We start from the raw sequence: 58,731 nt of genomic DNA, 5'->3' as shown, positions 1-58,731 counted from the left end.
TTGGGACCCTGCCATCCACACGGGAGATCACTATGGAGTTCCAGGATCCTGGCTTTGGTCTGGCCCAGCCCTGGGTATTGTGGGAATTTGAGGAACAAATCAGTGGATGAAAGATCATTCTCTGCTTGTCTCTGTCTTTGAAATAAAAATGAAACAAAGAAATTCTAAAAAAGAAAAAAAAAAGATAAACTATAATACCACTTAAAGTTTTAGAACATACCAAATACACTCTGTACTACATGTGTTTACGTACATTTATGTAGTACAACATGTACAAGTAAATGATATTTTAAAAATTTTTTATAAATATTTATTTGAAAGCAGAGTTGCAGAGAAAGACATTTTTCATCTGCTGGTTCACTCTCCAGATGGCTACAATGGCCAGGACTGAGCCATGTCAGTACTCACCTGGTGCTCTTATGGGATGCTAGTGGCACAGGGGACAGCTTAACCCAAAATGCTAATTTCCAACTGGTGATTACCTTTTGTATGGAGAGGAGAGTGGGATTGGGATTGGTTTCCCCAGGATTTTTGAATTTGTATTTGCAAATTTTACTTAATATGAGCTGAATCCATTATATTTTCTTTATTGCTGTTTGCCTGAAATAATGTATAATCTTTATTTTAAACTAAAAAAAAAAAAAAGGGCAAGCATTGTGGTACACGATTTGAGACACTACATCCCATTGTAGAGTGCCTGGTTTGAGTCTCCACTGCTCCTCCGCATATCTAGCTTCCTGCTAAAGCATCCCAGGAGGCAGCAGACGATGGCTCAAGTGCTTCGGCCCATGCCACCCATGTGGGAGACCCGGATGTAGTTCCAGGCTCCAGGCTTTGGCCTAGCCCGGCCCTGGCTTTTGTAGGCATTTGAGGAGTGATTCAGCATGTGGAAAGGCGCTCTGTGGCTCTCTGTGTCTGTAGCTCTGCCTTATAAATAAATAAAAACCTTTTTAAAGACATTTTTTAAAAGAATTACCAAATAAGTACATGATAGAAGGAGTAAAATAAGCATGCCCAGACAACTAATGGGGGTGGGGAAGAGGATGATTCACACATGACTGCTCCAGCTTTAGGAACAGAAACCGGGACTATGAAGTGGGAGTGGGTACGTCTGTAGATATAGGAGGAAAAACCACTGCCAACTCAGTGTTTCCTACTACGTGCTCACAGCACGCCTGCCTTCTGCCACCACACCTGGGGGCTCCCTCCCCACACACCAACCTGAGACACCACCCTGTTCACCTGACATGCCAGTCGCAAGCCGCAAGCTGTTTTACCTGTGCTTCTGATCACCTGACTAGAAATACCAGTTCCCACTACCCGCTCCCGCTCAGGGTCATGAATTTACTGGAGGGACACACAGCACTCAGGGACCTGCTTACGCTTAGTGGTTTTCATACAGGATACAAAGAGGTGCATGGGGCGAGTATAGAGAAGGGAGCCAGCGTCCATGCCCTCCCCAGGCATGGGGGCCCTCCAGGAGCCCCTGTGTGTTCAGGTACCCAGAAGCTCTCTAAAGCCTGTCCTTTCGGGCTTTTGTTTTCACGGAGGCTTCACCACCAGGGCATGACTGGTGAGACTGTGTGTAGGTGGTGGGGGGCGGGGTCTCCCAGCACAGCCTGCGCGCGAATTCTTCAGCAGTCTTCCCTGACTGAATCCCTGACCTGCGAGGTGGTCAGAGAAAGAGCGGGAAGATCAGAGAGAATTTCTCTGACCTCCCCAGGGAAGAGAGAGTCCAGCATCTATGGGTTGTCTTGGGGAAGGAATTATGAGCCAGGAACCATGGATGAAACCAAAATATTTATATCTCCCATAATATCACAGTATGGAGTGGACGATCTTGAGTGTGATTTCATGTGTTGGAGCTGCTAGCAGGACATCCAGGAGAGAGAGCCTACAGACTTTTCTTTTCTTTTCTTTTCTTTTAAATTTATTTGAAAGGTAGGGTTACAGAGAGGGAGAGGTCTTCCACCCACTGGTTCAGTCCCCAAATGGCCCCAACAACCAGGGCTGGGCCAGACCAAAACCAGAAGCCAGGAGCTTCATCCAAGTCTCACTCATGGATGCAGGGGCCCAAGCACTTGGGCCATTTTCTACTGCTTTCCCAGGTGCATTAGCAGGGAGCTGGACTGGAAGTGGAGCAGCCAATATGGGATACCAGCATCACAGACAAAGACTTAACCTGCTACCCCACATCGCAGGCTCTGCCTACAAACTCTTCTAAGATCGTCTCTACAGCTAAAAAGAGAAGCAAGGGAAGGGTGTGACCTGGGAGCCCTTACCCTCCTCATGGGCCTCTGTCCCTTTGTCCTCAAACGTGAGCAGGGCTCCCCATCTTTAAGACTCCTCCATGTGTTGTACAGTCTCCTCTGGAAGTTGTCTCCTTTGCTCCCTTCCTTTCCTTGCCCAAGGTCTCAGCCACGTGCTCTCCTGCCTTCCTAATTCCACCCCAAATTTCAGCATCTGGCAATGTAAACATGTCTTCCTGAAAATTCTCCTCCCTGGAAATGGGATCTGCTTTCTGGTTTTCTCTCCAATGACTATTTCTCTGTATCTTTATAATGCTGTCCCACAAATAACCATCGGTGATGATGGAAATGTTCTGTTTGCCCTATCCTTACGGTAGCTGCTAACCACATGTGCCCACTAGACCCTTGAAACTTGGCTCATGTGAACTGAAATGTTTTATTTTCATTAATTAAAATTTAAGCTCATTAATGAATTTAACAAACTGAGATGTTTTTGTTTTCTTTTCTTTTCCTTTCTTTTTTTTTTTTTTTTTTTTTTGACAGGCAGAGTGGACAGTGAGAGAGAGACAGAGAGAAAGGGCATCCTTTTCTGCCGTTGGTTCACCCTCCAATGGCCGCCGCGGCCGGTGCGCTGCAACCTGCGCACCGCGCTGATCCGATGGCAGGAGCCAGGTACTTATCCTGGTCTCCCATGGGGTGCAGGGCCCAAGCACTTGGGCCATCCTCCACTGCACTCCCTGGCCACAGCAGAGAGCTGGCCTGGAAGAGGGGCAACCGGGACAGAATCCGGTGCCCCAACAGGGACTAGAACCCGGTGTGCCAGCACCGCAAGGCGGAGGATTAGCCTAGTGAGCCGCAGCGCCGGCCCTGAGATGTTTTATTTTATCTAATTTTAATGAACATACATTTAAATTTAAGTGGCCGCACGTGGCCAGTGGCTATCGCATTGGACCGTGCTGCTGTAGAGTTTGTTCCTCCTTCCAGCCCCTAACAGTGAACATCACTAATCCTTGCGGCGCCGGCACACCGGGTTCTAGTCCTGGTCGGGGCGCCGGATTCTGTCCCGGTTGCCCCTCTTCCAGGCCAGCTCTCTGCTGTGGCCAGGGAGTGCAGTGGAGGATGGCCCAAGTGCTTGGGCTGGTTCACATCCTGGCTGTTCCACTTCCAATCCAGCTCTCTGCTATGGCCTGGGAAAGCAGTAGAAGATGGTCCAAGTCCTTGGGCCCCTGCACTGGCTTGGAAGACCCGGAAGAAGCTCCTGGCTCCTGGCTTCAGATTGGCACTTCTCCTGCCGTTGTGGCCATCTGGGGAGTGAACCAGCAGATGGAAGACCTCTCTCTCTGCCTCTCCTTCTCTCTGTGTGTAACTCCAACTTTCAAATAAATAAATAAATAAAAATAAATAAACTCAGTGTGCAATCTTGAGTTGTATACCATCTCCCGAGCCCTGTAACCTGGTCTCAATGTCTCACTCGGAATGCTCAAAACTAACTTTCTCTACAGAGCCAGCCCCCTGTACCTTCGGACATTTATCTCCAACAATGACATTGTCATTCTCTCAGAAACCTATGCATGAAGTTACCTTTTTAAATTTTTAAAAATTATTTTGCATTTATTCAAGAAAGAAAGAGAGAAAATGAGAGAGACAGGCAGAAAAAGTGCCCATCCACTGGCTCATTCCCCAGATGACTGCAACAGCAGGGCTGAGCCAGGGTCAAAGTCGGGAACCAGGAACTCCATCCAGGACCCCCAGGTGGGTGGCAGGATCCCAACTACCTCAGCCATCACCACCACCTTCTAGGGTCTGCACTGACAGGAAGCTGGAATAGGGAGCAGGAACCAGAAGCAAACACAGGCACGTGGTGACATGGGTGGCTTAACTGCCAGGCTAAATGCCCATCCCATGAGGTGACCTTCGGCACATCTCTCCCACACACAGCGAGTTTCCAAGAACCAACCAACTGTCCTGCAGAATCTCTGTCAGTTTCCTGTCCATTACAGCTAGAGCTTTACTGAATTCCCACTCTGCAAGATACTGCATGGGCTCTACCCTCAACAAGCAAATAGTCCACTTAAGAAACAACATAGGGGCCGGCTCTGTGGCATAGTGGATAAAACCACTGCCTACAGTGCCGGCATCCCACATGGGCTCCAGTCCGAGTTCCAGCTGCTCCACTTCTGATCCAGCTCTCTGCTATGTCCTGGGATAACAGCAGAGGATGGCCCAAGTCCTTGGACCCTTGCACCCGCATGGGAGACCTGGAACAAGCTCCAGGTTCCTGGCTCCTGGCTCCTGGCTCCTGGCTTCAGATCGGCGCAGCTCCAGCCTTTGCGGTCAACTGGGGAGTGAACCTGTGGATGGAAAACCTCTCTCTCTCTCTCTACCTCTCCTTCTCTCTCTGTGTAACTCTGACTTTCAAATAAATAAATAAATATTAAAAAAAAAGAAGAAGAAGAAAGAACATAGAGAGCTGGTGTGTGGCATAGTGGGTGAAGCTGCTGCCTGCAAAGCCAGCATCCGATAGGGGCGCCAGTTCATATTCTGATTTCTCCACTTCCCATCCAGTTCCCTGTTAATGGCGTGGGAAAAGCAGTGAAAGATGGCCTGAGTATCTGGGTCCCTGCCATCCATGTGGGAGACCCTGAAGAAGTTCCTGTCTCCTAGCTACAGCCCGGCCCAGCCCTGGCTATTGTGGCCATATGGGGAGTGAACCAGCAGATGGAAGATCTCTCTGTCTGTCTTTCCCTCTTTCTCTCTGTAACTTTGACTTTAAAATAAATAAATAAATATTTAAATATATATATATGTGTGTGTGTGTATACAAATTCAAATAATAGAAAACATAAATAGAAGTCTAAAATATACCAGATGCATTGTCAAAGAGCTGCCTTCTAAATCCAGGAATCCCTGGGGGTCCTTCAGCTCCCTGTGGACTCAGTGGGACTGTTCGGTGCCTTTCTGTTCCACGTTGCCCCTGGATTAACCCTCCTGTACCCGACTCAATAAATCCTGGTGACTCCCACACAAGGGCATCTCTCCAAAATCCTTACTGTCCCACGGCTCATCAGTCTTACCCTCAAGGATTTATTCACTCCCTGGTCCCAGGATTCTCCTCCTCTCTCCACTGTGGTCCTATAATTCCATTAACACTTTAACCTTCAGTCCTACACTCCCAGTCTTTTTTCTTTCTTCTTCTTCTTCTCCTCCTTCTCCTTCTCCTTCTCCTTCTTCTTTGAAAGGCAGAGTCACAGAGAGAGAGAGGTCTTCCATTCACTGGTGGTACACATCCCAAATGGCTGCAATAGCTTGGAGTGGGCCAGGCCCAAACCAGGAACCCGAAGCTCTATCCCAGTCTCCCCCATGGGAGACTTGGGCCATCTTCCACTGTTTTCCCAGGTGCATTAGCAGGGAGCTGGATTGGAAGCAGAGCAGCTGAGACTCAAACTGGTGCTACAATATGGGATGCTGGTGGCACCAGTAGCGCCTTAACCCACTGTGCCACAATGCTGCCTCCTCCTTTGTAATCTTCCATTGCACTTACAGTGCCCTCCTTAATACTGCCCTTACTTCACAAGTTGGCATTGTCAACTACAATTTGAATCATTAGCCCTTTGTCCACAAACATAATATCTTGCCCTTCTTCTATGGTGGGTTTTTTTTTATTATTATTTATTTATTTGAGAGGCAGAGTTACAGAGAGAGAGACTAGGAGAGACAAAGAGGTCTTCCATTTGGTGCTTCACTCCCCAAACAGCCGCAATGACCAGAGCTGGACTAATCCAAAGCCAGGAGCCTGGAATTTCTTCCAGGTTTCCCACATAGGCGCAGGGCCCAAGTACTTGGGCCATCTCCCACTGCTTTCCCAGGCCGTAGCCAGCCCCTCTTCTAGGTTTTTAAGCAGTGGTTTTCAAGGAAAGAGGTACAACTTGAAAACAAAGCAGCTCTTTGTCCTATGGGAACTTTTTTTTAAAAGCTTTGACATTTAACTTACTGAATTTCAAACATTAAAGGAAAATGAGATTTTTACATTTTATCAAAGGAAACATGTTTAACGAGAGGTCAAGAAATAGTTCCTATGGTGTTAAGTGAATAGAAGATAACAAATATCTATTGAACAATTCATTGATTTCAAAAAGCCATGGATTTGGATTCTTTTGGGATTAAAGCTTTAGGCATCTTGCTATCATGCAGAAACTGTTAGTCATATGATCTGTTGACTGTAAAGAAGCCATCAAGTTAGTATTTATTCACTAGCTGAACACAGCATCAAAATCTCAGCACCTAATTCAACAGATTTCTGATATTAAGTGCTCCTCCATCACTGACAGCAAGTGTCCTTATTTTTGCTCTAAAGGCATATGTTTTAGTGAGTTCTTTTCTTTACTATATGAAAAAGTATGGAGGCCGGTGCTGTGGCGTAGTTGGTAAAGCCCCCACCAGGCATGCCCGCATCCCATATGGAATAAATAAATAAATCTTCTTAAAAAATGGTAGAGGCTGGTGCTGTGGCGTAGTGGATAAAACCATCACCTGCAGTGCTGGCATCCCATATGGACACCTGTTTGAGACCCAGCTGCTCCACTTCCGATCCAGCTCTCTGCCATGGCCTGGGAAAGCAGTGGAAGATGGCACAAGTCCTTGGGCCCCTGTACCCACTTGGGAGACCCAGAAGAAGCTCCTGGCTCCTGGCTTCGGATCGGCACAGCTCCGGCTGTTGCGGTCAATTGGGAAGTGAACCAGCTGATGGAGGACCTCTCTCTTTCTCTCTGCTTCTCCTTCTCTCTGTGTGTAACTCTGACTTTCAAACGAATAAATAAATCTTCTTTTAAAAAATGATATAGTGTTTCTTTAAATTCTATAATCCATAGTCCTGCCTTGCTCATAACACTTGAGTTATTTTACCTCCAGCAAACTTATTTACTCATGAGTTTTTAATTTTTCACCCCATTCTAAACATTCTGGTTTCACATTCCTGTGAGATAATCTTTCTACTTCATATTTCCTCCACGCTGGGTTGCATAAGCCCCTTATCTGCTTTTGTCCCCAGTCTACTCAAGTCACTTCATTCCTTCCTTGTATTGACTGGCCCTCCCTTGAGTTTTGTATAACAAGCTTACCACGTGTTCCTTCTGCCAAGTCACTGACACACAAAATGAATAAAATCGGACCTAATATTGATCTCTGGAGCTTTGTAACCCATCCATTCCAAACTATTCCACACTTTGATATCAAAATCAATGTTTAATCTACTTAAGTAGTTCATCCCTGTACCATATTTACCTAACTTCTAGATTAGTTGTTGTATAGTATTCTGTTCACGAGACTTTATCCCAACAGCCAAATAATTGGTTCATGGCTTCCCTCAGCTGACACGAGTTATTAGACTCAGAAGTTATTTCCCATCATCGAGACAGCTAAAATGTGAATCCACACTGACTCCTTTTCAATTAAATCACAACTTTCTGATAGCTCCAATTGTTGACTTCCATCAAAAAAAAAAAATTACCAATTGTGTCCTCAGCACAAATTAAATCTAGTAATTCTGAATCATATACCCAGGAGAGGAAATGGGGTATTCAGGGAATGAGCAATAATTAATGAGGATTTACCTATTATAACTGACATAGCTAAAGTATTTCAAGACTCCTTTCTCAATATTGAATTCTAAACATCTATTAACAGCCAAGAAGACAATACATGAATTACAATAGTGAAAATCTAGTAGTCAAAACTTATAGAGGGGCCAGCGCTTTGGCACAGTAAATAAAGCTGCCACTTGTGGCTTCAGAATCCCATATGGGCGCCAGTTCAAGTCCCAGCTGCTCCACTTACGATCCAGCTCTCTGCTATGGCCTGGGAAAGCAGTGGAAAATGGCCCAAGTCCTTGGATCCCTGCACCCATATAGGAGACCCAGAAGAATCTCCTGGCTCCTGACTTCAGATAGGCACAGCTCCAGCCATTGTGGTCATCTGGGGAGTAAACCAGTAGATTAAAGACACCTTTCTCTCTCTCTCTCTCTCTCTCTCTCCCTCTCTCCCTCTATTCCTCTCTGTCTTTCAAATAACTAAATAAATCTTAATAAAAGATTTACAGAAACTACCTGAAAAGGGTGAGTTTTACTATATGTAAATTATGCCTTAATATATTATTTAAAAGATTTATTTATTTATTTGAAAGACAGAGTTACAGAGAGGCAGAGAGAGAGAGAGAGAGAGAGAGAGAGAGAGAAATCTTCCATATGCCGGTTCACTCCCCAAATGGATGCAACAGCTGGAGCTGGGCTGATCCGAAGCCAGAGGCCAGGAGCTTCTTCCAGGTCTCCCACACAGGTGAAGGTGCCCAAGCACTTGGGCCATCTTCTACTGCTCTCCCAGACCATAGCAGAGAGCTGGATCAGAAGTCGAGCAGCAGGGACTTGAACTGGCACCTATATGGGATGCCAGCAGCACTGGCCCCTGGACCTGAATATTTTTAAGTGGTAGAAAAAAAGACTTCTGTTTAAAAAGCCTAGTAGAGGCACTGGCATTGTGGTGCAGCCTGCAGCACCGGCAGCCCATATCAGATTGCCAGCCAGTTCAGTTTGAGTCCCAGACTCAGAAGTTCCTGGCTCCTGGCTTCCGCCCAGCCCAACTCCAACCATGTAGCCACTGGGGAGTGAGTCAGTGGATGGATGATCTCTCTACTTCTCTGTCTCTTCCTCTCTCTCTATCACTCTGCCATTCAGATCAATAAAATGAAATCTTCAAAAAAGAAGAAGAAGAAGAAGAAAGGAAGGAAGGAAGGAAGGAAGGAAGGAAGGAAGGAAGGAAGGAAGGAAGGAAGGAAGGAAGGAAGGAAGGAAGGAAGGAAGGAAGGAAACAAGTCTGGTGGAGTACGAGGGTGAGAGAGGGCAGATCACAGTAGGGGAGACAGCCTGGGGTCCTAGCCCTGGAGCGGTCTCACACAGACTCTCACTGTGGAAACTTTTTGGAGAAGAAGGGAATACGGGGAATAAAAGGCCTAGAAATGAATATTTTGCCGGCGCCGCGGCTCACTAGGCTAATCCTCCGCCTAGCGGCGCCGGCACACCGGGTTCTAGTCCCGGTCGGGGCACCGGATTCTGTCCCAGTTGCCCCTCTTCCAGGCCAGCCCTCTGCTGTGGCCAGGGAGTGCAGTGGAGGATGGCCCAGGTGCTTGGGCCCTGCACCCCATGGGAGACCAGGAAAAGCACCTGGCTCCTGGCTCCTGCCATCAGATCAGCGTGGTGCGCCGGCCGCAGCCCGCTGGCCGCGGCGGCCATTGGAGGGTGAACCAACGGCAAAGGAAGACCTTTCTCTCTGTCTCTCTCTCTCTCTCACTGTCCACTCTGCCTGTCAAAAAAAAAAAAAAAAAAAAAAAAAAAAAAAAAAAAAAGAAATGACTATTTTGTGAGTTGGAAAAATTCATAGGTAAACATTTATTTATGTATTTGAAAGACAGTTACAGAGAAACAGGGAAAAAGAGAAAGAGAAAGAGTCTTCTGCCCATTGGTTCACTCCCCAAATTGCCGCAACAGCCAAGAGCCAGTAGCTTCATCCAGGTCTCCCACACAGGTGGCAGGGATCCAAGTACTTGGGCCATCTTCCACTGCTTCCCCAGGAGCATTAGCAAGAAAATGGATTGGAAGCAGAGCAGCCAGGACTAGAATGGATGCCCTTTGGGATGCCAGCATTGTAGACAGCAGCTTAACCTGCTGTAACACAACAGCGGCCCCCAAACTTTTTTTTTTTTTTTTTTTTTTTTTGACAGGCAGAGTGGACAGTGAGAGAGAGAGACAGAGAGAGAAAGGTCTTCCTTTGCCGCTGGTTCACCCTCCAATGGCCGCCGCTGCAGCCGGCGCACCGCGCTGATCCTGGCAGGAGCCAGGAGCCAGGTGCTTTTCCTGGTCTCCCCTGGGGTGCAGGGCCCAAGCACCTGGGCCATCCTCCACTGCACTCCCTGGCCATAGCAGAGAGCTGGCCTGGAAGAGGGGCAACCGGGACAGAATCCGGCGCCCCAACCGGGACTAGAACCCGGTGTGCCGGCGCCGCAAGGTGGAGGATTAGCCTATTGAGCCACGGCGCCGGCTCAAACTTTTAAAATCTTATTTAATATATGCTAGAAGTGAATGTATTAAAAAGTGAATGAATAAAAACTAAGAGTCCCTTACAAACACATACTTGTACCACTAAGATTGTGCCAGCAAGGTAAGGGACAGAAGAGCAGTGGGCACTTGTGGGTACCTGTTTATCCACTAGAAAGCAGGGAGCAGCAGAAAACTTTGTATGTAGTAAGACTTCCATCAGTGTATTGCATACATGAGTATTTAACTTCTTTAGCCCCCTTACTCCATCCCATTAGTCAGCTGTTACTAATGGGGTGGGGTGAGGGGTTAAACTTTTTTATTTATTTATTTTCATTGTATCTGAAAGGCAGAGAGACAGACAGAGATCTTCTATCGCCTGGTTCACTTTTCAAATGCTGACAGCCAGGGCTGGGGGAGGCCAAAGCCAGGGGCCCAGAACTTCATGCAGGTCTCTCACATGGGTGTCAAGGACCCAGCCCTCCACGGCACATTACCAGGAGCCTGGATCTAAGCAGCAATCCCACAGAGGTCGCTGACATCCCAAGCCATGTCTTAACCCCTGAGCCAAACATCCACTCCCATTTTTGAGGGAGTTTTAAAATGTATCATATTTTCTAATAGAACTTTTACTTTGGAATATTTTTACATATACAAAAATAGTTACCAGGATAATGGAGCTCCTGTATATTTCTTTTCTCTCTTTTTTTAAAGATTTATTTATTTATTTGAAAGTTACACAGAGAGAGGAGAGGCAGAGAGAGAGAGAGAGGTCTTCCATGCAATGGTTCACTCCCAAATTGGCCGCAACAGCCAGAACTGCGTCGATCCAAAGCCAGGAGCCAGGAGCTTCTTCCAGGTCCCCCATATGGGTGCAGGGGCCAAAGGACTTGGGTCATCCTCACTGCTTTCCCAGGCCATGGCAGAGAGCTGGACAGGAAGTGAAGCAGCCAGGTCTCAAACCACCGCCCATATGGGATGCTGGCACTTCGGGCCAGGGGGTTAACCTGCTGCATCACAGGCCCCGCCTGTATATTTCTAACCCATTTTTCCCCAATGTGGGTTGATCAGTTGTCCCAATTTGCCCAGCTTGTCTTAGTTCTAACACTGAGAGTCTTTATCCCAAGAAAGTTCCCTCCTGAGCAAATCAGGATGATTAGAAATCCTACAGTGTTAACATCTCACACTACATGGTACATTTGTCAAAACTGAGAAGCCAACAATAGCACATTGTTAAAAAAAAAAAAAAAACTCCAAGCTTCATTGGGATTTCCCCAGCGTTTCAGTTACAGGCTCTAACTCAGGGCATACATTCACTATGTTAGCTGCCATGTCTTGGTGTCGACACTGGCCTGTGACAGTTTCTCTTCCTCTGCTTCTCAGGTCCTTGACTCTTGAGAGGTATTGATATTTTGTAGAATGTCCCTTAGCTTGGGTTTGTCTAATTCTGCTTTTCATGCTTTGACTGGTTTTATAGGACTAGGGGTCCTGATTTGTTTTTTGTTTTGCTTTGTTTTTTTTTTTTTTTTTTTTTTTTTTTATTGTTTTGTTTTGTTTTGTTTTTACAGGCAGAGTGGACAGTGAGAGAGAGAGACAGAGAGAAAAGTCTTCCTTTTGCCGTTGGTTCACCCTCCAATGGCTGCTGCGGCCAGCGCGCTGCGGCTGGCGCACCGTGCCTATCCGAAGGCAGGAGCCAGGTGCTTCTCCTGGTCTCCCATGGGGTGCAGGGTCCAAGCACTTGGGCCATCCTCCACTGCACTCCCAGGCCACAGCAGAGAGCTGGCCTGGAAGAGGGGCAACTGGGACAGAATCCGGCGCCCCGACCGGGACTAGAACCTGGTGTGCCGCGCCACAAGGTGAAGGATTAGCCTATTGAGCCGTGGCGCCGGCCCTGATTTATTTTTTTAAAACCCACAAATGTAACAGTTATATTAAGTATTGTGGACTTGAAATTCCATAGATAATTATAATTTAAAGGGATTATATCACTTGTCCAATATCATACAATAAGCCAAAGTGAATTTGCTGTTTTTAGAGATACTTCTGACATCACTGTTCCACAAAGAGAAAAACCAAAATTGCTCCAAATTCAAAAAATTTTCATTGAAACTTTCACAGCGACAGAGCTCATTGGCCAAATTATCTTTGAAGCTATGAGACAGAAAACTTACTGTACCATCCTCACAAACTAAAAATACAACACCAATTGGCTAAATAAACAAAGCTATGAACTCTGTTGTTCTAATTATGACAGGAAAATATATTACTTGTAGAAACTTTAGAAAATATGGGTAACTAGATGGAAGGAAATAAAATGACCTGTAATTCTACTGCTCCAGAAAAATTTTTTTTTTACAGGCAGAGTGGACAGTGAGAGAGAGAGAGAGAGACAGAGAGAAAGGTCTTCCTTTTGCCGTTGGTTCACCCTCCAATGGTCGCCGCGGCCAGCGTGCTGCGACCTGCGCACCGCACTGATCTGAAGGCAGGAGCCAGGTGCTTCTCCTGGTCTCCCATGGGGTGCAGGGCCCAAGCACTTGGGCCATCCTCCACTGCCTTCCCGGGCCACAGCAGAGAGCTGGCCTGGAAGAGAGGCAACCGGGACAGAATCCAGCGCCCCAACCGGGGCTAGAACCCGGTGTGCCAGCGCCACAAGGTGAAGGATTAGCCTATTGAGCCACGGCGCCAGCCTGGTATAAGCTTTTAGTCTTCTTTCTATTGATACACATTTTCTTTTGTAGTGGACTATATTATTGTATACTATTTATAAATTGAAATTTAAATCTATGATATATCTTTTTATATAATTAAACATCTCTGACATCATTTCTAATTCCTACATAATATTCCACAGTATGCCATACTGTTTAAGATCTATGGAGCTAGACATTTGCACAGACCAGTGACAATCCCCTAAGGTTAAATCCTTTAAGTGGACTTGCATATCAAAGGGCATACACATTTGTAAAGCTTCTGATATACTCTGCCAACTGCCTCACAAAGTATACAAACAGGCCAGTTAAGACACTAGCATCCCATATCAGAGTGACAGTTTGAGTCCCACCATGCTCCACTTCCAATCCAGCTCCCTGCTGATGTGCCTGGGAAGGCAGTAAAAGATGATCCTAGTACTTGAGCCCCTGTCACCCATGTGGGAGATCCGGATGGAGTTCCTGGCTCCTGGTTTCAGCTGGCACAGTCTTAACTCCCTGACTCTTGTGGCCATTTGGGGAATCAACCAGTGGATAGAAGATATTGCCCTCTCTCCCCCACCCCACCCCCTCTCTGTCGCTCTGCCTTTCAAATAGTATAAAGATTTTTAAAACATATATATATGTACCAATTTATATACTCAAAAGCAGTTTATACAAATACCTGTTTCTTCACCTACTCACTGAACTGCTTTTATTTCCTTTTTAATCTTTGCGAACTTGGTTATCAAAAATTGGCATTTTTTGGTTGATTTTAAGTTGCCTTTCTTTAATTACTAGTACAGAGTGAGCATTTTCATAAACTTAGTGCCACATGTATTAAACCATGAATTACTTGTTTTTACTCTTTTCCAATTTTCTGCAGCGTTTCTCATGGATTAGAAGTGATGTTACATTTATTCTGTCTCTGCGTTTCAAATATTCTTTCCCAGTTTTTCATTTGTGTTTTAATGATATCGTGTTCTTCAGAGGGATGAACCTTCCCATGTGTTTTCTGCCTTGGGAAACTGTGTTTCCTTTTTAGTTCGGTGTCAGTTTGGGTTTCACAAGGAGTTCAGTTCTGAGCCCTGAATCTTGGTGGTTCCTGTCTCAGGCAGCTGTTCCAAGTCCTGTTACACAGCAAAATCATCATATGTTGGCAGTAATCTGCTTCTGAGTGAGTTCTTGAAGTCGCAAACCTTAGGAGATTAAAAACAAAATAAAACAAAAATGCAAATTCAGAGGCACAAGGCCCTGGGAGCTGCTCTATTCAGCCTGCCTTCCACGTTCAAGGAAACGCATTCCAAAGACAAGAATGACCCTCAGGGCAACAGCCCATCTTCTAACACAGTTCAGCCCCCAAACCTCAACCAAGGTGCTCCGGTGGCCCAGCCAACTGGTCCTTCCCCAAGGGGCTGAGCTCCCTCTGAATAGGGAGTGAGAGGCTGGGATTTTTCTGTTTTCTCTTTTCTTGGTCAAGACAATTTCAGGACAGATGTCAGGACTGGACGTTATTTAAAAGAACCAGAGGGCTGGCGCTGTGGCATAGCAGGTAAAGCCACCTCCTGAGGTGCTGGCATCCCACACGGGCACTAGTTCTAGTCCCAGCTGCTCCACTTCTGATCCAGCTCTCTGCTATGGCCTGGGAAGGCAGTAGAAGATGGCCCAAGTCCTTAGGCCCCTGCACCTGTGTGGAAGACCCGTAGGAAGCTCCTGGCTTCAGATCAGCACAGCTCCAGCCACTGCAGCCATCTAGGGAGTGAATCAGCGAATGGAAGGCCTCTCTCTTTCCCTCTCTCTCTCTCTCTCTTGCTCTCGCTCTCTCTGTGCCTCTGCCTCTCTGTAACTTTGTCTTTCAAATAAATAAATGTTTAAAATAAATAAATAAAAAGAACTAGAAAGAGTAAAACACCTTCTTCCTCTCTTTCTTTCATGAAAGCATTTAAAATGGCAAAAGCGTCACCGTAAAATTAAGTAAAGACAAAAGAAAAGGAAACAAGACAAGAAGGAAGCCTGGATCCCAGCTGGGAAGTATACTTTGCCATTTTGTTAATTGACAAAATTTTTGTACATATTTATGGTGTGCAACGTGATTGTTTTATAATATGCACATATTGTAGAATAGCAGAACGAAGCCAGCTGACACAGGCATTACCTCACAGCTCCCTTCCTGTGTGGTGGGACACGTAACATGTACCCTCTTAGCGTTGTTCCAATGTCCAGGGCGTTGTTATTCCCTGTAGTCCGTGTTGTGCGGTAGAGCTCTTGAACTTGTGCCTCCTGCCTAACTGAAATTTTGCATCCTGTGACTAACAGCTCCCCACTTCCTACCTGCTGCCCACCCGCCTTGGGCCCCAACCGCTGGGAACCACCATTCTGCTCTGTGCTTCTGTGAATTCATTCCACTGTGCTGGATTCCATAGGCAAGTGACATCATGCAGGATTGCTCTTTCTGTGCCTGATGTATTTCACTTTGCAGAACATCTCCAGGTCGATCTATGTTGTCACAAATGACAGGATTTCCCACCTTCTTAAAAAGGCTGAATAGTATTCCACAGTGTATATACATCACATTTTCTTTATCCATTTATCTGTTGATGGACATTTAGATTGATTTTACACCTTGGCTATTGTGAATAATTTTGCAATGAACATCAGTGCAGGTATCTCTCTCTCTCTCTTTTAATATTTTATTTATTTATTTGAGAGGCAGAGTTACAGACAGACAGAGAGAGTTCCACCTGCTGATTCACTCCCCAAATGGCCACAACAACTGGAGCTGGGCCAGTCCAAAGCCAGGAGCCAGGAGCTTCCTCCAGGCCTCCCACACAGATACAGGGGCCCAAGGACTTGGGCCATCTTCTACTGCTTTCCCATAGCAGAGAGCTGGATCAGAAGAGGAACAGCTAGGACATATAGGACGCTGGCGCCGCAGGCAGAGGCTTAACCCACCACGCCACAGCACCAGCCCCAACATACTGACTTCATTTCCATTGGCTGTGTACCCAATAGCTGGATCCGTGTGCTACAGTTCAGTGTGTTGTCTTGTTTTTCTTGTCATTCATTGAAAAGCCATGTGACAAAGAGGGAGGAGCAGATATAGACAAAAAAGAAGGTGAGCTCTTCCATCTGCTGGGTCATTCTCCAAATGTCCAAATGCTCACAACAGCCAGGGCTCTGTCAGGTTGAAGCCAGGAACTCAGAAATCCATCCAGGTCTCCCACATGGGTGGCAGGGACTCGAGCTATCTCCTGCTGCCTCCCAACAATTGTGTGCAACAGCAATGCCCACCTCTATACATTTTCATTTATTTGAAAGGCAGACAGACGTACAGAGAGACAAACAAAGAGAGGTCTTCCATCCACTGGTTTACTCCTCAAATGCCCACAACAGCCAGGCATGGACCAGGCCAAAGCCAGGTGCCTGAAACTCAATTTGAATCGCCCATGTGGATGGCGGGGACTAGAGCCATCTCCTGCTTCCTCCCAAGGTGCACATTCACAGGAAGCTGGATTTGGAAGTAGAGCAGAGGGACTTGAATCCGGGCACTTCAATGTAGGATGTCTACATTCCAGGTGAGCCAAATGCTCTCTCCATGTTACCATTCCCTCCAAAATTCGGGTTGAAAATTAATTGCCATTGTAACAGAATAGAAGGTGAACCTATTGATGTTGTTATCCCAAGTGTGGGTTCCTTATTGCAGCAATGGGTTCCTGACAAGAGTAGTGAGGCGGCTGGATTTCCTCTCTTGTCCATCTGCCATCCTATGACACAGCAGGAAGGCCCTCACTCGCTGTTGGCACCACACCCTCGAACTCCCCAGTGGCCAGAGCTGTGAGCCAAGTAAACTTCCATAGTTTATAAATTACCAGGTCTACGGTATTCTGTTGTGGCACTAGAAAATGGACTAGGACAACATATTCCTATTTTTAATTTTCTGAGGAACCTCCATACTGTTTTCCACGATGGCTGCACTGTTTTATATTCCCATGACAGTTCCCCCTCCTCCACAGCCTCACCAACACTTGCTGCCTTTGGTCTTTCATAATAACCATTCCAACAGGTGTGAGCATCGTTGTTTTTAAGATTTATTTATTTGAAAGGCAGAGTTACAGAGAGAGTAGGAGAGACAGGGAAAGAGAGAGAGAGAGAGAGACCTCCTTCCACTGGTTCACTTCCCAAATGGCCACAATGGCCAGGGCTGGACCAGACCAAAGCCAGGAGCCAGGTGCTAGGAGCTTCTTCCAGGTCTCCCAAGTGGGTGCAGGGGCCCAAGTACTTGGACCATATTCCACTGCTTTTCCAGGCCATAGCAGAGAGCTGGATTGGAAGTGGAGAAGCTGGGACATGAACCAGTGCCCGTATAGGACGCTGCAGGTGGCAGCTTTACGGGCTATGTCACAGCACCAGCCCCTTAGTTTGCTTTTGCTATATCAAGGGACCTTGGGAAGGTCCCCTCCTCACACATTCCCCAGAATATCTCCCTGCCATAAACTTCCCATAAATGTTGTATGTCTGAAGTGCCTGACCCAATCCCCAGATGGAGTGAGATTCTGTGGGAACTGATAGGAATTCAGTAATTCCTGGGGACTTCTGGTATCTCTGCGGACGAGGTATGGTCTTGGAGTCTCCACAGACTGTCCCGCTGGAACCAGAAGGGCTGCTACAGTACTGCCAGGATTGCCCTTCCCAGTGGGGAAAGGGGGTCTGGATGGAGAGAAGAGCCCCCGTGCCCCGACGAAGGCGGGAGCAAATAAAGGCAGAGGGTGCCTCTGGTTGGCCTCAGTCCCCAGGGAGAAGCCACCGAGCTGCTAAATGGCATAATTCATAGCAGACAGGACTCCATCAGCCATTCCAGGTCACACCCCAGACCCCAGAACACTCCAGCCCGGCTCCTGCTCAATGAAGCTGAGCTACAGAGGGATTTCCTCCGGCATTTGTAAGCTGCCTGCTTTCCAGTCTCCTTGTTGGTGGCCTTATTTTGCCATCCAGCTTCAATATTAATGCAGCGTGGAAGGGGAGTGGGAGGGATGTCCCCGCCTGAGCTGAAGCTGGGCTCCGGGCCAGGATACAGATTCGCCTGGGCACGTCTGACGGGCTTGCCAGGAGTCTCTCAGCACGACCAACTGCGGAGACTGATAGAAAATAACATCCTAAGGCAGTGGGAGTGGGGACGCAGCACAGGTATCAGAGTCACCAGGGAAACTTTGGAACACACGTGCGCCCCACACAAGCACAAGCCCCGTTCTGCCTGTGTGCATGCGCATGCGTGTACATGTGGGTGCACCCTACCAGGGAGCACTGCTCTACCCCTAACGCAGCCCTCGCTATGCAGATCAGTCTGCGCCCGAGGTGCAAGGGCCCCAGAGAAAACGCTGTGGCTGCAGCTTCCATCTCCCAGAGTCCCCTGGGCTCCAGCAGTGTGACCCTGCCCCGCAGCTCTGAACACCAACAGCTTCCTGCACCAGGAATTCTTACACAAGGGACCACAGACTCCTGGGAGTCCAAGAATAGGCTGCAGGGATCTATGAACTCCGGGCCAAACTCACTGAGTATATGTGTTTATTTTTCTAGAAAGAGGCTATATCACTTTCATCAAGTTCTCAAAAGAGGAAGTGATCGTCAAAAGGTTCAGAACTTCTCTCTCTCCGTCTGTCTCTCCCTCTATCTCCGTAACTCTGCCTTTCAAATAAATAAATACATCTTTTGGGGAAAAAAAAGGTTAAGAACTATGGCCCTGGCAACTTCTGATAATGCTACTGTGGTAAATATTGGCCAAACTCAGAAAAAAAGCTAATTTTTCAGTAAATGTGAATTATGTTTTTAAACGATATATTTATCAGAGGGGCAGAGCAACAAGCGGGTAAGGCAAGGGGAGAGAAAAAGAGGGAAAGAGAGAGAGAGAGAAAGAGAAATTGATTTTCCATCTACTAGTTCACTCCCCCAAATGGCCACAACAGCCAGGTCTGAGCCATGCTGCAGCCAAGAGTGAAGAACTCCATCTGGGTCTCCCAAGCGGGTGCAGAGGCCCAGGTACTCGGGCCATCTTCCTCTGCCTTCCCAGGCACAATAGCAGTGAGCCGGATCAGGAGTAGCCAGGACTTGAACCAGCACTCCGATATGAGATGCTAGGTTTGCAACCAGCAGCTTAACCAGCTGTGCCATAACACTGGCCCCTATGTGACTGATGTTTATCTCCAGGTATCAGTGACCTGGCAAAAACACTGGTCATGTGAAAACACTGAAATCCCACCATGCAAACCCACTTCAAAGGCTTGCACCACCTCCCCCGTCAACAATAAATGCTCCTTTGCCTAAGCCTTGTGTGTGTGCCTCTTTGGTTATGCAGAACACCTTTTATCTGTATTTTATACATGAGTGCACACATCCCGGGTCCTCTATAGACTATCACCTCTGAGAGAAGAAATACGTCTTATCCATATTCTTCCCGTCTTAGTGCCCAACATAGCACATTTATGTAGTTACCAGCAGATGATGGAATGAATAAATCATAAATCCATCTTCTCTGCCAGTGTTTGACTCTCTGTATAAAAAAACAATGAAGCCTATCTCCCTGTAAATTATGCATTTTAAAATATCAATTGATTTACTATTTACACACCATGCAATATTTGCCTGTCCTATCTAATTACTTGGTTGTGATCTGCGTGTGGGGCAAGGATCACTTATAACCCGAAGTATGTAAACCTTCCTGCTTCTTGGGAAGAACACGGCAGGTACCCAACATGTCCCATGTCCTGGTGTGTGTGTCCCACAGCACTAACACACCATGGGGCCAGGCAGAACAGAGGCTGGTGAAGAGGAGAAAAAGCAACTACTAATGTAGGCATTAAGCAACGGAACCAAACCATCAGGCTGTGGAATTGGATTCTGGAGAGGAGTTGAAGCCGAGGGAGAGGCGCCTGAACCTACCTGCAGGGGAGAACAGCCAGAGGCAGCCCGGCCTCCGAGGGAGGTGTGGCTCCACCACAGTTCAGAGCTTTGGAACCGGTGCCAAGCAGGTATTGCAAGACCTGCCAGGGCTTTAAAATCCTGTGGTCCTATGCGATGTCCTCCGAATTTGTGTCTGGCTCTTCTGACTGTAAAATGATGTTCATGAGATCATTTGACATGGTCTGTTTTCAAAGCTGAACACAGGCAGAGCCTTTGCAAAGCACACTGTGCCTATGTCTGAAAACCAGAGAGAAGCACCCACCGAGATGGGGAGACCGGTGTCTTTCTCCTCATCCTCTCCTGCTATTCCCAGTTTAACACTGAATTTTCTTATTTACACATCCATCCACATGTTAACTGCACCCTTAGCACCATACACTCAAAGTCTCTAACCTGCTGCACCACAGTGCCGGCCCCCCTCTGGAGACTTTGAGTCTGGGGGCGGGGGCGGCACTGTGGTGCAGCAGGTTAAAGCCCTGGCCTGAAGCACCGGCATCCCATATGGGTGCCAGTTCGAGTCCCAGCTGCTCCTCTTCCCATCCAGCTCTCTATATGGCCTGGGCAAGCAGTGGAAGATGGCCCAAGTCTTCCACCCCTGCACCCGCGTGGGAAACCTGGAAGAGGCTCCTGGTTCCTGGCTCTTGGCTTTGGATCGGCACAGCTCTGGCAGTGGTAGCCATCTGGGGAGTGAACCAGCGGATGGAAGACCTCTCTCTCTGTCTCGACCTCTCTCTGTAACTTTGTCTTTCAAATAAATAAAATAAATCTTAGAAAAAAAAGTCTCCAGAGGACTGTGTGTTCGGTTTCAGCCTAATGAGTGAATTGAGTCACAGGAGGATTATCCTGGTGGTGGCCAGAGCCATACTTGTCAGATCGACCATTCCACAGGCCAGGCTCAGGCTAGGGAAGGCGAGAGCTGTAGAAAGCAAGGCCTCTCCAGTCAGTGGCTACAAAGACGGCCTCTGGACTAGTGACTCCAGAACCCCACGTGACTACCCAGGGGCTAGTCTAGGTCCAGCTATAGCTTCACAGAGAAGGCCGTCAGATAATACCGCTTGCTCATTTATCTTATCAGAAGTGCATTGATTCGTCATTCCAGAAACACGTCTTGAGTGCCTGAGCCTGGGATCCACCGCCAGACAGAAACTGCTGCCCCGTGAGAGCCACATCCCACCAGGCGTCATCTGTGACGGCCCTGCGTCTTCTCTGGTTCTTCGAGGCAGTTAGCTTGCTTTTTCCCTCATGTTTGTACCCCTGGGCTAGAAACGAGTTGGTTTTGGCCCTTTGGGTCATTGGAGAAGCAAGGTGCCCACATCCAACCCTCTCCCACATGCATGTGCACCGGTTTGAGAGGAGACTCCGCCCACGGCTGCCGTGCCCCTTAGGCCTTGGCTACTGGCAGGAAGTTCTATGATGGAGGCTCACAAAAGAAGAGTGGGTCCAACTTAACCCACTTGATTCCCGGGTGAGAAAACTGAGACCAGAAAAGCATCACACAGGGGAACTTGAACCTGGCCCCAGGCCCCTTCCTCCCAACCTCGTGCTTGCCTATCATACTACAAATCACATGCCCCGTGGGCTCTAACAGCCTGCAGATCCAGAAGTGGCTACGGGACAGAGACGTGGCGGGACACACGGTCACAGAGCTCTGAGTGAGAACAGTGGAAAGGACTGAATGTCTGGTTAGACCGGAAATCCATACTAGGCTGGGTATTGAGTGCCTTCTATCACATCCTGTCACCCCAAATAAGATGGAATTAGGCCTAGGAGCTGCTGGGGGGTGTCCTGACAACCCCAGTGGCTACAGGCCAGGCTATAGTTCAGTTAAAACTTGAAAAAAAATCTGGGTTCCATGAACAAATCCATTTATATGTTTTTATAGTTGTTTTCTCAGTTTACTAGACTGAGCCAATTTTGAAAGGGTCCAGTGTTGTCACAGCTGGGCTGGCCTAACTTAGAGGAAAGAATTTTTCTAGATCTCGTTTAGCACTGGGACCAGGAACAGCGGCTGACTGAGCCAACAGAGGTGCTGAACATGGGACAGGGACCCGGAACCAGGAGGAAGCTTGAGCCTGCTACCCATCTCACATTTTCTCCTAACGAATCCCAACAAAACTGAACACTTTAATAAAAAACCATATGATCCAAGACACCTACACAGGATTCATTAGCTTTTCACAGTGCTCACCAAGTAATCAACAGGCAGCTAAACAAGGGCAGGGCTTTGGTGTCAGACTTAATTTCTTCGTGTTTCTGTTTTATGACTTGGGGCAAGATGCCTAACTTTTCTGAGCCTTGGTCTCTCTACCCTCCCACCCATAAAGGAGAGACAATAAAACCAAATGAATCTACCTCTCTAGGATTGAAAATTAAACGAGCAAGCATATGAACAATTTTTATAAACTGTTAAGCACTCTAAAATTGTAATTGCCATTACCAATTAGCATTCAACTTAACAACTTTCTTTATTAAAAGGTGGAAGTGTCTGTTTATTTGAGAGAGAGTTCCATCCACTGGTTCACTCTCCAAATGCCCACAGCAGCTGGGGATGGGTTAGGTGGAAGTTAGAGACTGGGAACTCAATCCAGGTCACCTACTTAGGTTGTAAGAACTCGTTATTCCAACCCTCACTGCTGCTTCCCAGGGTCTGCGTTAGCAGAAAGCTAGCGTCAAGAGCCAGAGCTGTGCATAAAACCCAGGCACTCAGATATGGGACACAGCATCTTGACCACTAGGCTAACTAACCATCTGCCCCTCAAACTTTCTTTATTAAGTTCAATCTTAAATTTGATGGGGCCAGTGCTGTGGCGTAGCGGGTAAAGCCACCGCCCGCAGTGCTGGCATCCATATGAGTGCCAGTTGGAGTCTGGGCTGCTCCACTTCCTATCCATCTCTCTGCTATGGCCTGGGAAAGCACTAGAAGACGGCCCAAGTCCTTGGGCCCCTGCACGCACATGGGAAGACCCGGAAGAAGCTCTTTGTTCCTGGCTTTGGATCGGTGGTTCCAGCCATTGCAGCCAAATGGGGAGTAAAACAATGGATGGAAGACCTCTCGCTCTCTCTGTCTCTTCTCTCTGTGTGTATAACTCTACCTTTCAAATAAATAAATAAATCTTTAAAAAAATTTTTTGATAGCAAAGTAAACTTGAAAACTCTTCTTTGTGGAGTTTACATGTTACTAATGTCTGTATTTTAAAATTCAAGGAAACAAAACAAATTCCTGCAAGTATAATCATGTGAATGAAAACACTTTTTCTCTCTTCCTTTTTAAAATAAATATACAATTTCTGTCTCCTGTCACTGAAAAGTTAAACCAACAGCCACCAGGGTGAGTTATTTTTACAACACTTTATGGAGCAGATAAGATGTTGTTTACACAATTGCTAAGTCCTGCAGCAAGACTCCAATCTGAATTCTGCTCAGTTTTAACTGCCAAGCCTTCAAAAGAGCTCATACTTGGGCCACTGGGAAAATCCTGTTCCTTCAGATGCTGATTCCACCAGGCAAATGTTTATGACTTGGTCCCAAATTGCACAAAAACCTTTGCTGAGATGAGCAAAGCTTTGCCACTTTCAGTAGCTTTGATCCAAAACCGATTCTACAGATTTGACTGCCCAGGAAAGTTGACGGTGGGCGGATTTTCATTCATGAGCACAGGACTGAGGGAAACCCTCACAGTGCAGTCATTCCTAAGGCCCTCTCTGCCTACCTCCAAGGCATAATTACCGTTATTTTATTTTAAAAGTGCAACATGTGCAATGCTGCCCTTGGGTGTTAATAGAGAAAATGAGTATAACAAATAAAATATTATAGAACTACAATTAATAGTGTACACTCATTAAAAACAAGAACACATAAAGTAGTCTCATTGCCAAGCTGCTGGGAAGGGACAGAGTCCTTTAACCACTAAGACTGGGACACATTAAAAAGAAAAGATTTTTCCTAAGCAATTCAAGAGATACAGGAGGCAGCAGGAAGAAAACAGCAAGTTTTATTAGGAGCAAACTAGTTCCTAGCCAGGCCCACAAAAAGTCTCTGAGAAAGGGAATGAGCCAGTACCGCCCTGATGACCAGGTCAACTTTAAATTGCTAACTGAGGCCTTCCTACCTCCCTCCTTTTCCCAAATGACAAAAGTCCCATATTATTATTATTATTATTATATATGTTTTTATCTGAGAGGTAGAGTTACAGACAGTGAGGGGGAGAGGCAAAGAGAGAGGTCTTCCATCCACTGGTTCACTCCCTAAATAGCCACAATGGCCAGAGCTCAGCCGATCCAAAGCCAGGAGCCAGGAGCTTCTTCCAGGTCTCCCACACGGGTGCAAGGGCCCATTGGGCCATCTTTCACTGCTTTCCCAGGCCACAGCAGAGAGCTGGATCGGAAGAGGAGCAGCGGGGTTAGAACAGGCACCCATATGGATTGCCAGCGCTACAAGCCAAGGGTTACTCTTATGCCACAGCACCAGCTCCTCCCATATTTCTTTAAACTTCAATAGAACTTACCTGTTCCACACCCACCGAGGCAGGTAGTGTTCAAATGTTCACTGAGCAGCGGGTGGTTGGCCGAGTGGCCAAGAGGCCTACATCCCATACTGGAGTGCCTGGTTCAAGCTCCAGCCCTATTCCCAACCCCAGCTTCCTGTAAATGCAGCTCCAGGGAGGCAGTGGTGATGGCTCAGGCAGCTGGGTCTCTGCCACCCATGTGGGAGACCTTGACAGAGTCCCCAGCTCCCAGCTCCCGCCCAGCTCTAGCTCTTGCAAACATCTGGGAAGTGAACCAGCAGATGGTAGCTCTGTCTCAGTCTGCCTCTGCTTTGTTTTTTTTGTTTTTTTTTTTTTTTAAGTTCATGGAACATGGAATTAAAAATAAGTTTATTTTAGTGCAAAATGTGAAATCGATGCAGTTTTTGCATAATATACATTTTAAGACCCCTCAAATATTCAAGCCACAACTAAAAATACACATTATAAACAAAGGCACAGAAGCACACAAATGCACACACACACACACACACAAGCACAGCCTACCCAGATGATTGAGAGTGTGTATCGCTGAGCCTAGACCCTTTTGAAGACCCTACAACACAGAAACATAATTAATCTCCAGGCCAAAACACAGAGCCAGTCCAAGCAGGCTTCCTTAAAATAAGTGTGTACTCTCATTTTTCTTTAAGCATCTCCAAAGTTTTGCATTGCTATCAAAATATTTTTGGAAATTCTGTAATGTTTCTCCTTTTCCCTTGGCTTCTTATTTCTGGCAAGGATTAAACCCCAAAATATCTTTCCTCTGGGATACTGAAATAACTGTCCCAAAGCAGCAGCTGGAGCTACAGCTATTCAGAGATTTGGGACAGATTTCCAAGGAGGCCACTTGTGATTGTCACTGAGTGAAGAGCCCAACTTTCTTGAGCTGCCCAAAGAACAGGTGTGTGCGAGTTTTTAATCTGCCTGGATCCTCTCATTTTCGTCAGTGATTCTGCCCGCTGTTTCACTTCCTTTTCTTCCCTTCTTTTGTCTTTGCCTCACCCCTCCTTTGGGTTTTATTTTAGACGGACAGAAAAAAAGTGCACCACCCGGCCCTTCCTCCAGGGCTCTGAGTCGTGTTTCTCCTCGCCGCCGGCTTCCCACAAGCGCCCTTCCCCTAACGGCGCCACGGGACCGGGGACCGCGTAGTTCAGGTGGAGACCCGGGGAGAGGACGAAGGCCGTCCCCGCCGTCCCCGCTGTCCCCGCCGCCGCGCGCAGCTGCAGGCCCGGCCGCGCGCTCGCTTCCTGCACCGCCCTGCAGCTCGGCCCGGTCTGCAGCACACGGCCCGAGCCACGCTGCTTTCCACCAGTGCGTCTCGACACAGAGGCACCTGGGAAATGTTTTTTTTTTTTTAAATTCCTTTGTCAAAACTTGTTTCAAAAGAATAAAACAAAACAAGAAGCTGTATTCCGGCCCGGTGCACCGATTCAGCTCCCAGATGAGTGTGCTGTGCGGTGGGGTGAGGAACCACGGAGGTCGATTCCGCTCGCCCGTGGACGGTATCCAACCCCAGTTTACTCCCTTCCTTCCAAATACACCCCAGGAGATTCCTCGGCCTGTTCTCACAGTAAGGCTTTCTGGGAGCCAGGAAATGAGGCCGGCAGCCCAGGGAGCGCAGGAAAGGAAGCTGGCTTTCAAGAGAGGGGCGCAGAGAGTGGGGAAGCCCAGTGCTTGGGGTGCTCCCCACGGGGTGGGGCCCCGCTTGTCTCCCCAGGGCCTCCCTTACCCTCTTGGAGCTTGGGGGCTGAGACACTGTAAGGCTCCTGATGTCCTGCTGGGGGGACACAGGGAGACACGAGTGCTGGCCGACTCCTGGCCAGCAGATGACAATGTAAAAACCAAAGTTACATCTTTGCTGAACCGGGCAGTGCACAGTAACAAATAGGATTTTACATGCAGTTCGGAGCTCCAGAGGCACACAGCTGCTGGCGTGACGCACACAGTCCCTTCCTGGTTGCACGAAGGCCAGGGACTCCGCTGGCCAGGGAAGGGGGGCTCTGAGAGTCCCAAACCACAGGGTCCCTTCTGACCCTGCAACTGCCTGCCACGCAGTAAGGAAAGAATAAGCAAGCTTCCCTCCCCCTGACCCACCCCACCCTAACTTGGAGCCCAGAGCTCAGAGGAACCCCCAGGGATTCTAGACAGTCCCTGGTTGCTTAGGCAACTGGGCCCCCCCACCCCACACTCCAGCACTTCTGGGCCAGAGCTCTGCTGGGAGAGGGGGGCCTGCCCCCACTGCTCAGCTTTTGCTCGGGGATTTTTGGCCATCTGCCTGCCTTCCTCTGGCACGGTTACCGCTGCTGTTGGGCTCTTGGCTTCCACTAGACGGAGAAGGTCTCCCTGCCTCCACCCCGCTCTCTTCTCTCTCTCCCTCCAGATGTCTGGGAGTTGATGTGGGAAAGCATGTTCTCACTGCCTATTAGAGGCTTCCAAGTCCCACCTTCCCCTGCAGCACTGCACTGCGCCCTGTCCAAGCAGCGCGCTGTGGGCTGTGGGCGCGACGCTTTTGCATAGTACTCTGGGTAGAGCAGCTAAAAGGCCCTGGGTTTCCCCTGGCCTGTTCTCTGATTTCTGAGTGCCCACAGCTCTGTCCTCTAGACCCCCGGCAGCAGCAGGATTCACACCCATGGGTGAAATGGATGAGTTCCAGCTATACAGGAGCACCAGGTTGTTTTTGTACATTTTCTTGTGCAAGGAAAATCCTCCCCACTCCCAGAACCTTGGTGCCTCCAACCTAAAGAAGTTCTGTCATCTGGAATTTTTGGTATGTTTCTCTTCTTTTCTCAAAAAAAAAAAAAAAAAAAAAAAACCTACCAAGCAAAGGCATGAGGTGAGCGAGTGCATGCCCCAACTCCCACACCAGCATGTGCCAGCCTGTGCTGGTCACCACTGCCCCTTCTTGTGCCCAAGGCACCCAGCCCATTCCTGGGGGGCTGGGAGAAGCCCTTCCTAAGCTTCAGCATAATATTGGCAAACGTGCACCCCACCTTTAAGAATAGCCTTTGAGGGGGCCAGCGCTGTGGTGTAATCCCATATTGGCACTGGTTCAAGCCCTGGCTGCTCCACTTCTGATCCAGCTCCCTGCTAATGGCCTGGGAAAGCAGTAGAAGATGGCCCAAGTCCTTGGGCCCCTGCACCCATGTGGGACACCTGGAAAAAGTTCCTGGCTCCTGGCTTCAGATTGGTCCAGCTCCAGCTGTTGTGGCCATTTGGGGAGTGAACCAGTGGATGGTAGACCTCTCTCTGTAACTCTGCCTCTCAAATAAATAAGTAAATCTTAAAGAAATAAAAAAAGGAATCATAGTGTTTGAGATGAAATGCATCTGTGTAAATCCTACCACATTTGCCCTCTTCTCCAGGAATCAGACCAGGGCACGCCTGAAGTACTGATGTGCTAAGGGTTTAAAACTAGTCAGAGTGATCCCACGCTCAGGCTGAGGACTAGGTGAGCCCTACAGGCAGATCTTCCCACAGGAGGAGATGCGCGGGAACACCCTACCTGAACACATACTCTTCCTGCAAAAGTTTCTTACCATCCTCATATTTAGAAACCAGAGAAACATGAAACCTAGGGGCCAGCATTGTGGCACAGTGGGTTAAGCCTCCATTTGAGACACCAGCATCCTGTATTGGAGCGCCAGTTCCAGTCCCAGCTGCTCCACTTCTGATTGAGTTCCCTGCTAAAGCACCTGAGAAAGCAGCAGAAGATGGTCCAGTACTTGGATGCCTGCCACCCATGGGGGAGACCCAGACGGGGTTCCTGGCTCCTCGCTTCATCCTGGCCCAGCTTTAGTTGTTGCAATCATTTGGGGGAATTAACTAGTAGATGGAAGATCTCTCTTTTTATCTCTCTCCCCTCTCCCTGTCAATCTGCCTTTCAGATAAATAAATAAACAAGTTAATCTCCCCCCTACTACCCCATAAAAGGAAATAGAATCCGCATTTTTAAAAAAATGAAATTAAAAAAAAAAAACACGGCTCCAGTTGTAATCATCCCATTCAAGTCTGGCCTCAAGCAAAACTAGGAAATTGATCTGGAAGGCCAGGCCAGGATTTCAGCCCTTGTCTACCCCTATGAAAGTCAAGGGCCCAGTCAGAGACTTCCTACACCTGGAGCCCAGGATAGACTGAAGTAGCTCAGAGGCATAAGGATTCCTGGAATCTCTCTTTGTATGGGACAGCAGAGCAGAAAAATCAGAGATGTTGAGGAGTCTACATAGTAATCATCATGGGCAGGGCAGGCATTTAGTGCATGGTTGAGGCACCACTTGGGACACCTGCATCCATATCAGAGTACCTGGGTCTGTGTCCCGATCCAGCATCCTACGAATGTGCATCCTAGAAGGCAGCAGGTGCTTGGGTCACTGCCACCCACATAGGAGACCTGGGCTGAGATGTGGGCTCCTGGTTTCAGGCTGGGCTGGACTTAGATGTTGTAGGAATTTGGGAGAGCAAACCAGTAGATGGAAGATCTCTTTCCGTCTCTCTCTGTAACTCTGCTTCCAGGCAAATAAAATAAATCTAAAAAAAAAAAAATCCTAGGCCAGCGCCACGGTTCAGTAAGCTAATCCTCCGCCTACGGCACTGGCACCCTGGGTTCTAGTCCTGGTTGGGGTGCTGGCTTCTGTCCTGGTTGCTCCTCTTCCAGGCCAGCTCTCTGCTGTGGCCCGGGAGTGCAGTGGAGGATGGCCCAAGTGCTTGAGCCCTGCACCCGCATGGGAGACCAGAAGGAAGCACCTGGCTCCTGGCTTCGGAACGGCGTAGCTCAGCCGTAGCGGCCATTTGGGGGGTGAACCAGCAGAAGGAAGACCTTTCTCTCTGTCTCTCTCTCACTGTCTAACTCTGCCTGTCAAAAAAAAAAATTTTTTTTTAATCCTAAACTGTAATAGGGATACGCAAATAGCCTCATTCCATAAAAGCAGTTGTCATGGTATTTGCTAAAGTGGCTTCTACCTAATGATGTGGTATAGTTTCAAGGTCCCTAAGGGGTGCTCTGTGCAACTCTGGGTGGGTGGTGTAGGTCTTTAACCAGATCGCATAAAAATTCTATCTAGTCTCATTGAATGCAGCTATCTCTATGATTTGTGAGTAGGCTGCTCAATGAGTTCAGAAAAACATTTCCCTCTGGCTCCAGCTGGCAAGATGTCAAGTCTGCAAAACACATGCCCTGGTTCTCTTTCTTGCCCCAATTGGGATGGATGACCCTAATTCTCACCACCCCATTTCCTTAATCCATTAGCAGTGATTGAATCTCTGCCCATCCCAATGAGCCTCGCACAGACCATTTTAATGCACAGCAGCACCCGTAATAGAGAGAACTATGTTGTGAAACTTCAAATTTACTTTTAATTCCATCTTTGACAGACCAAATTGAAGCCATGGTTATACTTTGCCATGGCCACTTAACACTAGCTAGAGATTTAAGAACTCCACAGTTTATAAGAGTTTTCCTCTCCCACTGGCCACAGAGCAGAGACAGGTCTCTCCATTTCTTTGTTATGGCTTTCAGTGCACAGAAGAGGGGCCATCTCTACCAAGAGATGTAGAAAGGACAGCCAGAAGCCAGTAGGAATCTGCCAGGTATCCTCTTCCAAGCTTGCATTACCGGTGTGTTTGTTAAGAACGGCTGAGCAAGGGAAGAGGAGGAATTCACAGGGCTGGCGCTGTGGCGTAGCCGGTAAAGCCTCCGCCTCCTGCAGTGCCAGCATCCCATATGGGCACTGGTTCGAGTCCCGGCTGCTCCACTTCTGATCCAGCTCTCTGCTATGGCCTGGGAAAGCAGTAGAAGATGGCCCAAGTCCTTGGGTCCCTGCACCTGCATGGGAGACCTGGAGAAAGCTCCTGGCTCCTGGCTTTGGATCAGCCCAGTTCTGGCCATTGTGGCCACTTGGGGTGTGAACCAGTGGATAGAAGACCACTCTCTCTTTGTCTGCTTCTCCTTCTCTCTCTGTGTAACTCTGACTTTCAAATAAATAAATAAATCTTAAAAAAAAAAAAAAGAGGTGTTCACTCATTCTTATGTGATCAGTGTCATTCATTCTGCTATACCTATTCAGAAACAGAAAAGGTAATAATAGCAACATCACTATTGATTATTATTAACACTCATAATTGTCACAACAAACCCATGAGGTACCTATGATCTCCATTTTGGTGGCAGAGCAGAATTCTAACCCAGATACAGATACACGTGATTCCAAGTCTTTGCTCATAACTAGTACACTCAGCTGTCTTGCAGAGTTGGGGGAACTTGGGGAAGGCAAGGTCTGGATTGGCTCTTGAAGGCAGTACACAATTTGGATGACCTTGATTTGAGGAAGAAGGGGGGAGATTGTAATTCAAACTGTGGAATTTATATGCCCAGGGCCCAAAACACTGTCTGGAATATGGTAGACGCTCAACAGCTATGTAATGAGCGGATGGATGAGAAACAGCGTGAACAAGGGCACGGAGATGGGTATCAGGATGGAGCTCCAGAGCTCAGGGCCCCTGGGAAAGGGGGAGAGGAAGGAACAGCGGACACAGCAGATACAAGTGCAGGCTTCACTGCCGTCAGGTAGGAGCTGAGGTCATGGAAACCAGGGAAACCTTTGACGGAAGGCTTAGAATCTAGGGTGAGGAGCATGGATTTAGCTCTGTGAACTGGTGTCAAGCTCATTCCTACAGTGGGGCCCATGCAGGTGAAAGCCATGGCTGAGAAAGAGTAATGCAGCTCAGTGTGCAGGAGGAGCTGGAGGTGCAGGCACCAGAAACCAGGTGGTGAGACCAGCAAGTGACTGTATGGATCAGGGGAGAACCCAGGGGAGCAAGCTGGGGAGGACCCCGGGGCTCCCGCTGGGGTGCTGGGGGAAGAGCCCCGTGCAGACCAGGGTCTTGGCCAGTGAGACAAGCGGTGGGCGGCCCAAGGCCCCTGAATCGCTGCCAGCAAGCAGAGGACAATGGGGCGCTGGCGCTGTCAAACTTGGGTGGACCCACTGTCCAATGAGAGTCATGAACCGCGTGGTAGCGTGATAGCAAAGGCTTTCCCAGGCCGTGGCACATTTGTTGAGAATGATGGCAAGGCCTTTGCCTTCGCAGAACACTACGGTGGTGGGTTTAGCACCAGGTACACAGAAATGAGTACTGACCTGACTTTCTAGACACTTCAGTCCTGCACAGAGTAGACACCTCACTGCTTACGGCAAATGTCATCAGAGTGGCTAGAAATCCAAACATTCATGTCCCAGTGCTGGTATTCTGACTCACCCTCGATCACACAGTCCCGCAGGAGTTTGGCTTTGATGAAATGCCCCTTAGGGTTCTTAGATGCTGTAGTAGTCTACAAACAGAAGAGGGACTGGAATCGCCAACATATGGATAACCTTCCAATCATTCACAGATATTTCCTGTGTGCCTACTACAAACCGGGGACCGTATACGGCAGGCTGAATGTATCAGCAGACAACACAGGCAACCCTCCCTTTCTGGAGGTTACCTTCCAGTAGAAGGAGACAGTTAATAAACAATGAGCATTAAAGTAAGTAAATGAGTAGGTCAGAACTTGCTATGTACTATGGAGAAAAGCAATAAATCATGAAGGTAATGGACAGTATTACAATTTCAAATACAGTGGTCAAGGCAGGCCTCACTGAGACACTGACATTGATTAGAGACCTGAAGGAGACAGTTATAAGACAGTTATAAGACATCAAATTTAAGGTAAAAATTTGTATCTGGTATAAACTGGGACTTGCCCTTACCATGAAACATATCAGATGCCCTTCCCTCCCCTCCCCTCCCCTTCTCTTTTCTTTATATTTAGTTATTTGAAAGTCAGAGTTACAGAGAGAGGGAAAGGCAGAAAGAGAGAGAGAGGGAGAGAGAGGGAGAGAGAGAGGGAGAAAGAGAGAGAGAGGAAGAGAGAGAATTTTCCATCAGCTGGTTCATTCCCCCAATGGCTGCAATGGCCAGAGCTGAGCCAATCTGAAGCCAGGAGCTTCTTCTGGGTCTCCCACATGGGTGCTGGGGCCCAAAAGACTTGGGCCATCTTCTACTGCTTTCCCAGGCCATAGCAGATCAGAAGTGGATCAGAAGTGGAGCAGCCAAGACGAACCAGCGCCCATACGGGATGCAGACAGTGGCTTCACCCACTATGCCACAGAGCTGGCCCCACACACATTTCTTTTAAACTTTTATTTATTTGACAGGCTGGGGGGGGGGGAGAGGGAGAGAGGGAGGGGGGAGAAGTGGAAAGGGAGAGAGGGAGAGAGGAAGAGTGGGAGAGAGGGAGATCCTCTGGTTTATGGCCCAAATGCACTAAAGTGCCAGGTCTTGGACAGGTTAATGCCAAGAGCTGGAAATCCAACTCAGATCTCCCACATGGATGTCAGGAGCCCAGTCACTTGAGCCATCCCCACTGCCTCCCAGAGTCTGCATTAGCAGGAGCTGGAGTCAGGAGCCAGAGCTGGAAATCAAGCCCAGGTGCTCCAGCATGGGACAGGGCATCTTACCAAATGTCTCAACAACCAGGACAAAGGCTTGCCCCAGACATACATTTGATACACGCGTGTCCTAACAGCAATAGCAATGATAAAACTTAATTTTCTGAGACAGAATATGCTAAAATACCATCCGCAGGGTGTACACTGGGCACAGCAGTTAGGATGCCACTTGGGATGCCCCCATCCTATATCAGACTGCCAGGATTCAAGTAGACCTGGATTAGGTTCCTGGCTCCTAGCTTTGGCCTGGCCTACCTCCAGCTGTTCATGATATTTTGTGAGCAAACTAGTGGATGGGGGCACTCTCTCTCTCTCTTTCCCAGCCTCTCAAATGAGCAAAACAAATAATTAAAAAAAAAAAACACTGCCCTCAAATCCTTTTTTGTGTACCAAAGCTTCTTTTGTTAAAATGCTCTCCGTACCTGTGGGTGCCACTCTCAGGTCCCATACTTTCTCAAAGACAGCAATAACAACTGCTCTCTTACTAAGATTAAAAACAGAAACCAGGGGCCAGTGCTGTGGTGTAGCAGGTTAAGCTGCTGCCTGAAGCGCTGGAATCCCTGGAATCCCATAAGGGCACCAGTTCGAGTCCCAGCTGCTCCACTTCTAATCCAGCTCCCTGCGAATGCACCTGGGAAAGTAGCAGAAGACGGCCCAGTGCTTGGGCTCCTGCACCCACATGGGAGGCCTGGAGGAAGCTCCTGGCTCCTGGCTTCAGCCTGGCCCAGCCCTAGCCGTTGTGACCATTTTGGGGAGTGAGCCAGTGGGAGGAAGCTCTCTCTCTCTCTCTCTCTCTCTCTCTCTCTCTCTCTACTTCTGCCTCTCTATAACTCTGCCATTCAAATAAATAAATAAATCTTAAAAAAAAAGATGTTTGGAGAAGATAATTCATAGCCAACAGCAAGTCTTAGCATTAGCTCAGTGATCTATGCATTGGTTATGAAAATCTCCTTTGCCAGAGAAACAATGCACAGCCCACCACCCATCTATCAGCCTTTATTTCCCACCTGTCACTGCATTTATGGCTTTTATCTGGAAAAAAGAGAGGCCAGGAGTTACAAGTTGGATAAATTTCATATCTAACTAAGCTATGATAATTCAAGTTGAAGTACATAGTATTAAAACCATATCTCGGCCGGCACCGTGGCTCAATAGGCTAATCCTCCGCCTTGCGGCACCGGCACACCGGGTTCTAGTCCCAGTCGGGCCGCCGGATTCTGGCCCAGTTGCCCCTCTTCCAGGCCAGCTCTCTGCTGTGGCCAGGGAGTGCAGTGGAGGATGGCCCAAGTGCTTGGGCCCTGCACCCCATGGGAGACCAGGATAAGTACCTGGCTCCTGGCTTCAGATCAGTGTGATGCGCCAGCCATGGTGGCCATTGGAGGGTGAACCAACGGCAAAAGGAAGACCTTTCTCTCTGTCTCTCTCTCTTACTGTCCACTCTGCCTGTCAAAAAAAAAAAAAAAAAACCCATATCTCTCTGGCCGGCGCTGTGGTAAAGCCATGGCCTGCAGTACTGGCATCCCATATGGGCACCAGTTCTAGTCCCGGCTGCTCCTCTTCCGATTCAGCTCTCGGCTATAGCCTGGTAAAGCAGTAGAAGATGGCCCAAGTCCTTGGGCCCCTGCACCCGTGTGGGAGACTGGGAGGAAGTTCCTGGCTCCTGGCTTCGGACTGGCCCAACTCTGGCTGTTGTGGCCATCTGAGGAATAAACCAGTGGATGGAAGTTCTCTCTCAATCTCTCTCTCTCTCTGCTTCTCCTTCTCTCTGTGTAACTCTTTCAAATAAATAAATAAATTTTTTTTTTTAAAAAGTACATCTCTAGTTCAAATCCTACACTATTCTACTCTCTCCAAGGTTTTCCAATTCCATGTCTCTCAAACGAACACTGTCCTACTGATGGGCAGGTCAAGGGTTTGAACTTGAACAGAACCAGTTTAGAGAAAGTTCCCATGGGGAGAGCTCAAGATTCCTGAAATGCAACACGTGCCCGAGAAATATGGAAGGCCGCCACGGGCTTTGGTGGCACAGGTGGGCACTGGGTTTGTGAGTGGTCATGCAGAGAGTTGTCCCCAGCCCACCTGCTTGGTCTGCTCGGTCCCGCCTGCTGGCTGGCATCTGCCCCAGAGTCTTCGCTCCTGGCCTGGCCCCACACTGCTGCAGCCTTCCCCAGTCACCAGCTGCGAGACCAGAGTGTGGCCTGAAATGCTTGAAGATTCACGTAAAAGGCTCTCGACTTCCGCTTTGGGGTAAGCTACCGACAGTTGCTTTATTTCCTTCTCTTCTATTAAGCAATCCTATCTGCACAGAAAAACAGAGTCAACAGGGATTTTTTTTTTTTAACCAAAGTAATGGTAATACACTCAACTATGCCAGACATTTACATAACTTCCTCTGTTTGTGTGCACGGGGTGCATCTGGTAACATGCTATGAGCCCTTCCAGGGGAGTAGTTTTTGAAACTCTTCAATTTAAAAAATACTGTCTTTGCAAAGAAAAAGCAGCATTGCTTAATGGCAATTTCAACTGACAAAAAGCACTCCTGGCTCCCAGCAATAAGACTCTGGACTACTGGGCACGTCAGGCGCTGCAGTATCAGGTGAAGGCTGAACACACCGGTGCATTTTCTCCATCTTTTGCCATATGCTCTGCTCCAAGGCTTGGTCTCGAAAGCCATCTATCCTGTCAAAGCACAGCAGGAAGTGAGTGCTTCCTCCACGGGAAGGCTCAGACATCCACTTTCCCTTTGGCTTCTCCATTCTCAAGGCTTCATCCGGGACTTTGGATATCCTCTCTCTCCCCACGGCCTCCACTAGGCCCCCTAGTTGTGAACATGCATGAGCTGGGACGAGGTGAAGTGCCCTGCCCCAGATGCAAACACGCGTGGCAGGACAAGAACCAGCACTCAGGCCTCCTGGCTCCAGGCTAGTGCTCTTGGCCCAAGGCTTGGCAAGTAAATGACAAAAGATGTGCCCCCCCCCCCCATTTCCACATCAACAGGCAGAGCCTGTGGCACACATCAGGAGGCTCCTGGGCTGTGCCTTTGTGGCCAAGGTCTTCCAGGGCAACTGCTGAGCACTGCCCATTTTCAAGGTGGGGCTGCCACTTAGCATTCTCAACACTTGGCCTAGGCACTGGCCACCAGGAACAGACAGGGGCTTTCTGGAGGACCCTTTAAGATCAGGTGTTTTGGGGATTCTATGATTTGTGCACCAGGAGCACAGCACCTTCAACTTCTCATTCATTCATTCAGTGCTGAGCAAGCTCCTGCAATGCGCAGAACCCCACGGGGAATTCATAGACACACCCTTCTGCCCTACCTTATTTCCCAGTGGCACAAGTAAGCGACACACATTGGTTGCTATAACAGAAACCAGGGAGTCCTTGCGTCTGGCGGCTGGAAATGGAGGATGGTGCTGAGGGCTTCCTGGGGGGCACATTTCCAATGTGGCTGTGCAAGGGTGCAGGGTCTGGGGACGAGGCACTAACCCGGAGCAGCAACATAGAGGAGCTTCAGGGACAGCAGCAGCCTGGCCCTGTGGGCCTGCAGGGCGCCGGAGGTCAGAGTGGTGCACACATAGGGTGGGAGTGAGCGGCACAAAACCCACCGTGAGATCCCGCGCAGGGCTCCCGGCAGCCCTCTCATCTCACAGGTGCTTGCCAATTGGTGTAAGGGATTACATGCCCTTCCTGGGCTCTCAGAGGCCAGAAGAATTGGCTTTTGAAGGCTGGCCCCAGAATCCCTGCCTGGGAACAGCAGGCGCGCTCCCAGACTGCTGGGAGGCAGCCCAGGCCCAGGCTGGCCCTGGCCGTGGGCCAAGCCGGCTGCTGAGCCGGCAGGAAGTGCGCGGCGTGGGTGGTGGGTGCTCCCTAGTTCCTAGCGCTGACTCAGTGGGGGTGAAGGGGGAGCTGGTCCCAGCAGATGTAAGGGGGGACTCCTGGGAAGAAGTCATCTGAGTTGAGCGGTCAGACTGCCACAGGCAGAACTGGGAAAGAGGTTAAGAAGTTGCTTTCACTGCCTCCCAGGGTATATAAAGTTCCCTGGCGAGGTTAGCCCCACGCAGAAAGCAGCCAGAGCCACGGGCTCTGGAGTTCCGCCGATCTGAGCCAAGTCCCTTCCTTGCCAAGTGGAGAGCACAATTGCTATTTACCTAGAAATGGTGCTCGGACAGGGGTGCTCCTGGAGCCGCTGGGAAAAGGGAAGTTGGGGAATCATCATTTGTCAGTACTTCTCCACCACGATGCAAGACAGGGGGCTCCGGGCTCGGTGGCTGCTCCTGGAAAGCACAAACCCTTGTGCAGCAAATGCATTGGGCTAACTGGCTGCCCGTCTGTGCGTCCGGTTGCCGAGAGCAGCCCCGACCCGCCTTGCTGTCTGCAGGCCAGTTTCCTGAGCGGACTTGCTCCAGAGCATCCTGTACACAAACACTGCCAGTCCTCCAACACAGCCCTTCTGCTCTGGCGCTCTGGATTCAGTCTGGAGTCTGCAGTCCTGTTCTCGGAGATGCGTGAATTCCTTAGAAGACTTTTTAACATGTTGTGCTTTTATTAAGACAGCATACACAGTTATCGCAAGCGGCACCCGGATCACCACCTTTTTTCCAGCGTTCTGCCATGTAACATCAATGGCCATGGCTGCTTCGGTCCCGTGAACACCTACCAGCTCATCAGGTACGTTTGGATGCTGTGTTTCTCAAACTGGGATGTAGTCAGGAGTCAACAAGCCATGCTACAAACGTAGAGCATCACGTGGAAGTTTAGTTACATTTCTTTTAAACTTAGTTTTTTGTAGATTTGGAATATTAAGCTTTTAATGCTTTGTTTCAGTCCCATCTTATACTGCATACCTTGACTGAAACCCCCCTCCCCAAACAGAATTAACAGTTTAATATTCCAAATTTGCAAACCTAAATAAGTCCAAAAGGAATAACTGAGCTTCCAGATACTGTGCTGTATGTAAGTTTGTAGCATTTATACTTCTACAGCTATCAAAGCTTAAAGCAGCACTCAGAGTTTTGGAATATGTTGTTGTCACCTAGGAAGAACCTCCCTTCTTAAAGTAGTTCTCTGCAGAGCTGGACTCTCTCTGCTTGGGTCACCTCTCTTTCCTCTAGATCTGGTAAAGGAAGGTTGTGAAGAGCAGTGTTAATGCACATGTGATCAACAACAAGGGACTGGACTCTAAATAGCTGTAGGTGATGCAAAACGGTTGTTTAGTCCCACATGTTCACCTGGCTGGAAGCAGCCCATTTCAAGTCCTGCTATTTAAGTGGGAACTTACATAAATCTTAGGAACCCTCCAGGCTTTAAAAGACAGGGAAGGCCAGCACTGCGGCTCACTATGCTAATCTTCCACCTGTGGCGCTGGCACACCAGGTTCTAGTCCTGTTTGGGGCACTGGTTCTGTCCCGGTTGCTCCTCTTCCAGTCCAGCTCTCTGCTGTGGCCCAGGAAGGCAGTGGAGGATGGCCCAGGTGCTTGGGCCCTGCACCCGCATGGGAGACCAGGAGAAGCACCTGGCTCCTGGTTTCGGATCAGCGCGGTGCGCCGGCCACAGCGGCTATTGGGGGGTGAACCAATGGAAAAAGGAAGACCTTTCTCTCTGTCTCTCTCACTGTCCACTCTGCCTGTCAAAAAAAAAAAAAAAAAGACAGGGAATAGATAATGTCAGGAAATTGGTAACAATATCACCCTAGATTTGAAATATTGGGGGAAAAAAATGAGTGTTCTCAACTATAAGAAATCTGTTTCTCCAACCTTCTCAAGTATAATCCCAGGAATCTGACCTATAACAAAGCATTTCTGGGCCAGGAATATTTTCTCTAAATATAGCAACACTTTACATGATACTGAGTGTTACAGGTTTCATCATTTTTAAAGGACAGAGACATAAATAATGGTATATAAAATATTACAATCTACCACCTCAAAAAAAAAAAACATCATTTATAGAGCTCAGAGCTTAGAGATTCAAGAGTTGATTGAAATTTTATTTTGCAGGGAGTGCAGTGGAGGATGGCCCAAGTGCTTGGGCCCTGCACCCCATGGGAGACCAGGAGAAACACCTGGCTCCTGCCTTCGGATCAGTGCAGTGTGCCAGCCACAGTGCGCCAGCCATGGCAGCCATTGGAGGGTGAACCAACGGCAAAAGGAAGACCTTTCTCTCTCTGTCTCTCTCTCTCACTATCCACTCTGCCTGTCAAAAAAATTTTTTTTTATTTTGAAAAGAATGCTACAACTCATGATTTTTCTTGTGTTTATATTAAAAGAAAAGCTAATAAACTCTTAATTTAAAAAAAAAAAGGAGCCTACAGGCTTTCATGTGTGAGAAACACTATTATAAATAGTTTGATAAGCTGGTTTATACATCAGTCTCTTATAAATTTGGCTGTGATGAATTGATCCTTTTCTGCTTAATCACCTCAGATGAAAAAGCCCAGGAGTTACTGAATCTGTAGAGCCAAAGATCAGATCCATGCCAGTCAGTGAGGCAGCCAGCTGCATGGTCCCCTGCAAAGCTCCACTGTCTTCTAGGTGACAGAAGGTTAATCAGACCACTTAGATTTGAAACAGAGACTTTTTTTTAATCTATGCTCTCACCTTTGTAGAATACAGGCAATAAATTACTGCCTAATTACATGAGGGTGTTGTGCTCATGATTTCAGCAGGCTGAGTAGCTCTGCCAGGTGGCATGGGCCTGGCCCTGCTCCTGCTCCTGCCACACTGCTTGAAGGAGTCTGCAGTTGGCCAAGAAAGCTGTCCTAGGAAGTGGGGTGAGCATGAGACACAGCATGCGGGGCAAGTCACCCCTGAGGTCTGTGAGCCACTCCAGGGGGAACTGGAAGATGTTTCCACACATCCACATTGTAAAAAAATAATAACTTTAGATACAACCCCTACATCCTTCTCCAAAATCAACACAGACCTAAATATAAAATGCAAAATTATAAAAACCCCTGAGAGAAAACACAGGAGATGGGGCCGGCGTTGTGGCACAGCAGATTAAGCCATAGCCTGTGACACCAGCATCCCCATATATGGGTGGCCAGTTCCAGTCCCGGCTGCTCCACTTCTGATCCAGCTCCCTGCTAATGCACCTGGGAAAGCAGCAGAGGATGGCCCAAGTCCCTGAGCACCTGCACTCATGTGGGAGACCTGGAAGAAGCTCTGGGTTCCTGGCTTCTGCCTGGCCCAGCCCCAGCAGTTGCAGCCATTTGGGGACTGAACCAGCAGATGGAAGAGCTCTCTCTGTGTGTCCTCCTTTCTCTGTAACTCTGCTTTTCAAATTTAAAAAAATTCTTTAAAAAAAGGAGAAGAAGAAGAAAATATCGGAGAACACTTGGATGGTGTTGGGTATGGTGATGACTTTTCAGATCCATGAAAGGAATAATTGATAAAATGAATTTCATGCATGAAGTTTTTACCTTAAAAAATAAAACCTACTTAAAAAACGTATTTCATTAAGAGTCTGCTCTGTGAAAGACACAGCCAAGAGAATGAGGAAACAAGCCACACACGAAGGGAAAACACTTGCAAAAGAAACATCTGATGAAAGAGTGTTATCTAAAATATACAAAGAATGTTTAAAACTCAACAAGAAAAACAGCACAGTGTAAAAATGAATGGAAGGCCTTAACAGACACCTACCAAAGAAAATATACAGATAGCAAATGAGCATATAAAAAGGTGCTCCACACTTGTAATCAGGGAAATAAATGCAAATTAAAATAACACTGCCGAGATACCAATGCACACCTATTTGAATGGCCAAAATCTAGACCGGCGAATTCATCAGGAGCTAGTGAGGACATTGAGCAACTGGAACTCTCAGCCACTGAGGGTGGAAATGCAGACGGCCCAGCCGGTTTCTTAAACAAAAAACAAAAAAAAACCTGCATTGCGGGTGCTGGCCACTTGCAACGCTGCCATCTCATAGGGGCACTGGTTCAAGTCCTGGCTGCTCCATTTCCAATCCTGCTCCCTGCTAACAGTCTGGAAGAGCAGCAGAAGGTGGCCCAGGTCCTTGAGCCCCAGCCACTGACTTGGGAGATCAGCATGAAGTTCCTGACTGCCGGCTTTGGTCTGGCCCAGCCTGACCACTGCGGCTACCTGGAGAGTGAACCCGTGGATGGAAGATCTCTCTGTCTCTTCCTCTAACTCTGCCTTTCAAATAAATAAATAAATCCTTTAAAAAAAAAAAAAAAAGCAAACATACTTGTATCACATGATCTAGCAATTGCGCTCCTTCTACCCTAAAGAGCTGAAAATTTGCATCCACTCAAAAACATGCCCGCAGGTGTCTACAGCAGCTTTAGTCATAGTTGCCAAAGCTTGCCAGCAGCCAGGACGTCCCCCAGGGGGTGCGTGGATGAATAAAATGTGATGCATCGAGACAGTGCTTCATCTGTGTCTCCCACATAGATGCAGACTTCATCTGGGTCTCCCACATAGATGCAGGGGCCCAAGCACTTGGGCCATCTTCTGCTGCTTTCCCAGGCACATGCGCAGGGAGCTGGATCAGAAGTGGAGCAGCCAGGACTTGAACCGATGCCCAAGTGGGATGCCGGCACTGCAGGGGATGGCTCAACCTGCTGTGTTACAATACCAGCTCTGGATGCACACATCTTAAGCAGTAGGTCCAACAACTCCACCCAGAACCTCATTTAAAACTGTGACACCTGAAGACCCCCTACACTCAACAATCCCTCTACCTGACTTATATTTCCTCCATACTTTTGCATATCCAGTAGATAGATGGACTTTCCCATGGCTATAATGTAAGATTTTTATCTGTCTTACAGATATATCCCCAGAGCTTAGAACAATATTTTGTTCACAACAAGTGCTCCACAGTTTTGTTAAATGAAATGAATGGAACTGGCTCAGGGCACCAAGTCGGACAAGGTGGGGATAGTCCCAAAGTCAGCCCAAGGCTTGTGTCTCCAGAGCTTGGATCTGAGTTTATTCCCTAAGAAAGAAACTGGCACGAATCGAGAGATAATCAAAGACGTTACTATCACATGTGCTAATTTTAAGGAGATTATTCTTGGGTCCCACCACAAGCAGACAAATCAAAATATTTAGGAACAGGGCTCATAAACCTGTTTTCCTTTCCCTGGGGACTCATGTTGTGGCACCATGGACTAAGCCACAGCTTGGGGGTCCACATCCCGTATTAGAATACTTAGGATCAAGTCTCACTTCCGCTTCCAATCAACTTCCTGCTAATGCATGCTCTGGAAGGCAGCAAATGATGGGTCAAGGACTTGGGTCCCTGCCATCCATGTGGGAAATCAGGATGGAGTTCCCGGCTCCTGGCTTCTGCTTGGACCAGCCCTGGCCATTGCAGCCATTTGTGGCACGAACTACCAGACAGAAGATCAATCACTGACATATATATATATATCTCTCTCTTTCAAATAAACAAACAGCGCTAGGGCAGTCCAGGGCCACTCCGCAGCAGCAATATGTAACTAGTGTGTGACTAAGAGAACAGCAATATAATAAATGGAATTAACACATCAGAAGAAAGAATACACAAACAGAAGGGAGATCTTGGATTTAGGAAAAGGAAATCCCTGAAACCAAGATTTAGAAAGCATTTCTCCAGTACAGGCTAGGACTCCGAGACTTCCATCTAGGGATTACAGGTAACTTAGTCAGTAGAGGGGACAGGACGAAGTACGACCAGCTCCATGATCTGACACTGTCCCCAAACCATCTGCACTAGTTTGCTAGGACTGCCACACTGGAACATCATAAACTGGGTGGCTGGAAACATTTATCGTCTCACAGTTCCAGAGGTCAGAGTGCCAGCAGGGCTGGTTCTTTCCACGGACCGTGAGGAAGAATCCACGCCATGCCTCTCCCCTAGATTCTGGTGGGCTCTGCTGCACCTTGGCACACCATGGCCTGCAGAGGCAGCTCTGCCAATCACCTTCCCTTGGTGCTCTCCCTCTGTGGGTGTCTGTGCCCAAAACGCCCCTTTTTATAAGGCCACCAGCCATACTGGCTGAGGGCCCGACCCTGCTCTTGTGTGACTTCATCTTAACTCATTACATCTGCAATGGTCAACTTTCCCTCTGTCATCGGTCACATTCTGGCCGATGTGCTGCTTTCCCAGGCACATGCGCAGGGAACTGGATCAGAAGTAGAGCAGCCAGGACTTGAACCGATGCCCAAGTGGGATGCCAGAGGCTAGGGCTTTGACTTGAGAGGACACCATTCGATCTTTAACATCCATTTCTTGCAATTTCGAGATCACCAAGCTTTCCCACTCTTGCAGGGTTCCCCAAGTCCCCAGGACCTAGTAGTGAGGTCACCGAGGACACACAGGAGCCTTGTAGTCACTGGAAATGAACTTCCCCATGGAGAACAGGCATTGTGCTCACTCACAAGTCTTCAGCAGGTCTGGCTAGCGGGAGTCAGTCCTGAGAGCCTGGTCACTCAGGTCACTTGGCCAGCACAAGGTATGGGGACTATAAAACTATGAGGATTGCCCCAGGAGGCCCTGCTAAGGCCTGACTGTGTCCTCCAAAATAATGTGTTGAAAACTTAATTTCAAAACTCATATGCTTATGGTATTTGCAGGCGGGGCCTTTTGTGATAATAATCGTTAGGTCTGTGTAGTGTCAGGAGGGCGGGGCCCTCTGAGAGGAAGAGAGCCGAGCTGCCACACCCGCTCTGACTCCCTTGCACGCCCTCTCACCTGGCTCAGCACAGCATGAAGCCTCCCCAGAAGCTGAACGGACGCAGGTGCCGTGCTCTTAGACTTCTCAGCCTGCAGAACCATGAGCCAGACAAATGGCTATTCTGCGGTATAAATTACCGGGTCTCTGGTATTTTGCTATAGCGACAGAGAATAGCTGAAGACAGGCTCTGTTTGCAGAACTGGTTGTTTTCTCTCTGCGCTATCACTGGGTCCTCTCTATCACTGCAAGAAGGAGCCCAGTCTTTGAAGATTTGGAAAAACAGCCAGAGAAGCTAGGAGATGTGGCCTGCTGCGGCTGTCCTTACCAAACCTCCTGCTAAGGGCCTGGAGCTGGCAGAGAAGGCTGTTCACAGTGTGTGTCCTCGTTAAAAAGGGACGGACGGGGCAGGGGCTTGGCATAGCAGCGAAGATGCTGCCAGGGATGCCCACGTCCCTACCTGTGAGCTTGGGTCCAAGTCCCAGACTCACTCCCGATTCCAGCTTCCTGCAGCAAGTGACACTTCAAGTGGTTGGGCCCCTGCTACCCACACGGGAGACCTAGATTGAGAACCCAGCTCCTGGTTTCAGCCTGACCCATTCCCAGCTGTTGTGGGCATTGCAGAGTGAACTAGATAATGGAAAATCTCTCCCTCTCTCCTTCTCCACCCCCGCCCCCAAGCCGCGTGCGTGTGTGTGTGTGTGTGTGTGTGTATGTGTGTGTGTGTGTATTTTCTCTGCCTTTCAAATAAAGCAAAAATAAATAAATGAATAAATAAATACATAAATAATTTTTACAGGGAATGGGACACGGTACCAGAATAGCAGGCAAGGATTCTCAGATGTTTTGCAACAGATAATCCATCTTTTCATTAGCTCCAACTTCCCTGAGCAACAGGCATTCTGAAAAGGGGAACACTCTGAGAAGTCAGTCCTACAGACCAGGGTAGATAAAGCTACCAGCCCAGGACAGTACCTGCCTGCCTTCCACATGCTCTTTGCAACACCTTTTGTATCTGTGAGCTTCCCAGGAGAAGAAGGAAGGTCTTGATTTCCACGTGAACAATTAGCCTTGCTCAACATATCCCTTTCTGTACCATCAAATATCGTTCATTCGTGTCTTTGTCTCTGGAGAAAATTCTAAGGGCTAAGACTTCAGTGGAGGTTCTTAGAGGCCTCAACCATCGTCAGAAACTAGGAAAACCATTTTCTTAGATTACCTTAGAATCGTATCACCCAATCTCCATGTTCTACCCATAGGAAAGGACATAATTAAACAAGCCTAAAATGACTGATTCATGGCTGGTTAAATATGTAACATGAACTCCGTGGGTCATTAGGACTGTGTTTTTTGTTTGTTTTTGTTGTTGTTGTTCTTTGTTTTTGAGAGGCAGATCACAGACAGAGAGAAGGAGAGGCAGAGAGAGAGGTCTTTCCTCTGCTGGTTCACTCCTCAAATGGCCTCAATGGCTGGAGCTGGGCTAATCTGAAGCCAGGAGCCAGGAGCCTCTTCTGGGTCTCCCATGTGGGTGCAAGAGCCTAAGCACTTGGGCCATCTTCTGCTGCTTTCCCAGGCCACCAGCAGGGAGCTGGGTGGGAAGTGGAGCAGCTGGGACATGAACCGGTGCCCACATGGGATGCTGGTACCTCAGTTGGAAGCTTAACCTCCTATGCCACAGTGCTGGCCCCTAGGACTGATTCTAAGCTAGAGAACTTTCCATCCAGGCCAGGTTGCCTTTAAAACTCAAACCACAATACCCAAAGTTCAAGGCCAATGAGATCTCCAAACCCTAGTAGTTGACCCAAAAATTTAACCCAACAACACTGTAGCACAGTAAACACTCTCTTTACAGAGCCCCATTTCATCAAGCCTCTAGATGAACTGACCCTCCCACCCCTTTCCCACACCACCACTGTCCATGTGAGATGAACGCTGGAAGCCAACTCTTTATACGCAATTTTTTTTTTTAAGATTTATTTATGCTCCTCTTCCAATCCAGCTCCCTGCTGGTGGCCTGGGAAAGCAGTAGAAAATGGCTCAAGTGCTTGGGCCCCTGCACCCTCATAGGAGACCTGGAAGAAGCTCCTGGTTCCTGGCTTTGGATCAGCTCAGCTCCAGCTGTTGTGACCATTTGGGGAGAGAACCAGCGGATGGAAGACCTCTCTCTCTGTTTCTCTCTGTGTGTGTGTGTGTGTGTGTGTGTGTAACTCTGCCTCTCAAATAAATAAATATTTAAAATATATTTTTATTTGAAAGGCAGAGCTATAGAGAGAGACAGAGAGACAGAGAGAGAAAGAGATTTTCCATCTGCTGGTTCACTCCCCAGATGGCAGCAATGGTCAAGGCTGGGTCAGGCTCAAGTCAGGAACCTGGAGTTTCATCTGAGTCTCCCACATGGGTGCAGGGGCCCAAGCACTTGGGCCATCTTCTGCTGCTTTCCCAGGCCCTTAGCAGAGAGCTGGATCAGAAGTGGAATAGCTAGGACTTGAACCAGCGCCCACAGGCGATGCCGGCATCACAGGTGGCAGCTTTACCCACTACACTTTGACACCAGCCCCCACACGGTATCTTTCAGACTACAAGTCATCACATTAGTTTACTGTGTTGAAATAAACTCACTGGGTCACAACCTGAAATTCTTAAATTAAACGGTAGAGATCAACTGAGTTACATATTTAGAGTCAGCTACTTGTTCTACAATTTGTCTATGCTTATTACTTAACAAAATAAAAGTTAAGAAAAAGAAAAAAAGCACCCAGGCACCCAGGGGCAGGCTTCGTGGTACAGTGGGTTAAGCTACTGCTTGGGAAGTCTGCATCCCATATCATAGCCCCTGGGATCAAGTCTCACCTCTGCTTCCTATGCAGTTTCCTACTAATGTAGCCTAGGAGGCAGCAGATGATGGCTCAAGTCCCTGCTACCCACAGGGGAGACCAGGATGGAGTCCCTGGCTTCTGGCTTTGACCTGGCTCAGCCCTTGATGTTGTGGGCATTTGAGGAATAAACCAACATATGGAAGATTCTCATATTCTCTCTCTCTCTCTCTCTCTCTCTCTCTCTCTCTTTCCCTCCCTCCCTCCCTCACTTTCTCCCTCCTTCTCTCTCTCTCTGCCTTTGAAGTAGATGAAAATAAACATTTTAAAAAATCACCCAAAACAAACAGAAAAACAAATTATGAAAGAAAGTTAAGGGGCAGGTGTTTTGGCACAGGGTTAAGAGACTCCTTAAGACATCCATTTCTCATAGAAATCATAGGTTCAGGCCCAGCTCTGCTTCCGTTTCTGGCTTCCTGCTAATGTGCTCAAGTACTTGGGCCCTTGCCACACTCATGGGAGATCCAGATTGAGTTTCTAGCTCCTGGCTTCTGCATGGTTAAGCCCTGGCTGTTGTGGGCATTTGAGGGAGTGAACTAGTGGACAGAGATATCTTCTCTCCCCCCCCTCCACTGGCCTCTCAAATAAATTTTAAAAAGTAGATTTTTAAAAATATGAGTGTTTTAAAAAGACTGTATAGAGGCAGGTCACTGAAAGATAAATAAAAATTGCGAAATTTAGTGATGGGCTAGAAAACCATGAAAGTTTAGGAAAAGACATTTCAAAGCAGAAAACAACTCCACAATGATATTGTTTTACAAGTGTCTCTGAGCTCTCTCTTCCCCTCCGAAAATGAAAGGCTAAAAGTCATAAACCCAACAATGCTAGAAAAACAATAAGCAATCTCAATCAGAGGCCCTACATACACTGAATCTGATTTCTGACTGGGTAATGTATGTATAATTCTCTTTTAAGAAAAACTAGAAAGTTTCGGATATGTATGTTTCACAAGTCTCAATGGCACCTGAAAAAGTACTAAGGTAATTTTAAAATTGAGCAAGTTTTAAAATATGTTGGAATAAGATTTGCATCTAATAAACTCAGTGGATTTACCCCTGAAGAACGGAAGTAGGGATGTATCCAAGAACGCAGAGAGCTAGAATATAAAACAACACGATCAGGGCAAAGCACAGGGAAGAAACAACCACCAATGGTCGCATGTCAGGAAGGCTCACCCCCTCACGCTGAAGATTCCCATTCAGCCCAGGCACCTCCCTACCTATGAAGCATTTCCTACCTCTGCTAGCTGGCTGCTGGAAGTCCCTGAGAAGTCCTTCACATGTCACGGTCTCCACAGGAGCGTCCATCAGACCCCAAGCTCCTGAGAGGTAAGGGCTGGCTCTTGGATGGCATCCCCAGGGGGCGCCCGGGAAGTATTTAGTAACTTTTCATTGGAAGAATGACCCTGTGCACACACAAGGCAAGGTGCTGTTCTAATTTTCAACAAAAAGGGAAGGTAGCCCTGGTTGAAGCGAATTGTAAATGTGGGGGCTTCCAATAATATAGCCACGGGTGCACTGGCTCACCTTCACGCCAAAGAGAAAATCCCAGGAAAGATGAACGCTCACTAGGCTAGCTGGAATAACCGTTGACACCGTTCCATCCAGTTTGCCTCGACTCTGAGTTTCATGTGTCCCTGCTACAGTTTTGGCTTCATGCCTAAGATTTTGTAACTTCAAAGTCCCCTAGATGGGAAGGCAAATATTCTGGTCATTGAAAAGGAAACACTGCTACACTTCAAACTTCTAAGTGGATTTTCTAGGACAAATCAGTCCCATGTGGGAAACAATGAGGGACAAAACCATTGTTTCGATATCAAGATTTTTTTTTCCTCTTAGGCCATCACTTCTCTACCCCAAATATGATCATTTTCATCAGCTAAATTATAATTCCCTGGGTAACTCAGTAATACATACTGGGTATGAAAAAGCCAGAAAGAGGGGCTGGTGCTGTGGTATAGTGGGCTAAGCCTCAACCTGCAGTGCCCGTGTCCCACATGGGCGCTGGTTCGTGTCCTGGCTGCTCCTGTTCCAATCCAGCTCTCTGCTGTGGCCGGGGAAAGCAGTAGAAGATGGTCCAAGTGCTTGCGCTCCTGCACCCGCGTGGGAGACCTGGAAGAAGCTCCTGTCTTCTGGCTTCAGATCGTCTGTTGTGGCAATTTGGGGAACAAACCAGTGGATGTCTCTCCCTCTCTCTAACTCTACCTCTCAGATAAATAAATAAATCTTAAAAATGAAAAACTAGAAAGAACTACAAAGAATCTGAGGAAAAAACTCTCATATTCCCACTACACTAAGGTATCAATGACAACATGTGGCAGGTTCACTTCAAAATATGTGGGTTTTTTTTTTTTGCAGTTTTGTTCACATAGTTTGAGATTACTATATGTTTTTATGATCTTAAAGTAACTAGGTAACTTCCTTTTTAAAGTTTATTTATTGATTTTTATTATTTGAAAGGCAGAGACAGAGATCTTACATCCTCTGGTTCACTCTCCCAAATGCCTGCAACACCCAGGTCCCGGCCAGGCTGAAGCCAGGAGCCAGGAACTCCCTCCTGGGCTCCCATGTGGGAGGCAGGGACCCAGGCACTTGAGCCATCACCTGCTGCCTCCCAGGGTGTGCATTAGCACAGCCCCTGAGGTGACTTCATATCTGAAATTTTCATCTACTCAACTTGCCCCACGAAGAGTTTATTTTCCTAACTTCAAATTTTCTAGAAAAATCTCTCTAGTATCAGTGGGGTTTTAGGAATCAACAAGGTGTTTCAAGTGCACTGAGTCGGTGCCCCTAAGGGTACCTAGAAACAAAACAGTGACTGTTCAAAGAGCTTAAAAAGTAGGTGAGGACACAAGCCATCCGTGCACAAAGGAGGCAAAGGCAGCCCTCTGTCTAGTGAGTTAGCAAGCAAAGGGGGTGACGGGGCGACGCCCACGGCCGCTCAGGACAGCGGGTGCAGTCAGCCTTGTGGGGTGGACATGATGAACCCATTGCACAGCACTGCAAAGTGCGGTGTAGGGAGGGCAGCTCGGTCCAGGTGCCGAGCTATTTCGTGCTGGAGCTGGGATTCAGCGGGTGCCAGGCTGTGCTGGGGAGCGGGGCTCATAACCCTGCCTTCCCTACTCCCCAGGCCAGGTCGGGGAAACCGGGGGAAACAGGCAAGCATTCGAAGGAACTCAAGGATAAGTCTGTAACCGAGTGTTGGGAGCAGCGACTAGAAGGCTAGACCAGAGAAGAGAGAGTGAGCCTCACTGCAGATCCTCTCCGGCAGGACAGCAGCACCAGGCACAAGGCAAGACGTGCACTTCCGGGACAAGCTGCCTCGCTCCTCGGGTAGCTCTAACCCTTCACCCCGCCACTCCCTAGGGACTGCGGGCGACCTCTTGCTCACCTGCCCCGGGCATGCTCACACGCCTCCCGACCCGGATCCGGGGAAAGCTGAGCTCCGCCCCTCCCCGGGCGAGTTTCCAACGAGGGGAGACCCCGTGTTAGGCCTTGTTCCGGGTTGTTCGAGCATCAGGTGAGTCGCCCTGAACCCCCAACCCTGCGGCTCCAAGAGGCTGCCTTGGCCCGCGCTATCCGCAGAGGGGGCGGCGGCCGCAGCGCCCCCTCCAGCCGCGGTCCTCGCGGGACCACCGCGGCGTGGGCGCGCCGTCTCGGCCGTCGGACACTGCGAGGGGGCCCTCACCTGCGCGCGGCGGGGCCGGCCGCGGGCGCGCGGCGCGCGCTGCGCTCCCTGCCCCCTCGCGGGCTGCTCTTCCTCTCTCGCACGCCCGCTTCTCCCTCCCGGGCCCTCCCCGTCTCGCTGCTCCTCCTCCTCCTCCCGCCCTGGCGCCTCACGGGGCAGGGGGCAGGGGCAGGGGCACGGGGCCGAGGTGCAGTTCCTCGCCGGCCCGGGGAGCCAGAAGCTGTGCAGCTGGGGCCCTTGCAGCGCAGCGCAGCCCGCCCATAGCCCCGGCCAAGCCGACTCGAGGCCCGGACGCGATTTGGAGGCTGCCCTTTCGGAATTCGAACTTTGCGCACGACTGGCTCCTCCCGTGGGACGGCGGAAGCGAGAGGCGCGTGTGTGACTTCTTAGAGGAACTGTCTGGACGCTTACCGGGCTGGGTAAGGCCGCAGGTGTGGGGCAGGAGGCGCGGGGCCGCCTGGGCTCCATGGCGGCGGGACTCCTCCAGGGCCTTTGGCCGCCTCGACGTCCCCGTCCCTGCGCCTGCGCCGCGCCTTCCTCTAGAATGGCAGTATTTTGTTGTAATTTTCTTTTTGCGGGGAGGAGAGGAAAATACAACTCCAGATCGTAGGCACTTGCAATCAACATTCTGATTCAACCAAAAGAACTCTTGGGTTTTGTTTTGTTTTTTGTTTTTTTCGGAAAAAAAGCCAGAAGAACATCAGATCTAGAATAAGGGGTGCCTCGAGTCCGGCCAGTGGCTCTGGCTAGCCCCAGGCCTTCAGCAAGACTTGAAACCTATTCCAACTTTTGAGCGAACGGAATAATAATCTCCCCAAGGTGGAGAAACCGAGAACATAAACTACCGTTCGGACATGAGCGGTTGTATCGGCAGAGATTTGTGGCCCAACAGAGAAAAAGAAGCAAAAGGGCTTCACTGTGGCTCCATGTACCCTGTGAGAGGCCCCAGAGTCTCTGGAGACTGCCACAAAACTCTTGCAAAACTGTCTCAACCGGGAGACTTTTATTTCACCATCATTTAAAAAAAAAAACCAGCTTGCCATTTAGTACTGCTGGGAAGAGGGGATGTTATGAAATCAAAGCTTGGATGTCGGAGTATCGAACAGGGAGGTGAGGTCTAGGGCGCCGAGTAGAACAGGTGCTTTGTTGTGTCTCTGGAGCCGACCTCAGAAGAGGTGGGTGGGATCAGCCTTCAGGATTGGGCTGCCAGGAAATGCCCTTGAATGCCGAAAGGATCCTTGATTCTCAGCCTCACTGGCGGTTGGGCCATCCACAAGGGATTTCTCAGCCTGTGTACCAGAGGCACTGCCGCTGTAAGGTTGACTTCCTCATCTGTAGCCAAATGCATGCAAAGAATTGAACTTCATGGATTGGTTGACCCGAGGCTCGCTGAGGGCCCTTGTGCTGGACACGGGCCTGGCTGCAAGGCACACAGCACATCAAACCAATACTAATCCAGCCCTCAAGAAGCTGCCACCGTGGGTGGAGACAGACACAAGTAATGACCGTGCGGATGCCACGGGCATGCATTTGAGCTGCTGTCTGTTGGCTGAGAGGAGGGGCCTGAGATGGAAGAGCTGATCTGCAGGCTGCACCACTGAGAAGCCCACGCTGGCCACTGGTGTGCAGGGCCGGGTCACCACACCCCCCCGTTTTTCAAGCTGAGCCGGAACTCTCAACTTCTGTGTGCAATAACCTGATTTTGAATTATTGTCAGTTAATTCAAACTCTTAGGAAAGCACTTGCAGGACCATCAAAACTCACTCTGAAGAGCAGGTGTGCACCTGGTGGTTAAAACGCCAGTTGAGACCCCTGCATCCCATATGGGAGTGCTTGGGTTGGTTACCCAGCTCTGGCTCCTGACTCCAGCTTCCCTTCAATGCAGACCCTGGGAGGCAGCAGTGATGGCTCAAGTGACTGGGTTCCTGCCACCCATGTGGGAGACCACGACTGAGTTCCTGGCTCCTGGCTTTAGCCTGGTCCTGACTCAACTTTTGCAGACTTTGGGGAGCAAGCCAGAAGATAGGAGGTCTCTCTCTCTCTCTCTCTCTCTCTCTCTGCCTTACAAATAAACAAAAAGCAAACACATTTCATGGGCTGCCAGTTTGTAACTTCCAGCCGTGGACTACCTGTGCCACCAGAAACTATTCAGAAGTCTGACAAGAACCCAAGAAGATTAAGGCACAGTGCTTTATAATGACTGTCACTCTAGCCAGCATAAAAGCCAAGGAAATATTTAATCTTCATAATTATCCAAAACACTTATTATGGATTTAATATGTGGTACTATCTCCATGAGTGTGTCTTACCATTTCAGTTATAGTAAGTTACATGACTAAGTCATCAGCCTCTGTACCTCAGTTTATCCATTGAAAGCAGGAACAAAAAACATGACTCCGCTTGAGTAGCAAAAAACTCGAAATACAACATATTCAGATAATGAGAGGAACTTCCATGTTTGCCGAATCTAAAATCCTCTTTGGGGGCCTAGAGCTTGGCCTGTCAGAACACGAGAGTCTGGGGAGGAATCCTGGTGTGTCCACTACTGCATTTGTACAAAGGACTTTAAAAGGTCGTGGAAAGGGGCCGGCTATGGCATAGCTGGTAAAGCTGCTGCCTGTGGTGCCGCCTGGGACTCTGCACCCACGTGGGAGACCCAGAGGAGGCACCTGGCTCCTGGCTTCGGATCAGCTCAGCTCCAGCTGTTGCAGCCATTTGCAGAGTCAATCTGGATGGAAGACCTCTCTCTCCCCGCCCCCTCCACCTCTGCCACTCTGCCTTTCAAATAATAAAATAAATCTAAAGAGAGAGAGACACCGCCATTCTGCCAAAAAAAAAAGGGGGGGGGGTCATGGAAAATGGAATTAAAAGATTTCTCTGTGACCTTTCAGAAGTACTTCTGCAGATTTGCCAATTTTGTCTTTAAATTCCTACCTGACACAATTTGCATTTGTCTTGCCAAACACGTCACCAAATCATAGATCATTTTTAGTTTTTCAGAGATTCCAAGTAGAGATGGTGAGGAGCGACCCAGGTGCGGTCTGCCCAGCGTGGCTTCGGTGTGGCTCTGAGTACTTCAAGGGGGAGAAACAGGCAACTGGCTTACTTGGTCAAGACTGAAGCTTATTTTCCTTTTCAAATTGTTGAGAGAGGGTACTGGACTTTTGAGGAAAGAAGGAAGAAGTAGAAAAGGAAGTAGGGATGGGGGAGAGAGAGAGAGAGAACAAATGTACCCCTATCCCATATGCAGGCTATGAGAAAAGATTATTATCCTAGTTTCACCGACAGGGTAAGCAGCAGACAGGGGACTTAGCCCCGCCCTGACTCAGCCTGCTTTGCAGGGAGTGAATGGGCAGTGCCTCCGCTTCCTGGCTTTTGCCCCGCAAACCCACCTGGGAGCGATTCGTTCCCCTGGGCTTCTCACCAGACAGGTGCTCCTTCCAAGGTCATCCTCACAGGTCACAGCCCTGGTGATCGCACACCTTCACCTGGGGCATTTTTACAAACACCAACGCTCGACTCCACCCGGGGATTTAGAATGAATTCCCAGGTGATTCTGATATGCATCCTGGAGCTTGCTTGCTTGCTAGGCTGTCCAGCTCCTGTCTTCTCTTGACCAGGAAGCAAGCACACTGTGTACTGCACCATATTCATCTCTTATCTGCTCCCATCTGCAGTGTGAAATCGCTTGTAAAATTAGTACCTTCCGTGCCCCAAGATAGTTTCCCATCCATCATTCAACTTCTGCCCTCAATGTTACACAGAAAAAGCTCCCGATGTCTTCTCTTTGCCAAACCATCAGTGGCTAATTTTCAGTATTTCCCGAAACATTTCACACTGCTTAGCAAATCCTCTTTTTCTGAAACTGTCCTCTCTTAGATTCTGTGTCTTTCTCCTGTTTCGCTGTCTTCCCTTTCTTAGTCTCTTTCTTGGCCTCCTTTCTCTCCTTCCTTCCTTTATTAAAAGTTAATCCCTTGGAAACAATGCAGTTGTCCCTCAACTGATGAATGCATAAACACATCATACTGTATTTATACAGTGGAGTGGTCTTTAACTATAAGAAGGAATCAAGTATAAATATGAGTGTCAACATGAGCGAACCTTAAAAACATCATGCCAAGTGAAAAAAATCAAATGTAAAATGCCACATATTGTGTGATTCCATTATATAAAATGCACAGAACAGGCAAACCCGTAGGAACAAAGAGCAGACTCGTGGTTGCTGGGGCAAGCAGTGTGATATGGAGTTGAACGGGCATAAAGTTTCCTGTTGGGGTGATGAAAACATTCAGGAATTGGTGGTGATAATTGTTTAGCATTGGGGTTGTCCTGCCACTGAATTGTACACTTTAAAATCATTAGAACAGGGGCTGGCACTGTGGCAGAGTAGGTAAAGCTGCCGCCTGCAGTGCCGGCTTCCTATATGGGCACCAGTTCAAGTCCTGGCTGCTTCACTTCCAATCCAGCTTTCTGCTAATGCACCTGGGATAGCAGCAGAGGATAGCCCAAGGCCTTGGGCCCCTGCACCCACATGGGAGACTGGGGAGAAGCTCCTGGCTCCTGGCTTCGGATCAGCCCAGCTCCAGCCATTGTTGCCATTTGGGGAGTAAACCAGCAGATGGGAAATATCTCCCTCTGTCTCTCTCTCTGCCTCCGCTTCTCTGTAACTCTGCTTTTCAAATAAATAAATAAATCTTTTTAAAAAAATCATTAGAACAGGGGCCGGTGCCGTGGCTCACTTGGTTAATCCTCCACCTGCAGTGCCAGCATCCCATATGGGCACCGGATTCTAGTCCCAGTTACTCCTCTTCCAGTCCAGCTCTCTGCTGTGGCCTGGGAGTACAGTGAAGGATGGCCCAAGTGCTTGGGCCCTGCACCCGCATGGGAGACTAGGAGGAGGCACCTGGCTCCTGGCTTCGGATAGGCGGAGCGCTGGCCCCAGCGGCCATCTGGGGAATGAACCAACAGAAGAAGACCTTTCTCTCTCTCTCACTGTCTATAACTCTACCTGTGAAATATAAAAATAAATTTTTAAAAAATCATTAGAACAGTAAGTTTTATATTATAGGAATTTTTCCACCATAAAAATGCACCTTGCTTTGTTGGAAAGAAAAACAAATAAACAAAAAATTTTTAAAATATTGTTTTTAGGGACTGGAGCTGTGGTGTGGCAGGTTAAACCCATTGCCTATGGCACTGGATGATTCAAGTCCTGGCTGCTCCACTTACTTTCCTTTTTTTTTTTTTTTAAGATTTATTTATTTATTTTACTTGAAAGAGTTACACAGAGAGAGAAGGAGAAGCAGAGAGAGAGAGAAAGAGAGAGGTCTTCCATCCGCTGGTTCACTCCCCAGTTGGCCGCAACGACTGGAGCTGTGCTGATCCGAAGCCAGGAACCAGGAGCTTCTTCCGGGTCTCCCACGTGGGTGCAGGGGCCCAAGGACTTGGGCCATCTTCTACTGCTTTCCCAGGCCACAGCAGAGAGCTGGATTGGAAGTAGAGCAGCCGGGACTCAAACCGGCGCCCATATGGGATGCTGGCACTGCAGATGGCAGCTTTACCCACTACGCCACAGCGCCAGCCCCTGCTCCACTTTCAATCCAGCTCCCTATTAACGTGCCTGGGAAAGCAGTGGAAAATGGCCCAAGGGTTTGGGCCCCTGCACCCACGTGGGAGACCTGGATGAAACTCCTGGCTCCTGGCTTCCGACTGGTCCAGTCCTGGCTGTTGTGACCATTTGGGGAGTGAGCCAGCAGATGAAAGATCCGATCTCCCTCTCTCTCTCTCTCTGTCTCTGCCTCTGCCTCTCTGTAACTCTGCCTTCCAAACAAATAAATCATATATACATATCATATATAATATAATCATATATATATATGGATGCAATACTTGTGAATACTTGTACCTGTTTATGGGATGCAGTGCAGTATTTCAACACATTCATACAGTGTCAGCCAAGCAAGCCAGGCCAGGAGCCTTTCCCTTTCCTTATCTCCCATGTGGAGCCGTGCAGTGCCTCTCTTACGGTTCTTCACGCAGTATTGTGTTCTGTGGGGAACCCCAGAACTTGCTGTTGCTGTCTGACTGTGCTTTGGTGCCTGTTGCCCAGCTTCCATTCCCACTTCCCCTAATTGTTCCCAGCCTCTAGTAATCATTATTTTAAGTTCAGATTGATGATTTTTTTTAACTTCCACATATAAGAGAGAACATTTGGTATTTATCTTTCTGTGTCTAGCTTATTTCACTTAATTACCTCCAGTTCCATCCATTTTAGTACAAATGTCAGGATTTCTTTCTTTTTTTAAAAACTTATTTATTTATTTGAAAGAGTTTCAGAGAGAGAGAGAGAGCACTCTCCCATCCGAAGGTTGATTTCCCAAGCAGCCACAAGGGCCGGGGCTGAGCCAGGTCAAAGCAAGGAGCTTCATTCGGGACACCGCAAGCCCTTGGGCCATCTCCCATTGCTTTTCCCAGGCCATTAGCAAGGAGCTGGATCAGAAGTAGAGCAGCTGGCGCACATCAGAGCCCATACGGAATGCTGACATTGCAGGCTGGGGTTTTACCCACTATGCCACAACGCTGCCCCCAGATTTTTTTTCTTTTCTTTTTTTAAACATTTATTTTATTTAAAGGACAAAGAGAGAGAGATCTTCCAACTGCTGGTTTATGGTTTACTCCCCAAATGTCCGCAACAGCCAGGGCTAGACCAAGCTGAAGCCAGGACCCAGGAACTCCATCCAAGTCTCCCAAGTACTTGGGCCATCATTCACTGCCTTGTAGGCACATTAGCAGGAAGCTAGATCGGAAGTGCAGAGTAGCTGGGACTGGGACCAGATGCTTCAATATGAGATGCAGGTGTGCCAAGTGGTGGCTTACTCCATTGCACCACAATGCCTGCCCTCGTTGTTTTGCATGACTTTGTGGTAGTCCTCTGTGTATACATATCACATTTTCTTTCTCTTCATCCATGGATGGATATCTACGTTGATTCCACCTCTTGGCTGTTGTGAATAGGGCTGCAGTGAATATCATTATTGTTGTGCTAACATTGGTGAGCTCCCAGTGTCTGTGACTTGGCATCTTTGTCAGCTTGAAACCCATCAGAAGACAAATTAGAGCAAATTTAGGTTAAAGGCGATAATTCACTATTTTTAATCTTAAAATCAGGAGACACCTCATTCCATAAAATAGAATGAGGGTCCCAACAAGCTGAGCAGAGGAGGTTGGTTTTATAGACAGAGAACATGGAGGAAAGCATATCACGCCAGCTCTTGTTTTGGGCTATTATCTCTCACACTCCTGATGTCTTTGGAGGTGAGAGAAGAACTTAGTTTCCATTTGGTGATGTGGAACTTCACCATGAGTGACTCCATCTTGGTCTGGCCAGTTGGGGCCCCGTTCAGAACCTCAGCCAAAACCAATGTCCTCCTATAAACTTTATTGCATGCATCTTTACCCAGAAAGGCTCCTGTCTTCCTTCCTGCAGGCAGGAACCAAACCTGAGAACAGCTGAAGAGCCCCACTCCCCGGTGTCTCAGCCATTTTCAACCCCTCGGAGGAGAGAACGCCTGCAGCGCTTGAATTGGGCTGCTCTCCTTTCTTGCAAGGGTCAGAACCATCGTTTACTATAATGCTTGGCCTACCAGGCAAGAGTAGGAGCTTAAGATTTAGTCTGCAGTAGTAAGAATGGGAAAATAATCATAGCTAACAGCTAACAAACGCTTCCCACATGCTGCACCCTATTCTGAGAGTCTTGGGTTTGCTGACTCATTTAACACTCCAAAAACACCATGAGAGACGTCTTGTTATTTTACCCATTTTGCAAATGTGAAACGGAGTCAGAGGGTTTTGCTAAGGTTACGTAGCCAGGAAGCTTGCCTCCAGATGGCCTGAAAGCCACTCACCCACAGTAGCAGTAGTGGCATTTCCTTATCATCAGCAAATATTGATTTAGTTCTACCACAGGGGTGTGAACTGTTTCACATGGCTGCTTTCATTTAATCCCAGCAGTCCCTCCCATAAAGAAGTAGAAGTCTTCATCCCATTTTACAGAAGGGAACACGAAGGCTTACTTAGCATAGCTTGCCCAAAGCCATACCACCACGTGCTGGGGCAGGGATAATGGTTGTGTCAGACTTGACCAGGGTGAGAGTTGCGTTAAGGAAAGGATCTGCCCCAGACAGCAGCAGGCCCCAAGGGAAAGCCTGGCACAGCAGCCAGGAAACTGAAAATGCCCGGGTACAGCCAGGGCTTGGTCAGCTGGAGTTGAAAACACACAGTGAGCCTGGAGCATTTTATCCTGGCATACAGCAAGGAAGAGCTCAAGACACACACACACACACACACACACACACACAGCTAAACACAGAACAAAACACAAAGAAGGATGAAGCCTTGTCTAGAGACACAGGAGCAGACCTGCAAAAGCTCCCAATGTCCAAAACTGGAATAACCTTAGCAATATAATAACAAGAGTATTAGGCTTTAACCCGAAGAATAAAATAAATA

The 58,731-nt window shown here is 48.3% G+C and overlaps 1 long non-coding RNA gene across 1 annotated transcript; it reads left to right on the top strand.

Annotated features, from left to right (window-relative positions):
- The first annotated feature begins 36,558 nt into the window (after window positions 1-36,558).
- Window positions 36,559-39,278, top strand: LOC138849164 (uncharacterized). Its single transcript, XR_011387584.2, has 2 exons — window positions 36,559-37,647; window positions 38,976-39,278. It is a non-coding gene; the product is annotated as an uncharacterized LOC138849164 (long non-coding RNA).
- The last annotated feature ends 19,453 nt before the right edge of the window (window positions 39,279-58,731 follow it).

The sequence above is a fragment of the Oryctolagus cuniculus genome, chromosome 3, assembly GCF_051225735.1.
Source record: "Oryctolagus cuniculus isolate XC-2025 breed Fujian yellow rabbit chromosome 3, ASM5122573v1, whole genome shotgun sequence".
In the NCBI taxonomy this organism is placed as follows: Eukaryota; Metazoa; Chordata; class Mammalia; order Lagomorpha; family Leporidae; genus Oryctolagus; species Oryctolagus cuniculus.
Note: the sequence above shows the minus strand (reverse complement) of the source record. Positions and strands in the feature narration are given on the sequence as shown.